This window comes from Papilio polytes, unplaced genomic scaffold, assembly GCF_000836215.1.
Source record: "Papilio polytes unplaced genomic scaffold, Ppol_1.0 DF824303.1, whole genome shotgun sequence".
NCBI lineage: Eukaryota > Metazoa > Arthropoda > Insecta > Lepidoptera > Papilionidae > Papilio > Papilio polytes.
This window is the reverse complement of record NW_013524901.1, coordinates 3,209,906-3,270,853: the sequence shown is the minus strand read 5'-3', so window position 1 is coordinate 3,270,853 and position 60,948 is coordinate 3,209,906. Positions and strand designations below refer to the sequence as shown.

Here is a 60,948-nt window from a genome sequence, read left to right as displayed (position 1 = left end):
TGAGGTTATCCCAGACCTGAACCTGACAAACACAATCCTCAAGCACGGACAACCATTCTCAAAATTAACGTTAACAGTGACATCTCTCGGTATATTTTACCAACACGTTCTATTTATGTTCGCAGTTAAGTACTAGTAGCGCCATCTAGTGTTCAATAGAAACACTTTTTTTTAAGAAAAAGCTATTAGACGCCAGATGGCGTATTTCCAAAGGATTTGATTCATCATATTTTGGTTTTTAATAAAAATTACGCTTTTACATGTTTTTATATCTCTATGAGTGCGGTAAACGCTTTAGATTAATCTGATAAATTGTTTTAATTAAATACAATATAAAAGTAAGTGCCCTACTTTGTCGTACTTAATGACGTAACAGCAAATGTCAAACCATTCTTAATTCTTATTTAATCTGTGTGATCCAACTGAAACGGGAGTGGGTCACGGAGTAGTATGTTGTTAGTGAAACAGTATTTCTTATAGTTAAAGAATATGAATTGTAAAATATTATTATGGAGCTAGATATGTAAATTACATTAAATCATAAGTTTTAAGAAAAAAGCTCGGTAAGAGCTATTATTATAACCTAAATTAGTCAACCAGTGTAGATAAATGAAGAGGTGACAAACGCCTCTGATATTGCATTGAATCATAGTTAGTTTGAATGCCATTACCAGTACTACACGCTTTTCATCTTGCAATATATTTTTCGTGGTGATATCAAGAGTTTGAGGGTGAGTAAATTAAATAGCTCCTATATTCGTGCAACGCCCACTGGTAGCTATGCCGCTACGCTCAGTAAAAAATGTAGAAAGTATCGTGAATAATTTTCACGTGCGGTTTGCGTTTCTTGCAGTTTCTTTTTGATTTAAAATTAAAAGGTAAAACATAATTTGGCAATTAAAAAAAGTAAAAGCTATTGCAACTATTTAAAATGCATTTTTCCATTTGTTAATGTCTAAATGTTAAATATTTATTGTCTGATTTTCCTTTTATAAGTAAACAGTGAAATTCTTTAAGAACTTTGTCATTGTTTCAGATTTCAATTGTTTTAATATTCGAAATATTAAATGTATAGTAGTTTTTGTCTAAATAAGGATGTTTTGTTTGACATCGCATTAGTAATGGATTTTAAAAATGGGGCATGAATTTTTTCGATTTTACTCTCATAGGAGTCAAAAATTAAAAATTTTAGTGACATTACATTTCTTTTAACTCTCATCTTTGTATTTATTCTGGATTCTGGATCCATAAGGTGATCAATATAAAACATTGTATATTTCATTAATTCTGTCAAATTCAAATTATTGATGATATCCAGAATAAATACAAAGATGAGAGTTAAAAGAAATGTACTGCTAATATGGTGCATAATAATGGGTATTAATTTTTATTATTATTGTTGTTGATTATTTATTTATTTATTTTCATGGAAGACCAACAGCTATTACAACAAAGTAGGAGTGGTAGTTAAAGTGTATAGCTAATAACAGGTCTCCACTAATAGAAGTATTTTACAAAAATTTTAATGTGCGGATAAACAGTAGAAAACCAAAAAGTTAAACAATACAAAAAATACAAAGTACAAAATACAAAACGAAAAAAAAAACGAATTGTTTGTTATCACCATAATCACTATTAGAACTGTCTCAAACTAAATTTGTATTGTAAATTATAAATATAGATAAAAAAAAATCAAAATTTTAATTATATTCAATTAATTCCAAGTTCAACCAATGTTCCATATTTCATTTTTGATATGCAAGTATGTTCCTTCACTATGCTAGCCATCTATAAAGTACTTTGCATTTGACTTCATATATTTAATTGAATAAACAAACTATAATTTGTTTTCATATTTGCCAGTTATCTACAATAGATAAGGTTTTATTAACAATTGCTTACTATTTTTCAAAGACTAAAGATGTAATAGGAATTATGTTAAAAACTTAGTGGCTATGCTTTATCTATGCAAAGTACAATTAATAGTAATTTTTACATATTTTTTATTTCAAATGACTATACATTATTACACATGTATTTGACTTAAACCATTCGCTAATGGAAATGTAGAATAAACCATAGATATAAAAAAGTTCTTAAAGCAAGAGCTGTTAAAAATATAAAAAAGTGTTTTTCTTAACATAAAATTTAGGAGTACTAGGAATAAAGAGAATTAAATATTAATAGCTTATATCATAAATAAATTTAATAATAAAATTAAAACTAGTTCTTAAAAAAAATTAGAAGTGTAACATTTTTACATATGTATTTGTTTTGTTTATTGATATCCAAATACCCACATGTGACATCCACTACCTCTTACTAAATTATCCTTATAAAAATGGTAGGCCTCTGGTATGTTCATCATACATATTATAGTTACTTTTATTACATTGAACTATTGTGAAGACCGAAGTATGGATGGATTGTGTGAAAGAGGATATGCTTAATAAGGGAGTGGATTCAGATATGGCTGATAGAAACGTATGAAAGAGCAGCACATACTGTGCTGGCCCTTTAAAGGGACAAGAACAAGTTCTCATCACTAACTTGTTTTGATGAAAATGTATGATATAAGCTATAAATTATTTTAACTCTCTTTATTCCTATTACTCCTAAATTTTTGGTTAAGAAAAACAAGCGCAAAACTCCAGGTAAAAACTAGTATAACATAAAATGCGTCGTGATTGTTATATTACCTTTTCGATGGTCATGAAAATAGAAAAATATGACCTTCGTATAGTTAGACAGGTAGACACGACAAATATAAATCATTGCCAATATACTTGATGTCAAAGTTTTTGCTGTATTTAAACGCTTAATTCGATATTTTTGACAGAATTAAATTTATGTTTACTTCGTGAAAATTTTTGAAAAATTAAGAAGTTTCTCTGATTTATAAAGTGTAGATATCCATTACTTAATTTTATTTGCCATTCAATGTACCCAATATATATTTTAAAATGCTATTTCCTTTTATATAACTTAACACTTGAGTGAAAAAAATATTTTGTTTAAATTGAGAGATTAAGACTGAAGAAGGTATGGGTAGACTAGCTTCCGCCCGCGACTCCACAGCGTGGAGTAAAAAAAAAACAAAACTTAGTAGCCTATGTGTTCTTCCAGATTATCCTCTATGTCTATGCCAAATTTCATCACAATCCATTTAGCCGTTTCGGCTACAAACCCTAACATCCATCCATCAAAACTTTTGCATCTATAATATTAGTATGAAATGATTATGTAAAAGAGGATATGCTTAAGAAAGGAGTGGATTCAGATATGACAGCTGATAGAAATGTATGAAATAGCAGCACATACTGTACTGACCCTCCGTAAGGGATAAGGGAAAGATGATGTCGATGCAGTTATTTTTTATGGTTTGCGCCATGCCGCCCTCTTGTAATCCGAACATGTGGGAACAAGGATTTTATCGTTTTGCAGTTTAATAGGTTTGTAACAAATGTCTCGTTCTGTGGATAGTGTGAATCAAAGGGTTAAATGGAATAGAGATGGTCTGAAAGGATATGATTAATTAATTATTCGCGATGTTCGGGTTTGGCGGTCAGGTGTGACGAGTGGTGACGTATGCGTGACGCAGGTGAGCGTGCTCGCAGTCGGTATCGCCGCGGCCGCGTTACTCGCAGTCACTGTCCGTCGCGCGCTCGACGGACGCTAACACTTGCGCGTGCGCATCGCTCTCTACAATTCGAAACGATTTAATTATCAACTGGTCACTTCCCTACACGCGTTCGAAATAGGGTTGTCACATTTCTGCATCCTTTGCATAAATTGTAAGTATATTTTTTATTTTTTCTTCATAATTTAATGGGTGCCAGATGTGTAATTTTTTTAAGGGTCTTAACTTTGTGTAAGATATACCTATATTGATCAATACTTAAAAGAGAAAATCATAACACGTGCTTTAATCAAGTTTTATATGTCCCTATGCTTTCTTGATTTTAGAATTATAGCACGTAAAATTACGATGAAAATAAACAAGTGCAATAAGCAGTGGTAGAACATTGTAACGAGTACAATTGAAATAAAACCAGAAAAAATAGTATGAACGAATTGCTTACATTAAAAAGATATATTTATTATTCATGATATAACAAAGAATGTAAACCATTTTATAACAAAAGTTCTAAAAATTATGTCCTTTATCATCAAAACTAAAAAAAATAACGATAATATGAAATTATTGATAGTGTTGATTGAAACGAAAAAGTAGTTAAAAAGTCTTCTTTTTTGTCTTTATTTGGGAGGGGGGATTTTTATCTTTAAAAAGATAATCCAATCCCATAGTGATTTAAAAGTTTGTCAGAAAGGTGGTCGAAAGATCCCATAATATTTTTGTTTCGTGTTTCATTCAATTGATAATTTCATAAGATGTTGACCGGCTTCGACCAATGTTACAAAATTGTTGCATTTTATTTTATACGTTAATGTTTTGCGTTATAATTTGCACACAATAGTTGTTTTTAGAAAGTCTATTGTTAACTAAAAATTATTAAAACATTGTTACTGAATATAGTTTTCAATGTAAGTTCGTAATTTACTTTTAGTTTCGTATAGACATTAATAATGCGTCATTAAGTTCAGTGCACTTGATTACTGTGTATTGAAAGATTTCAACATTGATTTTCATCTTCAACTTCTGGCAGTTTCGGAAAGCCTAAAAATATATATCGTTGAACCAATCATCGAGACGCGTTTCTTCGAAATTCGTAACGTGATTAAATCAGAGTTAAAATGAAACGTCGCTAGTACTATAAAAATTTAATTGTATTTTATTTTGTTAATGAAAATTAAAATATAATACCTATAAATAGGCAGTCATCTTTAACATATTCTGACATTTGTATAACACGACTAACATGTTTTGGTAGTGCATTTATTTTAAGGTAATTCGTTTACTGCCCATCACGTAATCAACTCTATAAAAACAATTAGTTGTGAACTGTGTGCTGTTGCGTGATCTATGCTATTATCAACTTTATTTTTTAGTGAAATAAAAAATGTAATGTTTACCGCGGATACTGTTTTTTGCCATATATTTGTCACGTTATTTTATCGTTATATCTACGTCTGTTAAAAAAACCGGTCGGAACTAACCGGTACTTTGTACGTAGGTTTGAAGGAAGAATCAGTTTTGCCTATTGCTTAAATTTTTAAAACCGGCTTTGTAGTTTGACGTAAACCAATATTAACATTCTTCATAATTTCCTGTAGCTAATATATTATGATATATCGTTTTTATAACCAATTAAAAAAAAGCCTCGTTATTTTAATTTTGAGGAAGGAGATCTAATATACTGCGATATCAAAACCCGTTTAGTGTTCTCTAATAGATCCGCTTAGTGTAGATATGACGCGAGAAATCTACACAAAGCCTCTTAAAGCCTTCTCACACCGGATTATTCCCGACCGTCAGCCCGCTCTATCTCCACGTGGGAACAGATGAGAATAAAATATTTCATGTGTCCCACATTTTAGTTCCACTATCACCAATAAGGTGACAGATGAAACCGTTAAATAAAATAAGTTCTAACCCTCCATCCGTCGCAAATGGTGGGACGGAGGAAACTTTTTATTCTCAGCTGTTCCCACGTGGGGACAGACCGAGGTGACGGTTGGAAATCCTTCACACCTTTAGTTTTATGTTTGATGGTGTGTATCAGGCTTAACTATTAAATATCTGTTTGTGGAGAGTAGTAATCTTTTTTAACGTTTACGCCATACATTAAATATGATTTCAATTGATTCATTTAATTTTATAACTTCTCTCTTCTTCTGTAACTTCCTTTTTCTATTCTTTTTTTTTACAGCGATCCTATTAAACGTAGTGCGTCATAATTATAACATCTCGTTTATTCAAATGACATAGTTAATATGGTAAAATATGTCGACTTGTTACAATGATTGTAGATTGCTAGGATTTTTTACAATTCCTTAGTTAAATAGGACATCAATCATATCAATTATACCTTAACAAGGAAAACATGAAGTCAAATGTATTCATCATACTTCATACTAATATTATAAATGCGAAAGTTTAGATGGATGGATGGATGTTTGTTGTGTAGAGTTTGTAGCCTAAACGGCTGAACGGATTTCGATGAAATTTGGTATGGATGTAGAGGATAGTCTGGAAGAACACATAGGCTCTCTTCTTCTGGCATATTTGTTTTTTTAATCCACGCGGACGGAGTCTCGGGCGAAAGCTAGTTATTTATGATAATCAATGTTAAGTAATTAATTGAATGTCTTTTTCATCAGTTTCAATTTAGTAATTTTATTTTTACAATGCCTTCATAACTTGCTGTTAACATAAATTGTAAAAAAATCCGTCTTATGTACAAACGCGCAAACATCTGAACAGTGTTTTTATACATAGAAGGTAATTACTATACTATTTGTTGATTTTATCTCAAATATATCAAGGTAAACATGGCTATTTTGTGAGAGCACGATATTTAATTATCAGTTTAGAAGGGACTTGTTTTTTTACTAACAAAATATATTAGTAAAAAAAAAACAAATGTTTTTTATACTAACAACTTTTGTTTTCCTTTAGTCTTAGTCCCATATCAAACTGAATAAAATTGCATTCATTCTGTTAATCGATAAAAGTTCTGATCTATATAATATATAATCTATACTAATATTATATTATATAAAGTAGATAGATATGATCTTGCTTGCATTGTTCAAGCTCCTAGACTATTGAACCGATTTGAAGTTCTTTCATTGTTGGGAATTTAAACTATCCCCGGGAGACATAGGATATATTTAATTCTGCTCAAAGTCGCGAGCAAAATATCATAAATTTTGTTAATAAATTAAAGCAGGGCAGATATTTTACAAGGACGTAAATAAATTGGAATTAATATTATTAAAATGGTATTTTTACTTTTTTCTGTAATTTTGTGCTCGGATGATATTGTATTTGTAAATACTGGTGGCCACGATACAGGCATTGCCTAGTGTGGCCATCACCAGAATAACTTTCATTGTATATTATTAAAGGCCATAACAACGAAGTCAGCACTGATGAGCCTACGTTTGAATGTCCTAGCTTATTTCGCTCTCGAAACTATTTTATTGGTAAACAAACGTTATTTAATAGTAGTCAAAGCCATCTTTATCACAGAATAAACTGTTTATCTTTTTGTTTATGATATGTTTTAAACGGTGTGGTTTTTTATCTAAAAATATATGTGAAAAAATTTGTATAATCGTAACAACGAGTTATTGAGGAAACTATTTTAAACATAAGTTGCTAACGAAACTCGTTTTTACAAAAGTATTGAAGTATTTTTTTGTTAAAACTACGTTGTAAAATTAGTAATAAAATACGAAGTCTAGATGCTGCCACGTCTGAAATTCAAATTTTTAGACTCGAGATTCTTGGCCTTAAGTTCCTAAAGATTGTTTTATAATATCCAAATTATTTTTTTCTTGCTTTAAAGTTTGAACGGCAATTTATTACACAACAAAAAGTAACACAGCGATGATTACTTCTAAAAGATATAAATAATAATAAAAAAAAAACCTGTTTGTGCCATTTTGGCATAAATAATCTGCAGTGCCAATTAAAGTTTGCTGATCTTGGGACCATTTAAAGAAGTTTAAAATTTGTGTGAAAACAAGGTCTACAAGCCAATACTAAACTTTATATCCTTCACTTTCGAGAATCTTCTAAAAAGATCGGACTGTTCAAGTTCTCTTTAATCATGGGTTCACAAAAAAATTTCTGGCTTCAGGGAAGATATTTTGTTTTGTATAAGGAGACAAACGACTAGTGTGACCCTTAATGAAAATCCAATATTTTTTTCTATAGTGGCATTGAAAATCCAGATTAAATAGATATGTACATAAAAGTCGATAACGGAATTGGTCACCATGCCTTTATTAACAAGATCTCTGTTATTTTGCATGGTCATTTAGTTTCCTGTCATCGAGTTATAATCCTTGACTTCGAATCTGCCCTTGGTATTTTCAATTGCTAAACAAAAATCGTTTTTTGACTCTACGAAGATTAATAAATTGTGATTGACAGCTAAATGTATTTTTTTATTGACATAAAATCTGTTTTTGGAATAGTATATTTTAATATGTGTTTTTGTTTAGTTTACTCGGAACATCGGAAAGTAAACAGCACTAAACGCGAACTTTTTGTCTCGTGTTATTCTTTAAAACCATCGCTATTACGTAACATTTGTTTTTGTCTAGTAAATAATGCCAATCATGTGTTTAATTTCCGTGCATACACTCACGGCATTGCAGAAATTATTTTTTTTTTTATTCTATTGTTTCATTATAAGTATTGCAATGTAAATTAGGCTGGCCGTATGTAATTTCTTTCGATGCGCTCATCCATAATACTAGTCCACGATTGTGACGTATTTAAGTGAAATGCCTCTACGCATAGGGCCGCTACGAGTAAATTTTTTTATTCATTCAACACACAGTGCTTAAAATAAGTTAGTTGCATTTATGTTTATCAATATGAAATTTTAATTATAGATAATAAAAATAACTTAGATTATGTAAGGTATTTATAAAAAATAGAGAAAATTTCCGTTCACCTTACTCTATAATAAACCCTTAGTAATTACAATAAATTGTCTTATGTCGTTCTTTTGTTTATTTTAATCAAAAGAAATGAGTAAAAAGAACAATTGTTTTTCTATTCAATTTATCAGGTACTGCATTTTTACTTAACAATACTTTGATTTTTTACAAAATGTAAACAAAATTTTACATTCTAAGTTACCAAGAAATGTTTGTCATTTACCTAAACAAATTTTGACCTAATTCATCCTTCCTTCCAAGTAAACAGTTCAGTTCACACCACATATTAGTACGACAAATAAGCGTATTTGTTAGAAATAATAATAAATGGGATGCGTAATATTAACTACTAACTGTTGCGCGCGACTTAGTCCCCTTGAAATTAAAAATACATAGTTAAATAAAGTCTATGTTACTCACTGATAAAGTAGCTTTTTAATGGTGAAAGAATTTTTGAAATCGGCCAAGTAGTTTTCAAGATTTTTAAGATATAAAATATCCAAAAGTCCAAATCTTTCTATATAGATTTTCTGTAACTTAGCAGCCCTGGATGTAGAAGCTACAAAGTGCGCGTGCGCAACATAACGCAATGTTCTCAAACGTTCTATGGGATGGATGTCGGTGTCGGGTGGTGGATAGTGGGGTCGTGCCGGCTCTACTCTGTGGCAGTGGGTCAGTGGTTCCGCGGCCCGCTCTGGCGCAACGTCCTTACGTAAGCCGGAGTACGAGTGAAAGTTGCCACGACCCAACGACACTCGCACGGATCCCGTGAATTATAAACATTCCTCAGTACAATAGTGCACTCCTTTCCTCAATGGATGCATAAAATTTACCAGGTCCTTTTATAACAAACGAACTTTATATTGTAACTTAATATATAATTAAGTAACAACAACAAAAATAAACAATCTCTGTAGTTTGCATTTATTTTGTGAACTCCTTATTAAATAATTTTATAATTTTTATGTTAACTTAATTGGTTTGTCTATTCTTATTTGACATACATTTCGAGTGGGCTATGCAAATTACTTTTCTGAATTCTACCGAGATACAAGCCTTTAGTCGGAATATTTTAATTGATGCAAATTAGTATTTTGTGCATTGAGTAACAGTTTGCTCGTTACATAATGTGTCGGGTGTGTAACAGTTAAATAATTTTCAAGTGTAAGTGGGAGTTCGTGTCGCGAGGACCAGGTCAAGGTCTCGTATGACAACACTTGTGTAACACATACGTGCGTTGTCCTATCCCGTAGATTTCTACGCTTCCTATCAGCTATCCTGTTTTAGTACCCATTACTTAGGTATATAATTGTTGTATTTTGTAATAAATGCAAAGCGAATTACCTCCTTTTTCAATAATTTAATTAACATAAACATGATAAAATGGATTTAAAGATTTATTAGCAGCTAATATATAAGTTACAAACGATTTAACATTGCTTAGTTTTATATATGAAGTTAAACAAAAAGTTAAAAGGCTATAGAAGTGTTTCCGGTATGTGGTAAAGCTAATCGTTAAAAAGATAGTTATTTTTATTTTTAACATTTATTACTTCTAAACTTCGCGAATGTTCAATGGTAGTTTTCAGTTCAATGACATTAGTAATATTGCTTAGAAGTTACTTAATCGTCATGTAAACTCGGTGCTGCGTTTAAGTTACTCGCCTACAAAGTGCCCGTTAAGTTGCGGAAATTTTTGTATTGATAATTATTTAATAATAAACGTAGTTATTTCTGATAGCCTCGATGTCATCTGGTATGATAGAAGGTCGCTCGTAAGTCAGTTTTCATTGAAAAGGAACTCGGCCCAGCTGTAAATCGCAACCTTACCTTGACGTTGACTTCAATTATTAAGCACTTAAGACATTGCATATCGTAAATCCCTGCCTACCCGCAAACTCAGCCGCTATGATTGATTGCAACTAAGTGCCATTATTTATTCAATATAGTTATCTATTAGATATCTCGTTTTATCCGTTTTTTTACCCGACTGGTTTAGGAAGGTCGTGGTTTTCAATCACATGTATACAAATGTAGATTTGTGTTAACGTTTGTTCCATTGTGTTTTACTATAGATCACAATGGGCTAGACTGTAACAAGGACTTGAATATCGATATAAGTTAGTCTATAGGATCTGTCTGAGGATAAATAATAAACAATTGCTACATAATTTGTATGAAATCAAAGATACTGTGATATCATGAAAAAATACAAGTGAAATAAAATATCAATACAACGGTATTTCTTCGAACTCTCCTACATATTACGTTGTTTTGTTAGCTTTAACTAGAAATCATTCATAGTATATATGTACGTATCTAGTATCCGCTTTAAGATTGTACTGTTTTGTTTGAAATACGTGGAACGTGACAATAGCACGAAAGCATACCCAACGTGTGCTTAGAAGCAAAACGTGCCGTCGCCACTTCCGATGCGATTGTTAATTTGACACGACCGATGTCGATGACGTACTCGTATATACGAAATACCAATCCTCATACACTGAAAAAATACTAATTTATGGTGGAATGTAGCATGTTTTTAATTATCAAGTAATTTATTTGAAGAAATGATTTTGTCTACAATATTGTATCTATTATACATATATAAAACAAACTAACCGATGGACAATTCTGAAAATGTCTGTCTATTTTGCCTTCTAAATACAAACTTCGCTTGTCTAAAAGTTGTATAAAACATTATCTTAAGTTTCATGTTTTATGTATTTTTGATCTAGTAGACAAAAAAAATACAAGTTCCTGGTAATGTGTGAACAAGTTCCACCATTTCGTCCCCCTTTCTCTCAGCCATGTGTTGTGACGTAACGCTTGGAATTCTCTTTAATCACTCATTTCGTATGCGAAATCTGCAAACGTTCACGATTTTAAAGGACAGTGAGTGCTGCAACTTGCTTACATTGCTCCTACTTCCGCCATGCGGGCGCAGAACATGAATGTCTGTAACAGACGAAATACATTAAAAACCAGTTTAAACATGTTTACAAAAGAGTAGCAAGAAATATCGTTAAAATTAAAAAAATATATCGGGCCAGTAAAGTTAATACTGAAATAAGATTTTACTTTATATGTATAAAAATCTCGTGTCCATACCACACCACTCAAACTACGAAGATGATGCAATTACACATAATAATCGAGTTCAAGTTTTTTTATTGTAATATTTGATAGTGATACGCGTAAAGAGAGGGCACGGTACTAGTATGTAAGTTAAAAGGCTACATTTTCATTACATTAGTGAGCTTTGAAACTGCGTTAGTAACTCAGTTTGCATGTGATCTCGTAACAGACAGAGAATCAGGGTACACTAAAGTACAGATACATATCGATTGACATTTCCATACATCTATGTATTTTTCTCTTAATGTTTTATGCGCGGTTACGTTCTCTTTACATTAATATTGTCAACTGTGATCTCGATATGTTTCTTCTTTTGCGCAAATCTTATGTAACCATCATTAATAGTAGACCGATTTAACGATGTGGTCTAATGAAGTGTAGACATGTAACACATAACCCTTATGCTCCAGAAATAAATTCCCCAAAATATAGACAAATTCTTAAGTAAACACTGCAAAACTCTAATTGATCAGGACAACCTTGATATTGTGTGTCCAGGATATTTTTTATATGTTTATTTATTTCCATACAAGTATTTAAAACTATTCACAGGGTTGTAAACGAAAACGTCCTTTTAAACGTGTAATTAACTGTACCTTGAAAAGGTCATGCAAAAGAATTTAAGGGCATTATTAAAAGTTTTTGTTTTTATTTAATTATTCGTAATTGCGTTGCCCACTAAAATAACCAATTAATTTAACATCTTTAATTTTATTAGTAGTAGATTATTAATAACTAGCTGTTCCCGTGCGGCTTCATCCGCATGTTATTCATCATCATTAATAAAAATAAAAATCAATTATAAAAATTTTATTTTTTACAATTTTTAAATACCTTGACAATCTGACTTCCTTGATGTTGGCAGCAACTTGTTGTCTCTTTCCCACATTAGGGTTTTTATCCAAAACATTTACCCCCTAAATTCAATTGCGTGAAAAAATATAGCCTAAAGACGTAAGTTTAGGGTTTTTTATTAAGAAAAGAATTTTTCAAAAATATGGTGTAATTGCTGACATCTTAGGCAACAAAGAATTGTGTGTTTACGCTTTACTATAATAGTATAGATAATAAAACGAATTCCCATCCTTGTTGCATGTGCTTTTCGACATTTATATACTAAATCGGCAGCAAGGGATTGAGGTTCATATGCTTATAACTGGGTCATGCGAACGTGAAATTAACGAAACCCGTGTTCGCTTGAAATGCTGCACGCCGAACAAAACCTCCACTCGCCGCGCCTTACCTGATGTTAGTTTAATAGCCTAATTGTGGAAACTCTTCGCCCGGCTCTTCCAATTAGTCCAAGTACCGTGTAATTTATAGAGTACAGTCAAATGGAATACATTTTGAATGTATTGTTATCATTAAAAAACATGAAACCTGACTAACTTTAATGGATATTTTTCTTTGTTACAGATATTTAGTTGCTAGATAGAACCCAGCCAAAATGGAAACCGTTTACGATTGGTATAAAGACCTTATGGATAGCAAAAGTGGTGAGTTTATACATTTTCAATAATTATTTTTATTATTAAGCCGTAATAGAATTTATAAGTTCAGTTGTAGTTGTAATAAAGTAGCTAGTAAACTAGTTTAATTCTAGTTTTAATTTTGAAACTCAAAAAAATCGATAACTATTGACACGCGACTGCGTGTTGAATAGACGTTACTATATTTAGGTTACTAGTATATGATTTTGAAGTACTAACCATTTTAAAAATGTTTCTCTAAGTCTCTAAAGGTTTGTAAATGTAATTTATTGCTGGAAACAATGATAGTACTATAACATGTGTTATAAAATAATAAATAACCTAAACTAAAATCCTGAGTATATTTTAAAGTTATCACATATTTAATATGTAGATCATTTCGTATAATTTCTATTGTAAATCATCAGACCGGCGTGAATTACATAATTATAATAATTAATTGTAATTTCGCAATGTTCCACAAACTGGATGTTAGTAAATTTAGGCGGATCGAGTCGAATTAACTTTCGTTTGACCGGCTCTGTGCGGACAGCGTCATCGCAGTTTGCTCAACGACATTACGTAAACCGAGGCTGATCTAAACTCAGCTGATGTAGCATCACTACCGTAACGTAGCCCCTCCCCAGCTGTACGCCACTAGGTTACGACTGGGACTTTCCATAAGCCCGAGTTTTTACTAAGCGTGCATCTGGAACACGTAACATGTTGTGCAACCATACAAACAAACCTATATCATGACAATATACGCAAGGGTGTTTATTGTCTATCGAATCAATATTAATATACATATCAGATAGCTATCTTAGAATCAATCAACAGACACCTGTCCGACAACTACTATCGACACAATAGGGTTTAATTTACTTGTACTATAGTTTACAGATTAATAATTTTAACGATTCAAATTTAATAGTACATGTTAATAGAGCCATAGACTTACGGTATAGGTTTTACTCATTGGACTCCGTTGAATATAATAATTAGCAAATGATTAACAAAACTTTGACCTCTTTAATGTTTTAAAAATAAATGCTTTATGTTAACTTTAGAACAAACAAGAAAGGGTCAAACAGTAAATTAAATCAATTTTCTACTTAACAATTGTCAAATAAAAATTGTTGTTAAAAGTAATGTAAGTTCTTTTATGGTATTAATACATATGTAAATGCAAATTAATTCATTATCAAAATTAGCATTTTGACGTAAAGATTGATTACGTAGAATAGGGGACCTAGCACGAAAAGTATTCGTAAGGGGTTCGGCAACATATATGACATTTCTGCACTCCTATCGCTAAGAAAACTCTTCTCCTAGATAGACGATATCAACATCCTGGTTATCAATCGCCTAATCCGTTTAGACCAAGTTTGCAAATACTTTCCCGCAAATATTCGTACTTGGTCTGACTTGTGTTGGTTTAAGGAAAATTCATTTGCTATCAATTTATTTTAACTATTTTAAAGTCAAACGTAACAATACAATCTATTAAGACCAGACATTACACAATCATATATTTATTTTCTGAATCTAAAATAAGTGGCATAAATATAAAAGTAAAATTTATTTAGATTGCATAGATAACCACGCGGAAATTGCTATTTGTGTAAAATAGATTTAGAGAGAATTTTCTCATAAATTCTCGTCTACGTTACATCCATTGGAATTCTGATGAATACTTCATAATGACGGTTAATTCCTGCTATTTATAGACTGACAAGCGATATGGTAATTACTTGCGCTACTGTTAAAACGTAAAAAAATCACCAATGAGTAAAAACAAAGACAATTGCTATAAATTAGCTTAAGTCATATGTAAACTGCAATTGCATATCTCATATTATAATATCTTTTAATAGCGGGCGCACACCTGGGACTAAACTATCGCACAACTGTTAAGCGGTTGTCGACTGTTTCGCAGCCCATTCAACTGTTTAGTTCCACAACTAAAAATTGAGTAGTGTGCGCACCTTATGGAGGTGTACAGATAGACAAATTATATGGATAACTCATAGGAATCAAAGCGCGACTAATTAGTTGCACAACTGTTTAGTCGTGCGATAGTTTAGTCAAAGGTGTGCGCGCTCTTTAAATAAAGTTACAGTGTACTTAGCCGGTAAAATATGCAATCTTCAATTCCACGGTTCTGTAAAGTAATTTACACTGCGATTGCTTGTTATAGTTATAATAACGTAGTCATTTATTTACATTGGTACTACATTGATTCACACTATGTGGTACCAATTCTTAGAACTTTATGCATCTATGTAATTTACATATGTCTATGACAACCAAGACTTTGTCTTCATTTATCAAATTACCTAATCAATTGTAGATTATACATATATCTTTATTTCTTATTTTCTATATAATTCATTTTACAAGATTTGTTATAAAAAAAAACATATGTAAAAAATATAATACCACCGGCTGCGAAATCCGATGACTCAAGCAACCAGTGGTCAGGGCTGTAGAGACAGGAACCTCCTCACAATACGTGCGGTTTCTAAAATAACCGCATTTTGAATCGGGCCCTTAATCCAACTGTCAAACGAGAGCTTCTTGAGATTATTATCAATATCGTTGATATGGACTTATTTGAAAGAAGTTTATGAAATTTCGGTGGGTAGAGCATAGTAGGTTAATTCTTATGATGTCATTAATTAAGCCCTAAAGATCCAAGAGATCCTTAGTCCTTCATTTAAGATGTACAGCCTTACATATAGGAATAAAATGCTTAACTTTATACTGCGTTTATTTGTAATGCTGGTAGAGTTTACGTGCTATAAAATAAACAAGCTTCTTTCTTAAGGAAAATAAAATAAAAGTTTTTTATTCTTTGTATGTAACAATACATGTTTGATTTTCGTTTTGTCTGCTACGTAACCAAATATTTTAGTAGGAGCGGCTTTGTTAATTAAATTAATATGAACTCAAGGGACATGTCATGTCCAGTTTCAATAAAGTTGTTCTATTTTTTTCGTATAGCGGAAATTAATCGTGTCAATGTGTCAAAGGACAAGGTTATTTCATGAATTTCAAAACATTGAATATTTCAGTTTAATAACTTTCTTCTTTTTCGCTTTTTTACTACCTAATTGTTGTTTTTTAAATCTACACATGTTAAGTATTCTGGTTTCCCGCTAAAGTTTATTTCTAACAAATGGAACTTAGATCACTTAATTCAAACATCCGTATATTGAGTGTACGAGGAAAATATTTACATTACCTATAAATATAATATACGCTGTACAAATTATATATTATATATACAGGTATTATGTACATTCTATGCTGCAATGTAATGACATATATCTATTATGTTTATGAAAATGAAAATGGTTCGAATAGATTGTCGAAAAAACCGAGAGCTTTGCCCTAAACTACTGGACATATTATGATTAAATATAATATTAACTTTTAAAAGGCATAATAGAATTAAAAAGAAAAAAATAATCTTCATTACTGCATTACCTAGTTACCAGTCATAATTATTTGTAATTAGTACCTTAGATTTTTCCTAAAGGCGCTAATAACCTTTACAAGTTATAAGTACTAAAATCCAATGTTTTATTACCTTGTTCTCAAACTCATTTGCGCTCTATAAGAACATTTTAATAATGGTGAAGTATGAAGTAAGATATTTGTACATTTATTACTTTTATGATTTATCGTTACGAAAATAATATAATGAATAATAGTCTAAGTTATAAACTGAGTGAATTTATATGTGTATTATAATTAACAACACCAGAGCATAATAACAAAATTCGGTTTTTGTAGAAAATTTTTATATAATACATTGTGAGACAAGTGGCTCGTTCCTATATTGCATCACAAAATGAAAATAAAGTACATCCAATAACCGATCAAAAGGCACGTTCTATGCCCGGCTTGAGTGCATCTCCTAACAAGGGATGAATACACTCGCCATCTAGTCGGCACTTTCCCTCTACTCTTTCTACCTTTGTACCCCGACTCTTGGCTACAAAGCGGAGAGCAAAAAATCTCTGCATAAAGTTAACGTAAACAATAGTTTCAAGATACTTTTATGCTCTTAGGAAGTACATATGTCCTTTTAGAAATTAACTAAATAACTAAAAACATCGACAACTGTTGAAGCCATATTGAACACAGAATTTTGCAAGAGGTTATCTAATAGACTTTACAGTAATATCTTATTCACAGTTAATACACGTGATTGTAATAGGTATATATGTATCCAAGCTCTTTATACTTTTTTTTTGTTTTAGACCCCCGAGTGAACGACTGGGCGATGATGTCGTCTCCGTGGCCAACGTTGGCCGCTTGTTTGTGCTACGCCTTCTGCGCCATAAAATTGGGACCAACATTAATGGCCAATCGCAAGCCATTCGAACTAAGAAATGTGCTCGTTGTTTACAATTTCGCCCAGACAGTATTCAGCGCCTGGATTTTCTACGAGGTAAGTTTCATTTCCTGTAAACAATAAAATTCACATATTTAAAAAAATCACCAAAGCATCATAAATTCTTATCCATGTTACATAATCAATACCAAGAAAAAATGTACACGAAATATCAATTGATTTACATTGTTTTTAAATTATGTAAATTATCGGTTATGATAAAATGCTTTTAATGGATTTTAATCAATAATAAACGAAGAAAAAATTGTTCACTTGAAATTAAATACTAGCCTTGTCCCTGAGTACGTTCACAGTCGTAGATGAATCAAAACAAGTCATTCTTATTCTTATAATGACGAAGAAATTGAGTGAAACGTTAGCGTTATATGGACATGCAGTGAGACATGCATATGAACTAGAAATTGGTGAGATAAATGTGAATGGATGGCTTAAAAAGAGGAGATTGAAGAAAGTAGAAGAGAAGAAGCCATCCAGGCTTGAAGAAAATTCAGATATGAAGAAATGCAGGAAAGAATTTAACATACTGGGGGGATATTTACGTTTAAAAAGAATGAATATACGAATATAAAATAATTTTAATCTTCCAATCATCTGTCACTGGTTTATTCTAAATGTTTCTTACATTAAAATCGATAATCCTGTTTTATTATTATTTTTATTTCCATAATTTTTGGAAAAGCACATGCACAGATGACAACCCATTTCATATAATTCAAATTCCATAGAACAAATCAATATTTTTTTACTTTTGAAAATATTGTCGAACATTTTACGATGTTTTAATGATATATTCGTGTTTGAAATAAATATATCAATATTACAAAGCGTGACATGATAATGATGCAAAATAGAGTGTGCAAATTAATTTACTTGTACTACCGCTTCTCAGAGGTTTAATATACCATAACTTATATTTCCTCTTTTCTCTTAGTTATTAAAACGTTAGACCCCTTTTCCATTAATAGATTCGTCGTGCTACCTTGCCATTGAGAACACTTACATCATAGAAAAATCAGTCGTACAGCTTGTCGCGCTAGTTGAAATCACGCCTTAAAATCCCTCGAGACGTTTTTGCTATACTATATCGCAATAGAAATGATGTTACATGAGTGTTAAAAATTACACTTCTGTTTTTTGATATGCGAAAACAAGCGTTATGTTTTGTAGTTAATAGCGCAATGCATAATATTTTTAATGTGCACCAATAGAGCTACAATCAAAGAAATTCAAAAGTATGTTATATTCTTAAATCTCTTTGCTTACGATACGTACTATTGCATTCCCACATTATGAAGTTCACATCAAACATTATTACACTTAGGTAATAATGTTACGTCTTGTAGATGAGGTTTTTTGTGAGAAATGTAGTATAATTACATGCTTAGAGGCATTATTTTAAACCTAAAACAGCTTTGAAAAGCAAATTTGTTTTCGTAAATGTGCGAGTTACAAGATAGAAGTTCTACCAGTCGTTGGCGATATTAATATCACTGGTGGCAAGGGTTTTGAGTTCGATTTAGCATGTTTAACTCCGAATATAATAGATTTTTGTGTTTCTTAATTTGCGTGGTAAAATTTTGGCACATTTTATGGTGCAACACATTAACAAATGTAGGCCGTAGTTTGTTTTCAAAGGCACGGTCAGCATCATTAATGAATCGCCAACGACCTACTTGTAACTCGTATGAATTTTAATCTATTATTTCCTAACCGAGCTCGCTACGGCCACGTTACGTCTATGCCACTATTAATAATTTCTCATTGGTCCTGTTATGTAAGATCGCTTCTAAGGAAATTTCTCGTGCGCTGCTCCGAGCTCGAATTTCTGATGATCTACTTCATATTCACTTCGTCTTCACTTATGCAAAGTGTTAAGATTAATTTGCTAACTATGAAAGTTTTCAACAAAGTTGGATAATCTATGCAGAAGTGAACAATTTAGTAGGCAACTGTTATGAATGCTAGCGATATTTATGCCTAGTTTACATTATTGTAGGCGGTACAAATCCGACGCTGGTTTACAATTGGAAAAATGTAAACCCACACTAAAATGTTACTACACACTTTATAGTTTTACTTTTTCTAATGGTTTTTCAGCGCTGTATTCAATCAATGGACTGGTTATGAATTTTGGCGATTATATTGAACAAATACAAGTTATAGTTTGTCTAAATAAGATAGATAAGTTTGACAAATGACGCATATGAAGTATCGAATTAAATTTGTATTAAGCCAAATGCCGTACTTAATAGACAGGTATCGCAGTGACGAACAACCACGCATAGCGAACAATTATGAACTATCGATATTCGGTTTAAATAAAATTTATCGAACTTAAATAAAATTATTATTTTCTTATTAAGTAATTTAGAGAACAATACTAGTATTATTTATAGTGTAGAGAATGACAATAATAATAGCGAAATCTAATTCGATTACGGCTGTAGTTGTAATAAATATTTTTAATATCTGTATATTATACGCAGTATCTGATGAGCGGATGGCTGGGCCACTACGACTTCAGATGTCAACTCGTCGACTACTCGCGACACCCCCGTGCGATGAGGGTAAGTAAAGCCGTTTATTAATGCAAACTATCCGTAACAAATCTTAGCAAGATTCATCTTAAAAGTAATTATAAATCAATTACAGGTATAAAATTTATTTATAGGTTTTTTACTTGTGTTTCAAGTTTCTACAAAAAAATATATATCGTTAGTAGTTGTGCTCGAATTTTCCGCTCTCGCCTCATATTCAAGTCAAGCAAGTTAATGGTCATTGTTCTCAGAATAAAATTACAATATAACCAGCTTCCGTAATTAATATCCACTTTAGAGCGCGATATTTTTAATAAGACTGATATAAATGAGAACTTCTGGTTAACTCATGAAATAATAAAATGTAAATGCCGTGATTTTTTGATATTACGCTTTGTTAAAATGCAAAATAATCAAAATCGAATGATAATTAAATGTCATTTATAAGTGCACACGGTTTTGTGCTGCCATTGTTTTAGACAATTTGAAAAAAGTTTACCAAAACGCAAAAAGTTTGTCGAAAAACCGTTTTTTTTGTAATATTCTCACCATTAATCGCAAAATACATTGAAAATATTTAACTACAGTCAACAAAAAGTTCAACTTTGAATAAATTAATAAATTTAATTTTAAGTTATTGTTTCTTGATCCCGTTACGTTAAATTATTAATGGTTAACAGCCTTACAAATAAACGCAGTATAAAGTTAAACTTAGGAATAAACTGAGTGTAAGCATATATTAGTACAAATTTTGCTTATACTCAGTTTATTCCTAAGTTTAACTTTGTTAGTGTTAATCAAGTGAATTTAAAGAACATAAAACAACGGGTGAATGGCAAAGTGTGTTACGATAGTCTAAGTAGAAGTCATATTAATATCGTCGTGTTTGATAAAAAGAGATTACAAATTAAGCTATTCCGAAATACCGAACTTTCATATCTTTTACCACTACTCTGCTGGCCCAGCGATAGGCCTCCGACACAAGGGAACAGCGCCGACTTCCTACACGTTCCCCTGCCTTTTACTAAAGGCATAAATATTTGTGTGTAGATGGCAAACACATGCTGGTGGTACTACTTCAGCAAGTTCACTGAATTCTTCGACACGCTGTTCTTTGTGCTGAGAAAGAAGAACGAGCACGTGTCCACTCTTCACGTCATCCACCACGGCATCATGCCCATGTCCGTCTGGTTCGGGCTCAAGTTTGCACCGGGTAAGTCGATATTATCACCAACACACTATTTTAGACATACACTCGCATTCACACGCGACTCCCACTGGAGAATTTAAAAAAACAATAGTGAGTAGCTTATGTGTTCTTCCAGACTTTCAAATATATCTATGCCAAATTTCATCTATATCCGTTCAGCAGTTTAGGCTACAAACTTTACCAACTTCCATCTATCCATGTAAACTTTCGCATTTATAATGTTAAATTAAAATAGTGTAAGTCTTATTTTAAAAAAGGTATATTATTTTAGTTTTGTTTTAGTCCCAGTATACGCTCACACCAAAGATTATAATTCGAATGGCATATACATAAAAGACGTTTAAATACAAAATACATTGAGAGATGTACTTTAAAACCTGTAAAGCATATACGACGTCCGGGTAACGAATTCTCATATGAATAAATTTTTCCAAGACTTGAAGGTTTAAAGGTGTATTTTAGTCGACATTTATTTCATATAATAACCTTCTGCGGCTGTTAATTTGCAAATAGATCTATTGGGAAAACCTCGTTCTCACAGAAAAACCCGCGTAGATATACATAATAATCTTGTATATTCAATTACAGATTAACTTACGTCAATATAGGTTAATTTCAAAATATTCCATACATGGACTTACAAAAAAAGCTGATTTTTTACTATACCCTCGCCTCTCGAGTACTTATATTTTCAGATTTATGTGCGTCAAGATAAGTAGCTTTTTTATATTCGAATACGGAACTAAACGTGAAATGACTATTATTTTTTCCCATTTGTCACAACAAGTCTGACTTATGTTTGCGTTGACACTTTGAACATTGTAGAGTGTACTACGCAGTTTGCATTAAGTATTTTTTTTATTTTAAAGTTGCTTTATTACATGTTGAAAATTCTATGAAATTTTTCGTAAACATGTTTCCTTAGTAGAAATCCAAATTAAAAAGCTCGGTATCGAAGCTCTACTTTTTCATGCTGATATTAATCAAGTTAACATACCAATAATAATATTGAAGTGTTTGTATGTAATTCAAAAAAACGTATTTGATAAATTTCTTCTGAGTAAAGGTTTTTTAACATTTTTTTCCGTCTGAAAAATAAAACAAAATAGAATAAAACTGTATTTATTGACCAAAAAATCACAAAATTTACAAAACATATTAATGATTTAAAATCCAAAAAAAATCTTGGCTAGGAAAAGGCTCAGCTGATGCGGTCTCCAGCTTGTCACTGAAGGCCGCGCTGGTTTTCAGCCTCCCCTTGACACCAGTACATGGTGTTAAGGGGTGAGGGTAAGGGTACATGGCTTTATTATACAGGGGGCAGTTGAGATATCTGTTTTTGTTGCTGTCTGAAACGTCTAGATCGATTATGGCGGGATTTTATCTGAATCTTGAGGTTGCAGGAGTAACATTTGTTACTTATTTTTCGTTCGCTAAAATAGTCGCGAGCATATATGTACCAGGGATGTTGCGAATATTCGCATCCGCATCCGCAAATGCGGAACTTCCGCATAGATTTGGACATCTGCATCCGCATCCGCATTAATCCGTGCGGATGTTCATGCGGATGCGAATATCATGCAAGTAGCCGGGCAGTGTTCCTAGCGAACAATTATTTAGTAGCGCGGGTTTAATTTATGAACATCTGCGTAATCGCCTTGAACCAGAAAAGGCGGCAATACTCCTGTTCATTAAGTATAATGCTCCTATTTTTAAATTTAATTACTAATTTGCCAATAGGTGTTTAATATATAATAATGTTTGATTAATTAGATTAAAAATATTAATAATTAATTCATCATTGTTTTAATTCTTCATTAATATACTTTAGTTACATAATAAAGGCAGAAATGATGATTATGGTGATGACGGTTTACATAATATCTTAACATCCGCATCCGCATCCGCATCCGCGGATGTGAGCCCTCAAAACTCCGCATCCGCATTCGCATCCGTGGATGTTAAAAAATCAACTTTCGCTTTCGTGTAAATATTAGTTCCAGTTTAAAAACAATCATATTTTGCGATAAGCAAGACAAATAAATTTAAAATAAATTTCCACAGTCGATAATCGGATAGGAAATACAAAAAGTAAATTATAATAATATTAACAATAAATGTACAATGGGTCGATATTAAAATCATTTAATAATGTGCTAAATAAATATGACAAAGCGTTTAAACAGCTACCGACTTAAGAGCTATAAGGAAGACTTTAGGATTAACATATCTCTCTAGCTCATGCTAAATGTATAAGCAAATATTGCGAGGTTTTTACATACTGTTTGTACTAATAATAACAAGGTATGAGCAAATCGACAGTGATTTTATCTGTGTGAATCATTCTTTCATGATTTATCTGCCACTGAGAAATTATAAAGAATAAAAAGTACCATAAATGTAAAAGAGTATAACATACAAAAAATATAATATCGTTGTTTATTGTACACTATCTGTTGCTCGCGACTTTGCCCACATGAAATTAAAAAAAAAACAGCCTATGTTTACACTGATAACGTAGCTTTTAATGGTGAAAGAATTTTTGAAATAAGATTAGTAGTTTTTGATTTTTTTCAATACATAGATTAATACAAATTTTTCCACTATACAATATTAGTATTAGATAAAACAAACAGGTTTAATTTAACTGATTATGTAATAAAATACTTATATTTAACCTTAACCACACCCTACCTTCTTATCAGGAACAAAGTTATAAAACTTGTTTTCAAAAGAGTATCTTTGCTTTGCATGGTAAAGGAAATCGAAATTTTATAGGAAGTTTGTATTTAAATTTTTAGTCGTATGTATCGCAATATTAATATTTACATAATATATTGCGTTATATACTAACTGATTTATTTGACTGTTAATTATATGCTACAGTTAAGTATGCGGTAAATATTGAATATCCCGTCATTATTCATTGAGATATCTTAGCTCGGAATTTGTAATAAAAGAGTACATATATATGTAATTTATGGCATTTACCTGTTGCTTTTAATCGTTTTCCCTTCATTTTTTAATTAATTTTGCTGTGAGTACGATTAAAATTATAGTTAAGGAACAAATATGCAAATTAAATTAGGTAATAAAATTAGTAAACACTGACTTTTGATCGTGACTTCGTCCGCGTAGAATTTATAAAAAAAATCTTGTAATAAATACAGCGTATTTCAACAGAGGTTAGTGTAGCTTTCCAGCAACGAAAACATTTTTAAAATCGGTATAGTAATTTCAGAGCTAGTTGAAGGTAAACAAATGTTCAAATTTTCCTCTTTATAGTATTAGATAAAAAAAAAACAAACTCAACACATTACCGGTTATTGATACAACATAAAAACAAGTTTTCCTTAATTCTTCATTTAGCATATGCCTAACGGTCGTCGTATTGTGTCAAAACGGTTGTATATTGACTGTTAGTTTTTTAGCAACAATCCTTCGCTGCCAAAACGAACTAAATGTTTTTTGCCATAAATGAAGTAAGTGCTAATGGGTACGGTAGTTCAATATTCTGTAATGTCGTTTTGTACGCAGGCGGTCACAGCACATTCTTCGCGCTGTTGAACACGTTCGTGCACATCGTGATGTACTTCTACTATATGGTGTCGGCGATGGGCCCCAGGTACCAGAAATACATTTGGTGGAAGAAGTACCTCACCGCCTTCCAAATGGTAAGTCTTTAACTCTGAACCATATTAATAACTGTTGCTAATACTAGCTCTTGCTAGCGTCTTCGTCCACATAAAATAAAAAACGCCTATGTTACTCAACGATAACGTAGCTTTTTAATGGGAAAAGAATTTTTAAGATGGTCCAGTTTTTGAGTTATTCCAATACATGCAAAAATATAAATCTTTCCTCTTTACAATATTAGTGTAGACTAGCTTTCACCCGCCACTTTGTCCGTGTAGAACAAAAAAAACAAAAGCAAGTAGTCTATGTGTTCTTCCAGACTACCCTCTATATCTATGCAAAATTTCATCGAGATCCGTTCACCATTTTCTACATACTTAATAACTTTACTTTTTAATATCAGTAAGAGTAAGATTAGCTATCTCTACTTACGCAATACCACAATATGGAAGACAGTCTTATATGTAATTATGCGTTTTTCTTGAAGATTGAAGGCTGGAGGCCATTGCATGTCATGTCCCTTCCCGTTTCCCAAAAAGTAGAAGTGGATAAGTTTATAGAGGAGAAAAAAATCTCTTTCTCTAAATTCTTTCTGTCCAGTAAACAAGTACAAGATACGAATGCAGGCATGTTCTGCTTACTCCCGATGGTAAAACCTTGTAGCATTAACCTTGGATTGTATACGAAGGGACATGTTTGAGTATGTCAATGGACTTGATACGAGTTATTTATTGTTATATGAACACGCGCTTTGATTAAATATAATGATGGGTCAGCCACAAACCTTGTACACTCCATTATTTACATATAAAACAATTTCAATGTAATAACCACTTGAGTACATTATTTATCATGTTAAAAATGAATATTTTATAAAAAAAATTGTGTCATACTTACATAATTATTTAATGCATTATTTTAGCAGGAAACGACTAAGGACAATAACTAGTAAATTTTTAAAACAATGCTCACTGAATCAAAAAATTAATATTCCATTGTTACCGTAAAAGGTTAAAAAGTAGAGTGAATTTGAAGAATTTTAATATGATTCGCAGTGTTTAACTGCTTATTATTCAATCAGATTACCTAAGTATTTTAAATCCATTGTCCCGTATGCTTTAAATACACCTATGATTTCTAACCAAAGATACAAGATAGAATATTCTGTGTTTGAAAATTCTGTCTTATGACAATATTGCATTTTAGAAAACTTATTCAAAAAGCCCGCTACTTTTCAGTTTTGACAGTTATAACTGAAGGCGAACTGTTTAGTTAAAACTGACAGTCATTATCATCATTTTTCGTTATTGTGAATTTCTAATTAATTTTAAACGAAGTAAGGGAAGTCATTAGGTCCTTTGAATACAAGGTAACATGCCTAGTAAAGAAGCCAATCATATTTAATTAAACAGAATACAGACTTATAAAAATTGAAAATAAAACAATTTATATGCAATGTATTTGTAAAATTGTTTTTTTTATATAAATAAATAAATATCGTGCTAAAATATATTATTACTCTCTAATAGACTGGCAAGACTTCTAGAGCTCTTATATCGATAGTGTCTACTGAAGGATGTAAGTAAGTTCACTATGTGTTCTTCCAAACCATCCTCTACATCTATGCAAAATTTCATAGAAATCCATTCAGCAGTTTATGCTACAAAGTCTAATAAACATCCATCCATCTAAACTTTCACATTTATAATACTAGTAAAAGTTAGATTGTTTTACAGTAGTAAGGATGTCTTTATACGTGGTACAATGTGTGTGTTCTTTCAGGTTCAGTTCGTGCTGATCTTCAGCCACCAGCTGCAGGTGCTGTTCCGGCCCTCGTGCCAGTACCCGCGCCCCTTCGTCTACTGGATCGCGATGCACGGCTTCCTCTTCCTCTTTCTCTTCTCGGACTTCTACAAGGCGCGTTACAACAAGGCCGGCAGGAAGGCCAATACTAACAACGGACTTTGTATGGTAAGCTATTACGCACTATTTCGATTTGATCCATGATTATCTAAATGTTTGAAATAAAGCTAGCTGTTGCACGCGTCTTCGTCCGCGCGGAAATAATTGTAATAGATATAGCCTGTTACTCGTTAAACGTAGGTGTATATTGGTGAAAGAATTTTTGAAATCGGACTATTAGTTTTTGAGTTCAATACATACATACAAACATAGAAATCTTTTCTTCTTTGTAATATCAGAATAATCTGGGACCCTCTCACGTAAGAACCAGCGTAGAGTGGATAAAATTTAGAAAGTAATTTATTAGTAAAGCTTTCACCTAAATCAATAGAAAAAAATCAAAAGTCCATACGAAATATCTGATCTGTACATTTGATAGCTGGTTCTCTAATTCGTTTAGTAATCTTTAGTCTGTAGGTGACAAATAGTCATCGACTCTCCTTTACGTGAGCTTATATAGAGAATGTTTACATAATCATTTATTGTAATTAGCAGAATTATTTGCAATGTTTATAAAAAGCAGCTAATTTAAACAAATAGCGAATAAAAATTTATTGTTTAAATGTGTGTTATTTCAGGCTGTAATGAACGAGAACGGCAGTTTGAACGGAAAGAACGGGTACAAGCAGGAGGTGGCATCCGAAGTCCCCAACTCGTATGCTTCTTCTGCGGCTGATGCCTTCGTCCGCCGAAGACCTATCTCATAGTGCATCAGGGATTTTATTGTAGATTTAAAACGGGACAGTCTTCAAGTTTCCACGAGGTCGCCGAGTTTTCGCTTGTAATCGCAATTACTTCGCTGTACTTCTCGGTGGCGGACAGCGGACAACGGACTCCGCTCTCAATCTATTTAGGGTATGCAATTACAATATCGATGTAATATCGATACTTATATCGATATGATATCGATATAAGTATCGATATGATATCGATAAGTATCGATATGATATCGATAAGTATCGATATGATATCGATAAGTATCGATATTTATTTCGAAGGTGAGAATATCGCTTACCGATCTATCGACTGTCATATAAGAAACTATTTTTGGATTTCAATGAAATTGTCTTTAAAAAAATCAAATTGAGATCGTGAAAAATATAACTGATGTAACTTCGGAAAATGAATTGTAATTTTTATTCAGATGGTATTCATGTTTGTTAAAATGATGAATCATTTTGGATAAATGTTTTTATTAAAGTTATTACTGACTCTAGTGCCGTTATCGATAATGTAATTTTATCGATACAATGTTGCAGCCCTATTTTTATGCACAAACGCTATCTTTCATCGAAAGCCTTATATTGTTTAAGTACAAAGTTTTAAGAGAAAACTATCGAATTGTTAAGTGTGTTTCGTAGTTGTGTTGTGTCGGTATGTTCTACGGTGAGTTCTTTAAAGCCGTACTCGGAGACATTTAATGGTTACTTAAACAGTCGCTTAATGTAGATTTCTACGCTAAGCACCTCACTTAGTGACCATTTAATGACAGTACGGTGTTAAATTTGCATTTTGTATCTAAATGTGTTTAAGGGACGCTATTTTATTTGTATGTAAATATATTTTATTTTCTTTTATAGTTATCTTTTAGGAAGTACATTTCTTTATTGATAATGTTATGTAAATATTACTTTACTGTTCACGAATAAAATTATTTTTAATGAATGTTACCATAGACTCATTTAAGCACACATATTTCATTTACATAAAATTTCATATCTCATATGAACATATATATTTCGAACTGTGAAAACATAAATTCCACTTTTTAATTTCTATGTTTCAAATTACTGCTATATTCAGAATTATTTTGTACATTTCTTAGTACAAATCTTCACTAAGGTACTATTCAAGTAACCTTTAAATAATTCTGAGTAAGCAATACATAAAGCACATTAGATCATTATATTATCACTTGAATGGGTTTTTCTAACAAATTATCGAAGAAAATTCACAAACATATTTGTTATTTTCACGCATCAACAAAGAAATTGCTTACACGGTTTTTAAAGGTTTTTGACCTGTCTATGAACTGATCTTTTTAATATTTCGAACAAATGTTGAAATGGAATTGTATTAGTGTGGCAAAGGTTTTGCGATACATTAATTTCTTTATAACTGTTTTTACCATTGAGTATTGTTAATGCTGAATTGCATGTGTATTAGGGTTGTAACGGAACTCTGCTTCCGCATCCGCAAGTGCGGAAGTTCCGCAAGAAATGATAACTCCGCATCCGCTTACGTTATTTCTTATGCGGAGTTATAACGGAGGTGAATTTACTTCTTTAACGCGAGTGGGGCGGGTAGGTAATGTTTATGCGGCTCGTGGGGTCGTGAAATGTCAACTAACTATGATTGTTATACATTATATTCGCATAATAAACTGTATCGTGTAATTATGTACCAATCTGTATTTTGAATAAAAGTAGATTTAGTTTTTATTTTTTAATAAATCTCAATTATCGCTTTCACCTCCGCATCCGCTTCCGTTAAACGGCCTCCGTTACAACCCTAATGTGCATTGTTCTGTTGTTTGTCCTTGCTAATAAAATTGTTCGGTGTTAGATTAACACTTACATGTAATATTGTAATGAACGAGCGATTTTTGTTACTTAAATTTCTACATGTTTAAAATCCCTTATAGGTATAAGAAGGAATGGAATTGACAAGGTAGAGTACATAAAAATATATTTCTGTGCTATCTTAATATAAATGCAATAGTTTATATTGATGTTAGAAAATATCCTAAAGTGCTGAATCCCGATGTAATTTGACATAGATGTAGAGGGTAGTCCGGAAAAACATACAGCGTCACAAATAAACGCGGTGAAAAAATAAACTTAGGAATTAACTGAGTATAAGCAAAATTTACGTACTAATATTTGCTTATATTCAGTTTATTCCTAAGTATAACTTTATACCGCGTTTATTTGTAAGGCTACTAATAAAGTTTTTAATTCATCAGCTATTGATAAATAAAAGGTAGGTGATGTACATTTTAGCAGTAAATCATGTAAATTTTTAGCTCGCCACTTCCAAAAAAGCAGTACCAAAAATGTGAGTTTTCTGTGACATTCGTGTTTGAAACATCTAAAATAGATTACCTTGTACAGTGTAGATTCATAGAATTGTAAATAATAGTAATGTTGATATTTTTTGCTTTCGTCATCGTTTAAATCGACAAAGGAATAGCCGTTTTAACGTTCAGATACAAATTCTATAATGTATTTAGATGTCTAGTACTTTTAGAATTATTTTTAAACTCCATTTATTATTGTAATGTAATAAAAAATCACTGTAGAACCTTAAAAGTATATGCCCACAATTTTTATCCATGCAAAGTATTAGAATTCTCATTTATTTAGAGTACATTATAAGGCCAAATGTGAGTTCCATTATATCACGTAATCAGTCCAGTGTAAACCGGCACTGAAACCCACATTCCAGTGTTTACTTTGCAGTTATAATCCAGCGATGGATTCGACTGGAATCAGGATGATGTTAAAAGTTGTTCAAAATCAATCGCTCTGTCCATTATAATGATATATGTTTGTGTAATCTTTGCAAATAGTCTGGTACTTGTTATAATTGTTTTATCACGCTTTGAATGTTGTATGTGTTGCACACATGTGGTGTACGGCGGTGGGAGCGGGACAACAAATCTGCTCAAAACATCCTCGTCAATCATTTGCAATTTATTTATTATTTTAATAAAGTTTTTACAAATAATTTGTTTATTTATTTCGTTATGTACATAAAAGCATACAGAATACAAAGTCTTAAATATAACTCGATCAATAAAAAAAATTTTAATGCTAATTTTCTGAAGTTTACCTATTTTGTCATTATCTAGCGACTCATTAGTTTAATATTTATTTACCTATGTTTAAACGGAGAGAAAGCACTTCATGAATTTATCGAACCAAAAACACTAGCTGTAATGGTTAAACATAGCTGAAATTATCCATAAAAAAGTCGCTTTGTTCATTTAGAAAGTCGACAGATGTCGCTAAAATGATTGATAGACAAATCACGTTCAATTGATTAAAGCGGTGATTCATTAATATTTTTGTTTATCATTCGATTAATGTATTATGATTATCGCAGACTATCGACAAGGATTAAAATATATTAATGATGATTAATATTACTGATATAATGTATCAAAACAAACACGTTGATAAAAACGAAATATGATATATAATAATAACATATATGACTCGGCAATTTACTTTTTGTGATTCTTAACCCTATTTTGGATTAAATATGACATTTAGAACATATCTTAAAGGTCTCTAAATTAACATCCGGCTCGAAGGACCAAGTATTAGAGGAATAATTTATTACGTTTTTAAGTAACGATATAAATGTTAAGGGATTTTCTTAAATAAACCGAGCTTTTTTGGTTTCGAAGGCTTATTTTGATTAACGACGAAAACTTTTTAATATATCGTCACGCAGAGCTAGATATACGCTAACAAGATTGCGTATTTCACAAACCTCGTCATCGCCGTGCTAACGCAGAAATACTCAGAATTAATCTAAGTTAATGGAAGTCAATGATATTCCAATGAACATTTAGCATGACATCCAGAATGACCCACGAAGGTTGTTAATCTAACAATCAAATACAAGTACCTAAGTAAATATTTTTACAACCTTTCAAAGTATGGTATCGTTGTATAGATTCAAAAATGTTGAATTAATACTAATTTTACTAAATGTTTACCATTTAAAATGTTTTAAATATTTGATGAATACAATCAAGGCAATTTTTCCCTTTTTTAAATCTTCACACTTCATCTAAACATTTAGGTATTGCAGGATTATTTTTTCTATGTAACATATTCGTAAAGCGCAATAAAGCATTTTTGTTTGTGTTTTGTTTTTTCTCTTAGCATCAGCGAGCGTCAATGGAAAGTTCCAATAATCTATTCTAAGATTTTCCGACGTTCTAACAACTTATTCAAATAACTAATTACCTACTTGTCAATCAAACGGTAAACTCTCATCTATAGACAGTACTATCTATCTATTGATGTCACGACATACATACATTTAGACGTATTCTATCTAGACGTATAATAAAATTGGGGTGTCCGTTTGTAATATCAGAAGGAAAATTCCAGATTTCGGGAAGATGATGTATTTTCGTCACTGATAACGAAAATCGCATTAAAAAAAATCGTCTGTGCGCAAGCTGCGTTTGTTCCGAGTAATCGAAACGGCTGGACCGATAACACTGGCGGGTAGGTGAAATGGATAGGTACATATATAGGTTACTTTTTTAATTCCTCGCTGTCAAAATGGCGTAACGGGTGGTCCAAATTTGCGTTGACTAAGTTTGCGGGCGAAAGGTCATAAGTCAAAAAATATATAGGTATGTACGTTATCAGGCTTGTTACTAGAAAGTACCAAATTTCGAAATCATAGATCATACATAAAACATCGTGTCAAAAATACATTACAAATATATAAATGTCATTGGACAGTTAATAATTCATTTAAATCGAGAACGTGCCTTAACACGTGCCGTTTTGTCATATACTTACTAAGTATATATAACAGCTAACATTAATTCGCATTACTTGTAGTATTTCTTGTATATTGACCTTATAACACGCATAATACTCCGAATTATTAATGGTATGTAATTAAGACTGATTAAAATTTAAAGCCAAAAGCTGACATTAATGAGGTGAATACGCACTTTTCGCGTACAACCTACACAACGGTATTTGCATACCGATAATAAACTATGTAGAGATGTCAATGTTTAAGATAACCATTATTTTAGAATGCCGTAGTACATCTATACTCTATACTAATATAATATAGCGTAAACTTGCACTACTTTGTGGCGAATGTAAGCAATCACAGCATATTTTTGGATAATGATTTCGTTTACAAGCTGCCAACATTATGATGGAAGGAAGTAAGGTTATTATGGTAACGGAAAATGACATTTGCAAATGTAAGCAATAAAATAAAATTTGATAATATCACGCGGATGAAGCCGTACGGTAACATTTGGTTAAAATTAATTTGTAATTTGTAAATACACATTTCTCGGCGGTGGCACGATGATATACGACGGTTTGTATGGAAACATATTTTCCCTATAGAATAACTTGATTTAAGACAAATGAAGGCAAGTAATTAATTGCCAATGTCGGTTTTTTTTATACATCATCCTCAAATCGCTCGTATTAAGAGCCGCTATAAAATAGACATCAATAGCTTATAACCAGTGTAACATAAAAAAATGTACAGTGTAGCTACTAATTCCCACTTCACTGCACTTATGAAGGCAAACAATGAAACTGCACGCCAAGATCAACGAACTTTAGACATGTCGAATAATTAACTCTTCTAACATAAGTATAAGTAATATTGTGAATTCTAAGCATTTTATACGTATTAAAAGACTCATACTGCTGTTTCTGTCAAACTTAGCGAGTTGAACGTCCTACCCTTGATTCTTGCTTAATATAATAAAAAACAAACTTTTTTTATAACTCTTTCGATGTATTTTGGAAATTCCAATGCACTTTAAAGTGTTATATAATTGTACATGATTACACCGTTTGGAGATTTATTGCGACCCACGAACAATATCAACATAAAAAACATATTAAAAACTATGCATCATAATCATATTCCATTATTTTGTATTACAAGCAATAAATATTCCAAGAAACTATCATACAATAACAAACAGACTATGTATTGAGAGGTAAACTCTTTAATTAAATATATTTCTATGCATTTATATGTGTACCAATAGATACTATAATACGCTAGAAGTTTGAATACACAACTTAGATCCAGCGACTTTACCAACGCACAATAGATGTATGTACTTATTAAATTCCCTTTTTAATAATACTAATCTATACTTCTATACTCTATACTAATATAATAAAGCGTTAACACACACTACTTCGTAGATCTTATTAATCACAGCATATTTTTTTAATAATTCTTTAACAAAAAGCCCTTCACCTATGACACGCTTTAGGCTATATATTTTCTTGCTATTAAACATAGTGGGTAAATAAATTGAAAACACATGGGAAAGGGCCCATAAACATCAAGCTACTAAGATTAAGGAAGCAAGGTTATTATGGTAACGGTAATTTCGACTTTTGCATTTGTGAATTTGACAAATGTAAACAATAAAATAAAGTTTTATATTTTCATGCGGATGAAGTTGCACGGGAACAGCTAGTGTTAAATAACAGATATTTTAGTTAAGATTTAAAAACAGTCTCTAGAGTTGTGTTCGCTATTCACTGAGATCTTCAACTTTGTATCAATAAAGAAAACATATAATCAACTACAGACAAATATCAATTTATTTAGATTACTGTTTACCAAATAAACCAAACCGCAAATAGGTTGACAAAAAGTCGCATCAAATGGAGTTAATGAAATTTGTCAAGTAGCTTTATTATGCTGACTTGAACCATCCTTACACAGACTGAAAATAATAATCATGTAAACATACCGAGATCACGCTAAAGTGACATTCAAGTGATAAAAACTAATGCGTCAGATGACAGACGAATTGTTAGCAAACAAATATCTGTAAATCAAATGAGATTTTTATACGTATTGATGATGTTAAACAACAAATGTCGTAGAAAAAATATTTTAAGTGTCATGATTATATTTAAACTAGCTGTTCCCGTGCGATTTCATCAGCATAAAATTATTTTCTTGTATACATGTGTCAAATTGTTAATTGCAAATGTCAAAATGACATGACATGACAAACCTTTGCAATCTTGCTTCCTTGATGTTGGCAGCAACTTATAGTCTCTTTCCCACATTAGGGTTTTTATCCAAAATATTTACCCCCTAAGTTTAATGGCGTGAAAATATGTAGCCTAGAGCGTGACGTAAGTGTAGGGCTTTTTTTAAAAAAAGAATTATTTAAAAATATGCTGTAATTGCTGACATCTTAGGTAACAAAGAAGTATGTGTTTACGCTTTATTATAATAGGATATATAGTATAGATAGATACAGATGTACAAGATTTCCTCTTGCCAAGAAGATGTGGCATTAACTAAACATTATTTCATACTTCTATCATTATTTTATTAATAATACACTAAAATACCTAAATCTGTTTTCCCTATCACGCAGAACCTGTTAACATAAGACGCATTTTGCTTTAAACATATTAGATATAAAAAAAATTAGATAATGTTATTGCGTTACGAATAATTCTTTCTGAAATATGGCCTATTAAACACATTTTTATTGCTAAATTAATCGATGCAATTATAACTATGACGTTATATAGTTGAAATCATATCACGAAATAGAAAACAATATTATACAAATATTCCAATAAAAAAACCATAGATACGTCATATCTTGATTGAGGATATCCATGCACGTGTTTTTGAATCACGTGCAGATTTTTCTACACATAAATGCTGTCTAATTTAGTAAATTCTAAAACAATTAACACAACCTGTTCGTATGCGTAAAAGATCGCATCAGAAATAAGACATAAAGGTACAGTCTAAGAGCTAAATAAAATCAAACAGCGTATAAATTAACTAGTCTGAAAGTTTATTCTTTAATATTTCTTTATCTACATTTCTTCTAACAATAATCCGCTTACTTGGCCTTTTATACATTTACTTAGTAATTATATTTAATTTAATACGTTACGGAAATATCATATCTATACTATTTCATATACCAAAGTGTTATAATCACAATTTCATTACGCACTTTAAAAGTTGAACTAAAAAAACACCCTCTAAACGTCATAGCCTAGACTATTTTCTTACTAGTTTCACATTCTTAAGATAAATTAAATATGTAACTATAAATACAAAATCTATGCCCAATAATATCTTATAACTCCTGTGCAAACCAATAATACGTTCGTCTCTCAAAAAGAAGATAAGGAAAACACGAGATTAACCTTATAAATTGTAAATATCTATTGAAAAATGTTTTTTGCTTATTAACTACCAGGAACATTTCCTCGTATCAAAAAGATAATAGTTATGTTTTTGAGGCCCATGACCTTTGGAAGGAATTTGTACAAATAACTTCAATTTAGGTAGGTAGGAAAATAATGTTCAAAAATCACTAAAGTAATAAATAATACATGCTTAAACAGTAGTGCGTCATCAATCGACCACTTAGGCTAAGCAAACAGTAAAAGGTATATTTACAAAATACTTACATATGCGATGTAAAGATCCATCATTGAACTTAGAACTAGTTGAATTGAGTAATTAAAAAAAAAAACTACATGCTATGTTTAACTATATTTTTATAGTCTATCCACTATGTAGATGGATAGTAGACAGACGCCACCAACATCTGTCCCAAAAATTTGATGGCTTGTCTAATACCACGAGCACACAGAAGGTAGGCGTGAAGTGGAGACAATTCCACGTTTCGTTTTTTAATTGTGCGCGGCGGAGACCTCCTTTGGTCTACTTTACCTTCGCATTCTTATGTTATAAGAAAAGAATAGGAAGGGGAAGTAGAGTTGGTTGGAAATGCTAAGGAACGGCTAAGGTCCTCTTTCTGTTTGTCCCATCTTCTATCGATTAAAAGTCGCATTTGCATATATGGAAATATATGGCAGCAGTCACTTCGCTATTTTAGCGACTTCGAAACAAATGATTTACAGGTAACTCATTTTCGATTTCTTGTAAATTTTACAGAATTCTCATTTGTAAAACATTTAAATCAATAGAACCTGTGTTCCTTTGTTTGCCTTATTTTAAGAACAAAAGAAAGCTTCTCCATAGGAATAACAAAATATCATCTCCTGTTTTATTGCCGTTTAATTTATGTAGGCACGAATTGAAATGTATCAAAACAATGCATCGCCTTCGCCAAATACAATATTCTCATCTTCCAAATCAATCATCAATCGAGATGAAATACAAATTGTTATCAAAATATAATGTGCTACTGGGCCTCTTAATAATAATATGAGAGATGTTGCCACCACTCTCTGCGATGTAATAAGTAATCTGGCAGTGTAATAAACTAGATATAATTAGAGCTTGCTATGGACTATTCAAATGCAAGGATTTTCCTCGCGCTTTGCAGTAGTTTTCCAATTAAACACTTGAAGGAAAATTGACCTCCCTACAATTACCAATACGAGGTAGTAAGTATTTTATACGGTTTTTTTTTCGTAGTAAAACTGTGAACGAAACCATTATTTGCAAATAAGCAGTGCTTACCACTATTGAGAATCAAAAACATGTACACAATCCTTTTTAGTTTTTGTTAAAAAATGGCCAAGAAATAAAAGGTTAAAGTAAGAAGGAGAATGTTTTTTTTTAAATCCTTTATTCTTCTTAATTATTTTTCTTCCCAAAACTACTTAATCCCATCCACTAAAAATCATAAGATTTTCAATGTTTTTATTAGCTTATGGCGTCGACATATTGTAAGCAACAATTGTTAGTACTTTGACTACCAGCTATTGGTTACTAATATTAAGGGCGTTAATGTAAATTTAACAAAAAACGTTACACGAAGAGACTAACAATTTATCTATTCTCTGTAAAGCAGTTTCTTTACAATATTAGATGGACATATCAAAAACTAGCTCGCATATGACCAGTTATGCAAAAATCATAAATCGTAAACCTGTTCCTGCTGTATACGGCTAAGTATGGCAAACGGCCATCGTATAAACACTATGACGTTAGACGTACAAATGAGAAAATTTATTAACCATAATTATCTAAGTCTTTATGCTTTTACGTCTAAATTTTAAATTGATTGGCAACTTAGTAACGATACAAAGACAGCATTAGGGCAGTGAACCGCTCGGGGATAGATAAATCAACATCGATTGGGTACAAAAATATTAAGTCAATTGAAAATTAGCATTTACCTAAAGTTAAAAACATAGAAGCTTCGTGTTATGTTATAGGTACAAAAAACGGATCTTTTATATTGTTAACTTAAAAATTAAGTTACACACTTTATTTATACTAGTAGTATAAAGAGGAAAGATTTATATTTATGTATAGAAATAACTCAAAAACTACTCGGTTGATTTTAAATGTTCTTTCACCGTTAGAAAGGTAATTTATCCGTAAGTAACATAGGCTTTATTTTTGTCTTACTTTTTTTTTATTTCACTCAGACAAAGTCGCGAGCAACATCTACTAATAGATATATTTTGAAGTTATGTATGTTCTTGTAGAGGTAAGATCGAGTCATCTAACATTTTCCACTTTTTTTTTTGATACAGAATAATTTTACTTCACACAATTGATAGTCATGAAGTCACAATTTCCAAAATTTCAATTTTTTTTATATCATTAGGTGGCAAACGAGCAAGCGGCCTCCTGAATCCGCCAAAATGGCGAAGCGACCGCTGCCCATAGACATCCGCAATTGCACATGCGTTGACACCCCTTATCCGACGGAGGAGGAGACGCACATAAAGAGGATATTTCCCCTTCCTCTGCATCTCCTCCACCGTTAAATCCACTTCCCCTTCCCATCCTGTCCTTATAAGAAAAGGGTGGTAAAGAGAAAGGGACTAAAATAGGGCCTCCGTCACCACACTCATCAGACGAAACACGGAATTGCTTCCATTTCACGCCTGTCTTCTGTGTGGTCGTGGTATTACACCGGGCGTGCCGGCCCTGCAGTGCTAAGATGTTAAAGCGGGCACTACCACTGTTAAAATTATTTGCAAATTTGGAAAAACATCTAGGAATTAAATAATAAATCAATGTAAGGAATTGTGTATGTATTAATTAGGGTTATCTTTATTTACGTGACAATCATGTGAAACGTGATTCATTTTCATTGCAGAAGTAAATAATCCGCAGCTTATCGAAAGATGAGTGATTTTACATGTGCATTTGTTGAAAACGTCGTAAGATTGAAGGTAAAGGCGGGTAAATGTGCGAGGAGATAATGTAAGGTAAAAAAAAACATGAAAAATTACGAGTCACGATTATTATTTATTGACGAAAAGTAACCATGACAATGGATTAAACTTGACATTCCGAGATTGATTAAATATAACAAGCACTTTGAAGTCACTAGCAGTGACAGACACGACCTTTGTGCGCGTACGCAAATACACATCGACAAATATTTGCATGTCTATTATTTAGTAGAGTTACTTATTTACAATCATACGGAACAATTGTCGATCGTTCTCGAAAAACGATACGAATTACGTAAGTGATCAAGCTATGGATTATATTATACTGTTCAGGAATATAGTTTGTGTTGTAAATGAATTTATTTATTTAATAGGTTTTACATTTTGTTGTATTTTTTGGTAACAAAATTTGTTATACTTTTTTAATAATTTTTTATAAGTTTTAGTAAAAAATCCTCATCTTTGTTAAACTAAAAGCTTAATATAGCTTAAAATTTTTTTGTTTAAAAAATCAATAATATCGAGCAGCTGCTAGATATTGAGTTGTTTGAATTTATTTGTAGATAGAGTTAATTAAAGATAGGTGTAAATCAATAATTTACATATTATCAAAGCAAATGATGCACTGTAAAATATTTACGACGTTCAAAATTTGCTCCGCATAAAAGTATCTTAACAAACACATTTGCAATTTTAATTTTTTTTTAAAAGACGATCATTTTATCAATTTTATATTTAATTAATTACTATTATAGTGTCTAAAGGAATGTCTTAAAAGATAACTTGTATTGCAAGTAATATTTTTTTTATATAAATCATGGTCAAAGGTAAGAAAGCTCCGTATTAAAACGGAAAACCGCAAGGATAAAATGTGGGCGCAAGTTGCTTATAGACAACATTCTTTGCCAAATTCTGTGTTTTCCGTGGGATTTAAAATGTTCTTTAATATATTATGCAACAATTAACAATTTGTATACGTTTATATCGGTCGACTTCGTCAGCGTAGAATTAAAATCATAGTCCATAACATCTACGCATACATCAGCAGTTTCGGAGATTACCAGGAACAAACGAAGCCTTGCAGACAGACAGAAAGAAAAAAATTGTAAACTAGTTTTTGATTAAACGCAACGCAAATGCATAATATTTGCGACAAACGATTGTCTTTTTATATCAGATTCTTACACTCCAATTTTATTAAATGTATAGATTTGACCTTTAATGTCAAATCGTTTTATGGTGTTTTCATAACACAATGTTAAAGTGCAAGCAAATTTGAAATCAAATTATGTTTTATTGTTCCTTATAAATCTAATAAACAAAGATTCCACAACTACCAGTCTTGCGTCATTTTAATAAAGCGCTTTCTCTGGAATTACACATAGATGTATTCGTAGGTACTGTTACCATTTTTTATGTTTGTTAAGCCAGCGCTTGAACACGGTCCCATCTGATGAAAGTGACGATGCAGTCCCCAGATGGTACTCGCTAGCTTAATAAGTAGCCGTTTACTCTTCTTTTGAAGGCCCCAACGTAGTTTGGGTCACAATATATTCCCATTTTGGCTTTTTTCAGTTCTAATAACCTCACTTAAAGTATTGTATTTGCGTCATTACTTCGGTGGCCGTTTTTGCTTCATAACACTATTTCAGACAAAATAATAGCAAAAAGCCGGATGCAAAGTAAGCTTTTTGATATTATTAGCGTAATGGAGATTTCCATCGGTTTTTGTTTTTTTTTTATTCCATCTTAGCTGTAGAATTAAGATTTTACGAGATACGAAATGGAACTCATAAAAAAGGTATGATTAAAATATACGTACAGCATAGTATAGAACAATATTTTATCTTGTATAGCTGTTGCTCGCGACTTTGTCCACTTGAAATTAAAAAATATAGCATATGTTACTCACCAATAAAGTAGCTTTCTAATGGTGAAAAAATTGCAATCGGCCCAGTACTTTAGTCTTTTGATTGGTATTAATGTCACCAATCAATCTTAATCTAACACGATTTATATTCACGTAATTTTTAATATTTTTCTATGGAACACGTTGTGTTTTGTGTAGGTTTTTCATATTAACAGTAGTGTCATAGAGTAATATGGCAGGTACTTTAAAGTTTGTCAGTTCAAAGATGCGTAGTCAGATACTTTCAGCGCAAAGGATACACACTAGTCAAACAGGTTCATCTCTTTAGTGTAATGTCGGGTAAAATGGCGGTGTTCCACTTTAAAAGCTACATTCGCTCATTTTCAAACGAGACACAGAACAAATACCAATTCAACGCAGCTTGTAAATATATCTCTACGAAAAATAGTCGGTTAGTAAAACACGGCTTGTTTGTTAATATTGTCACCACTACGTTTGTACCACTTACCGCTATCTTATTAGTTACTAGCTGTTGCCCGCGACTTCCTCCACGCAATATTGAAATAAAAAGAATTCTATAATATGCCCGTCTATCTCTAGCTACCCTTCAGCAAAGGTCCGGTCAAAATCGGCCCAGCCGTTTCGGACATTGCCCGAAACACATGCGGCTTGCGGACACACAGACAATTTTTTTTTAAATGCGAATTTCGCTATCGGCAGCGTAAATGGATTGTGTTCCCGAAATCTGGAATTATTCTTTCGATATTACAAACAGACATTCCATTTTTATTATATATATAGATTTGTTGGGAGAGGCGAAGTTTGTCTTGTTACAATGAACAAGGCAATTTTACCAAAAGTGGGCCACCGCGGATTTCCGTGACTGTACTTGTCATTTTATGGTGTATTTCTTCAGTCACCCTTGAGGCCGTTGACTCCGCTTGGCATTTGTTCGTCGATTAATCAGCAAAGTGGGAGGTCGCGTCGCAGTCTGCGATCACCTTGCGCAGACGCAACCGCGGCCGCCAAACAACGCCGCCAGCCCGCCGCTGCGCTGGACGAATGGAATTTGCATGAATAATGCGGAAATTATGTCTTGTAAGATTAGAGCACTATTTCGCATAATTAGTAAAATCTTAAATCATTCTTATTTTAAAAAATTAAGCTTACAGAATAAGGTATTTGTGTTAATTGAGTGAATTAACTCTGTACGGAGCAACAATATAAAGATTAATGTCATTTATTACATAGCTGTAATTTAAACGTCGACTATTATCAGTTTTGTGTTGGGCATAGGACTACCACAATGCCCTCAAGACTTCGATCAACATTTACTCGAAGCTTCTAGAGTAGATAGCCACTTTGCACATATTCATCGAATTTCCGTTTTTGTTTTGTGCAGTAAAACTTTATTCATTGATTTATTATTGCACATTACACTTTAAATTCCTTTGTCGGTCATTCTGTACTGTCGGTTTCCTGGCATACAATCAAGTACTCACTTATGCATTTTTATGTTATTAAAAATTTAATTCGGGCAATAATAATTAAACTAAGTTAACAAATAAAAATAATTGCATTTTGTTTGCCAGTGACCCCTAAAAGTTGATTAAGCTTATGTTTTTTTTTATTATTTTAAGGTTAATGTGGTTCCAAAATATTGGAAAGGTAAATTTAAAAATAAATGAACTAGTCCTTCAAACAGTAATGGCCAATGAAATCGATTAAATAATTTTTACTTTATAAACGTCGTATAATTAATGTTATAATAAGAAGCACTCAGTAAATTCTTACATACGATGTTATTACTTAGAAGTATTAATAATCACCCATGTTTACTTTTTTAAATAATGTGAAAATTAAATATAACTAATTCGTATCCACACCATACAAATTTATTCGTCTTGTGTTATTGGCAGTACTTCAGTAGAATCTTTTAGAATCGATACAAAAAAATTACTTAACATGTTCTCGAAACATCAAATTAAAAGATTACCGAATATTAATCTCGTACATGTGCAGACTAATTAATGATATGTTTTTCACGGTTATAACAAAAAATAACAGTGAATTAGACAGAAACAACTTATGTAACCACATACCTAAAAGTGATTACCAGCGTTACCACTGAAGTAATACAAAAATGTAAACCTGAAGAACAGTCACAGGAAGGCCTTGCTCACTTGATATATTTAGCGACGTAGATCCTTATGAACAAAATTAGAGATGAATTACCATTATCTAATCTCAAAAAAGGAATCAATAGAAGAAATTTATATAGAAAAGAAGGAGCAACGACGTTGAAACGAATACTAGCAGTAAGCCAAGCTTGTGTAGCCATACAAAGATAATTGAAAGGCGTTTACAGTGTCATTCATTCAGAATAAATGTAAAATCAACGTAGACATAGAAAATGGTATAAAAACATGGCATGACTAAAAGAAAAGGATCTTGTGAAACTTTGTTGATGTCGAAAAGATGGCGGTAGTTAGTTATCATGATTTAGTTTGTCTTAAGTCCACCGGGTTCGATAGGCTTGTCTGTGTATAATCATTGTTGTGTTAGGCTGTCAATGGCTGTATATGATAGCCTAAGATTGTGACCTTGAGTAAGTTCCGTAGACTCATATCTTGGCCTCGGTAAACGCTAACGAAAGGCAAGTCATTGAATATCGGCATTATTTAATAATATTAACAGCAAAATTTAAAAGTTAATCTCGCTGAATTAAAACACTTCCGTTCTTTTATATTATTCGCATTTAAGATGTGTGTCAAGGCTTTATTAATTATTTGATAATTATTCGCACCCTTTCGTCTTTTTTGCAATAGCTAATTACAATACAGTCGATTTTGAAGTACGTAATTTTTTTTCGATATATTAAGATCGTATTAAAGTTATTGATATCCTTGTGACAAAGTTCAAGGAATCGCTGTTAGAGAATATAAATATTAATTAAGGTAATTACAGAAACTAGAAATCTTGAATACTTTTTAAGCTTCATATTTTAAGTCCACGTTATAATTATTACCTGACAAGAAACGTATCGTTTTTACATATATTAGACCCGCTGACCAACCTATTATCGATTCTATAAAGTTGCATTATATTTTTATTACGCCCGAAACTACTCGCTTTGATTCCTATGAGCTTATATGGATATTTTTATTTGTGCAACTAAACAGTTGAATGAGCAGCGAAACAATCGACAATCGTACAGTTGTGCGATAGTTTAGTCAAAGGCGTGCGACCGCTCTAAGTGAGTGAAAAGTTATTTTAACGTTAGCTAAACGTAATTTTTACTTTTAATTTATTTCGTTAATGTACGAGAGACGTAAAACCACTAAGATGATAAATAATGCTTACGTATTCTAAAGATAGTTTGAACTAAATGAATACTTTTTAGAACCAACTAATAATTTTTTTTGATATTTTTAAAGCATTCTCGTGGTAAAGAAATACAAACCAAAATCCGGATATCTTACTCACAACGTATAACGTGATATGACATCATTTTATGTCAACATTCTAAAAGAAGTTATGAAATGTGATTATATTTCCCTCACAAAGACTTCTATGGCAATATTTTCTTTATAATTGTATGGTATGGCAATAATCAAACAAGTTTATTGTCTATGCTATCTAAGAGATACATGAGTACTATAAGTTTACTGATGTAAAGTGTATACATATCAGATGTAGGGACTCCCCGTGATACTCATAACTTCAAAGAATAATCTTCTATCTATCCATATAATAAAATTGGAGTGTCTGTTTGTAATATCAAAAGAAAAAAAAAACCAGATTTCGGAAAGATGGTGTATTTACATTACTGATATCGAAAATCGCATTTAAAAATCGTTTGTCTGTCTGTCCGCAAGCCGCGTTTGTTCCAAGTAATCTCCGAAACGCTGCGATTTCGATTGAAGGGTAGCTGACATAAACGGGCACTAGGCTACTTTTTTAATTTAATATTGCTTGGACGAAGTCGCAGGCAACAGCTAGTGTTTTAATATGTTATTCACGTATTAATGTTATCCCCATAATAAGAAACATTAAATCATATTTTATGCTTTTTTATTTTTATTTAAATTTTGTGTTTGTATCGACAATATCTGCTTAATTTGTACTCCGTGTTTTTGTGCTACGAGCAAAATAATAAGACTGTGAGTGTTGCAATGCTTTAACAAATCAGCTCTGTCCGTGATTAAATCACGGGACTTTATGCTTTTTAATTGCATTTCGGTTTTTCCTGTCCTTTATTTTCAAGTAGAAAAATGAAACGTCATAAATGTAAAAAATTACCCGTACCTTACTAATATAATGAGGTAAACGTGTGTAGTTAATTTCCGGACAAGGTTGCTTTAACAAAGACCAAGTGATGAAAATATATCGAAATTGCAAACGCCGAATTACGATATAAGATTTTTTCTTGCACCTCTGATTATAAAGTAATAAACAAAATTCCGTTAATCACAAATCACTGGAAATTAAATAAAAGCAGTTTGTACAGTTGACTATTTTTAATTTATATGTATTAAAAAAACAATTAAATAACCATAGATTGAAATGAACCGCGTTATCTATTTCTACGAAATATGGGTACAAATACAGTTGCATATAAATCCTTTTCGTCATGAACTTGAACCTACGACCGGGTTCGTAAGTACAGTGACCGCTATAAATAAGCTTTGCCTTCGATTGTATGGCGAGGAACTCGATGTTTTACGATGTAAATACATATTTACAAAATTTCACCTTAATGTTTTTAAATTATCATCTTCCTTATATTCTTGTAGTTTATCCAAAACACGAGAAGGTTTTAAAAAATTTTCTCGAAGGAATACGAAAATAACTGAAATTAAATCTTACTTTTAAACTAATGTAAAGTCAACATGTTAAGATTATTTCAAATTACCATAGCGACAAATGAAAAAAGAATGAGGTAGATTTCTATTATAATAAACTTGATTATAAAGTTTTTATAATACAGCTTTTTTTCGATTTCTAAAGCCTTGGAACTGTTGATATTGAGAAAGACAGAACTTAAGTTAGTTGTTGGCTGGTAGAAATACATGTGTTTAGCTTTTAACATATACATTAAGTAAATACTTGATTTTTCCTACATCAATAAAATGTAGACAATCATTAAAACTACACTGAACATGAAATTTAACGGAATTTCGCTAAAGGACCAGTAAATGAGAGTAAAACCGTTAAATGATTAGTTTAAATCAGAAGTTATTTTAACTAAGTTTTACCCGTTATACAGGGCATTGCTATTCTCTATCTCTAGTGATTAATTGCTTATTTTTAATTCTGCATATGATTTTATTCAATTAAAAAATAAATAACTAATAAACTGGTTTTATTCAAGTCAATGACCCAACGACATGTTATACTGATATGTGTGAATTTTTTTCCGTTAGATCATCATTAAATACAGAACTGGATGAAAGCTATAACACTTTAGTTTTATTATTAAAAAAATAACTTGAAATGTACAATTTATATCTATGCTGATATAATAAAGTGAAAAGATTTGGATTTTTGTATGTAATCGATTCAGGTTAAAACTACAGAGCAACAAAGAAAAACAAAGACGAACCATTTTTTAATTTTATGCGGGCGAAGTCGCGAAGAACAGCTAGTATCTAATAATTTTTATGCCAAAATGTTCAGGATGAGTTTTTGTGATGTTATTTTTGTTACCTTGCTTATTTCATTCGAATGTCTATCATGCCTATAGTAAATCCATTTGTTGTGTTGGTAATTTTCCATATTTTTAACCAGTGAACAGTCTCGATATGGCAACTAACATAAGGTATTAAAACTATTCCATGCACGTAAACGATTAATAATGTAGACGGAAACTTTACATTATTAAGTTGTCTATAACTTTTGTTGGCGGCTTACGGTTTTTTCTAAATAATTAAAGGGGATTAATACGAGTACGTGATATTAATCAAATATTGACGTTGTCATTTGAACAATAAGTTTCGCTTCTAAGAGACGATAAAACCCTAATTCTATAGCAAATCAGGTAAGGTGTTTTTAATGAATTTTTAGTTGGTGATTTAAAAAAACGGTTTTATTTTATCGTGTCACATGTAATACAAATATGTATTAATTTGTATTTCATATGAGTAAGGCGTTCGTATACAAGGAGATATAAAGCTATGAAACTTATAAAGATAGTTTTGCCGCGAGAAACGAGTAGCGCACGCTCCAAACCGTACACTTAATGTTGAATTGTCTATGTGAATCGTCTTTGTCGTCGGCAGAAAATAGCAAAGGCTAAGGTATTTTTATATAACAAATGTATATATGTGCTTGGCCATCTAGAAAATAGCGGCAACATTTTTACTGACGGTCTTGAGAAACAGGTAGCGAGCGACTATTGACAGCGACTAGAGATTAAATGTGGCAGAAACATGTCAGGACAACAAAATCTTGGCGACTAAAGTCGCCGGATTTCTAAAATGTACGAATGGCCTAAACTAAACACAAAACCAGTTGTCACAAGACTTGAACACGGAACTCCCTTGTGGGGGAAATCGCAAAAATTATGCATATTTTTTTTAGATCTGTATAACACTAAATTACAAGGATCGTAAATTATATATTGTAAAAAAATTATCATGGCATTAGTGACCGGTTTTGCCAACTTATGCCATGTTTCCACGGTGATTTTGCGGACGGGAACATTCTCGATGTTGATGTATTCATTCGCTTTACTCGCCACGTATTGGTAACTTTGATATGTAAAAATGATCATGCGGCCCGTCTTCATAACCACACAGTGGAAACCCCCCTTAAACTGACCCAGCGAACTTCGTACCACATTAAAATCAATAAAATGTTAATATATTAACTGTGAATTAATTACACTTTATGAAATGGAAATAAACTGTTTCAACAAATAAGCGTCCAGTTAAATATATCCGTAAGATATACCTACATACATGTAGAATCAAAAAAAAAGGTCTATAGTTCGTCCTAATCAATTTTAACGCCAACTTTAGTCCCTTTTCCTTCCCGCCTTTTTCTAATAAGAAAAGGATGGGAAGGGAACGTGGACTTAACGCTGGGTAGACGCATGGGAAGGGGAAATATCCTCTTTATGTGCATTTCCTCCTCTGTTGATTAAGGGTAGACAACGTATCCGCTATTGCGAATGTCTATGGAAAGCGGTCACTTAGCGGCCATTTTGGTGAATTCAGGTGGCTGCTTGCACGTTTGCCACCTTACGATATAAAAAAAAAAACATAATTTCTGAAACCTAAACCATGTGTTCGATCCATGTTATAAGAAATAAATACTTGGACCTAAAACATTATAACTAAAAACTAAAATACTCAATTGAAAACATTTTACACACGAGCGTAGTGGACTTTACACCGGTAGAGGTAGACCTAGAAAGAGATAAATGTTTTGCGTGAAAGGTGATGTGGTCAAGAAAGGAGTGAGAAGAAATATTGTTCGAAAATTTGCAAGAATTTCGTTTTCGCATATAAGTTGCATGACTAAGTGTCTACCCGACCACCTCATCTAAACTGTTTTTCTTATTGCTTAGCATGTCATGATGTTACGATTATAAAATTTAAATATGATACCCATATAACAAAAAGGATTACAATGTTTTGTCAATGAATGTATTCATTACATTAAAATTCTTTGTATAAAAAAAGTTACATAATACTAGCTGTGGTCCGTGTCTTCGTCCGCGCAATATTAAAATAAAAAAGTAGTCTATAACATGCCCGTCTATGTCAGCTACCCTATAGTGAAAGTCCGGTCGAAATCGGCCCTGTCGTTTCGGAGATTACCCTGAATAAAACGCGGCTTGCAGAAAGATTAAATGCGATTTGCGACAAAATTAAATGCAATTTTCGTTATCAGCAACGCAAATACATCATCATCCGAAATCTGGATTTTTTCTTTTGATATTACAGATACTCCAATTTTATTATATGTATGGATATAGAAGATATAGAAGATATAGATGATGACGTAATCACAAAGATGAAAAAGTACGTGTTATTTGCATAAAAGCTTTGACGATTACAAAATAAGTTTATAAGTTAGGATACGTTATGAAAATTTAAAAATACACGTTTTCGTTAGAGTTTACAAGGATTCAAAGAGCAGGTACAATGTACTGTATAGGTTTATAAACATTGGAATAATTTTCAACATTTTTAGTCGCCATCTCAGCTACTTAACAAATTAAATTTATTGTATTATTTATGTATATTAAAATAAGAATAATACTTTGTAAACTTTACAACAATTATTAAAGATTAATGTCACAACTATGTTGTTAAATGTTATTAAATACCACATTTATCATATGTTTTTGTAAGTTAATTATAATAATTTAAATTCAATTGTTTCTGCTTTGCGAATATAATAATTGCTGTTTTACACTTTTCGTTCATTTCTCACGTTTTTGTCTAACTTCGTTCAGTGGATTTTCCAAACTAATACGAGAGGTTTGTGCTTCAAGCAAATGTTTATATTTATTTATTTTAAGGCTGGCAACTGAACTGCAGTTCCTCTAGTATTTTATAGTATGTTACAATCAAGTTATAATTTTTATTAATTAAATAACGTTCACTATTTGCCTTGGCTTTTAGTAATTTTCCATTAAATTATTTGTTATCGTTGAGTTCTGCAAATACAGATACCAAAACATTAACTTTATAATCTGTTCAACGGGTTTTTTAATGAAAGGACGTAAACCCTTTTGGGATTCCCGACTGATTGAATATTAACCTGACGTCAATACTAAAATCCGGTCCGATATAAAAGATAGTAAGTTATTATTATTAATAACCATATCTCAGTATGAGAATTAATACGGCTAACTATATTAAATATAAAGCTATATTGATGCTCTAAAACTACCACACTTTAAACTGTTATAAATCTTAATCGAAACTCATTTTAACCAAGTAGTTAATTTAATTTTAATTATAATAAGATCTCATGTTATAATAATCGTTACGCTGTAACATTACTATTTTAATAAGAGAACAAACAAACAAACGATCACCATTTTGCTTGTACAAACTTGTTTTTTTTAACTAGCTTTCGCCCTTTACTCCGTCTGCGTGGAATTAAAATAAAACAAAATTAAGCAGCCATATGCTCCAAATAATCTTCTACTCCAAGCCAAATTTCATAGAGATCCGTTCAGTAGTTTAGGCTAGCAATTCTAACAAACATCCATCTACAGTTTATATTTTTCTATATTCACATATGGTAGGTTCAATAAAAGATTTGACATAAAATGCTTTCTTCATTTACATTTTAGAGTCATTTCAGTTTCTGAAGACGCAATACTACGAGTTTAAAGACAATGTCATTTATAAAAACATAAAAAGTCATGAGCGTCTAAATTGACAAAAAAAAAACAAACAAAGAACAAAAGTTGTTCCTAATGCTTACATTATGTTACATTACGTTTTTATTGATCGTGAGTCACAAACAAGAATTATATTAATCCGAGGAACTGTTCTTACGTTAAGTTGGTACACGATGGGAAAGATTGATCAATTAACTCTTACGTTCATCTTTTCCATTCATTAAAATTCCTAGATATTATAGGACTTCATTGGTAAATCCGTGGTATTTATAACAGTGCGTAATTTAAAAAAAAACACATAAGCTAAGAGATGTTTATGATATGCTAAGAACCTAACCAACATTTTAATATTAAACTAATCTTATTATATTTAATATTTATACATATTTATTTATTATAAATATATATTTAATATTTTTACATATAAGCTATAATAAAGGAAGATTGTATCCTTGTTTACATTAAGTGTTAAATCTAATTTAGTGATTCTTTCAGGGGATAGTTATATGGGAATTTATTTATTTATTTTTAATTTCATACTGGCCTTGATGACCGGATGACGTAATGTTAACCCGGAAACAAGGTTCTCGTTAAAAATACGACCTTTTTAAAAATAAAAACACCAGTAAATCTGTACAAATAATTTCATAGCAGAGTAATGGGTCAATCAAATGAGTTTTTTATGAATTATCTTATAACATGCAAAAGCAAATTGGCATTCTATAAGATTTAAAATATCAGCTTACAAAGGAATGTTTACTTAAATATATCGACATAGAGATCCGAAATTGATTAATCAAAAATATATTTAAATCAATGAATCCATGAACAGATGCTAAGTTAAAATCTGTCTCATTTCTTGTTTCCCTTGAAATAGAATTTATGCGCGACCTTAACAATGAGTATTATTTTATTTAAAGTAGTTAAATGGCCTTTTGCGAACTCAACTCGTTCTTGTTGTCGTTTTATCAAATATTTTAAATACTTGCTTCTCATTACTTATCTTAGACTAAATAGCGGAACAGGAAATGGCTTAGTCATTCGATAATTAACAATCTGAGAATGCATTGAAACTTATTAATATTATCTAAAAAAAAATTACAAAATTTACAGCGTCTTGTATCTCTATAGAATTTTAGTACACTATGGTTATATTACGTAATCTCGACAGAAGTTTGCGTTGCAAATATAATAAGTACCTGCTGACCTTAGTTTTACATGGTCATCGTACCCACAATAGGTAATTAATAATAATTCCCATTATTTATTGTGAAATCGGATTTGTGGCAGACTCAACTGACGATGACAAAAACACTCAGCTTTTTCACTTTCTGGGTTGTATCGTAATTATAATTTCCCCCGTAAGAAGCAATTAAGTTGTTACTTTAACTATATAGAATTTAACATTTGGTGGCCCTAAAAATATGGCTCATGCTATAGGATTCTAGGTATTTTGATATTCCCTCCTTAATCACTATGTAACATATATCTAGTTTACATTATTTATATTAGGAACTGAATTAAATCCTCGGCGTGAGAAAATACGCTCATTTTCTTTTAGATATTCTTCCCTAAAATTGTAAAATAACTAGTATTCGTTACGGCCTACGACGAAGAGAGATAATAATTCTCGTAGCCAAAAATAACAAACCAGTTTTAGCACTGATATTGTGCAAATTTTATTGTAGAATTTAATATTTCTTATCAATTTTATAAGAGAAAAAATCCTACCATATTTCACATTATCCATTTTGAATCTCCATAGTTTTTGTTTAAATTGCATTTTAAGTAGTATTATTTTATTTTTAGAAACGGTGAAGTTATTAAATAGAAACAAAAACAATCTTAAAAAAAATGCACCGAATTCTAGCAAATTCTGACCCGAGTTTTGTAACAAATGATCTCCAGAGTTAGTTGATAAGTGCTGATAAAGATTTTATTAATTTCGTATAAAAAAATATTCCATTAGAACGTTTTATTTATCGATATTTTTTATTGTAACATAAAAATCACATTATTATGTAACGGATAGTCAATAAATAAGATTTTTTGTGACGATAGCAAACACAATTACTTTGTTCCCTTCCCTTTGCCTTCCTACAGTAATGGACTGATTTTAACAGATTAGAAAGTGTTTAAGAAAAGGCGGAAAAAGCTAACCAATACAAAAGATATTATATAGATGTAACGTGAAAATTATTTTTACAAGTTATTAAAAAAACATGCAAAATCACTGGATAATTTAAAAATAAAAAAATCTTAAAAAGGTATTGCGTAGATCATCGTAATTTATAAGTTATTCGCTTGTTGAGCAAAAAAGCGGCATAATGTCTATGGTTAAGTAATTTTGGTGATCCTATGAATCTAACCGTACTAATGCGTCATCGGCCATTGACGGAGGCAAGCTCTAGAATAATCTTGCTGACGTTAATATTTGAAGTTCGTTAGCGATTATCCGCTACAAGAAATGTTACTTCAAGTAGTTTGGCGCTGTACAATAATTTTAAAGGTAAATATAAAATTCGCGTCATAACAACAGTGTTCACAATTGTCAGTTTTATTCGACTTCATAAGGTTCTCAATTCGTCTCTACATTTTTTTACCGAATGAACGATGGCAATATTTATGTTATTATTTTGGTATGTTTATGTTAGTCCAGTACTGTTAGATGTTTCAATTATTTTAGTTTTTTTGATTAGAATATTTTTATAATAATATTCTGGGATCTCAATATATTTTGGTCTTAACGCTTTGGTTGTAAAAATTTAATTTACTGTTGTCTTGTTTTTCAACATATAATTTTTTTAGTCATTTTAGGTGACTTGAAGTTCACCGGTTCGTCTATTAATTCAGGTTCATTGATTACTATTGAATAAATTAATGAATAGACAAAGCGAATGTTACCTTTATAATGCTAATCAAGGAATTAAATAAATAAAATGCGACGTAAATTATAACTCGCGGACATAGTGTCATATTAAACTGCAAGTTTTCCACAAGTCTTAAACAGTATTGTTATCACAAATGTTAATGTAACTAGCTGTTCCCGTGCGACTTTATCCGCATGAAATTATGAAATTATATTGTTTACATATGTCAATTTATCAATTACAAATGTCAAAATAACATGACATGACAAACCTTGCTTCTTTGATGTTGGCAGCAACTTATGGTCTCTTTCCCACAGGAAGGAAGGAATTTTATCCAAAATATTTACCCCTCAAGTTAAATGGCGTTAAAATATATAGCCTAAAGCATGACGCAATGTAGAGGTTTTTATTAACAAAAAAAATCTTCAAAAATATGCTGTAATTGCTGACATATTAGGTAACAAAGAAGTGTGTGTTTACGCTTTATTATAATAGTATAGGTATATAGATAAATACAGTAATAACAAAATAAATTGAAACGATATGTTATTAAACATGGTGTGCTTTACTATTAATGAATTGTTTCTCTTTATATATTTGTTTTTTAATACAACCTTTGCCGCTCATTTCAATCTAGAAAGAATTTTTCAAAGGTTAATGGAATTATTTTCCATTATTCTACGAAAAAACAGATGGAAAAAACCTTACCATACTACGACTTTGTAATTCAGAAGCAGATTTACATTACATTATGTATAATTTATTTAACCGCAAGATAAACGAATGATTATCGTGTATGTAAGACATAATCGTATTATTCCAATTAAAATCCGCGTCAATAGAATTTAAAATAACATTGCCTTTAACGCTACACCACTCAATAATAACGATCATACAAGATATCTTGATTAATGAATTTAATTCATTCGGGTTCGAGTAATTAAAACTCTTTTATAAAGAAGATTCAAATCATTACCGCCTGTCTTATTCCACTATATGTTGAGGTGACGCATTACGTTTTCATTCTCCAGACAGATATATCTTCCTTTATTACAATCGTTCTCTCTTATTCTCCCTTTACTTTCATAGCCTATCCCTACAGATATAACCTCATTCAATAATGATTCGTTCTTTTGAACTGATTTTTCAGTAGTACTAAACAAAACACTATAGAGCAAAATATGTATTTTTACACATTGCATGACTTTATTGTTTACTGATGCCACACGGCATTGTTTAATATTCTGAAACCCGGAATTTCTTTGACCGCTGCCAGAATTTTAATGGGAACATCTTCGCTATAATATTTAAGTCAGTTCTATTTGGTCAAACCTGCTAAACTAGACTGAAAAAGAACAATTTCAACTAAGTTGGATTCTTCATTCAGTTTCACAGATTTAAATTAATTTTATTCATTTAAAATTCCTTTATTGGCTACAAATAAATCTTAAAATGATGCTTTATCATGAGAATGTAAACGTCATCTATTTAAACTCAGAAAAAAATAGCATTAGGTATTTATTTAGATTCAGAAACTCTATAGCGAAAAATCGTATTATAAAATGTTCATTTTATTTTTTATGCACACGAACCCCAGTACCGATAAGAAATATAAATACCAATAAAAAGTGTTTACGTGTGTACGTTAACACGAGACGTAATATTTTAATTTCAAAATGAACAAAATTATGACTAATTTCTTCAAAATAATGATCGTTAGGTACAAACACATTAAAATGAGTTCATTTAACTTTGACTTGGTTAGTTTTATAATTAGAAAAGGCACAATGTTAATTCGTGGCATGAAAAAAAGTTTTTTTATGCCGATTGATAGATTACATAGTTCTGTTTTATTTGTTTAATAACTGCTTTAATTTATGGTTTAAGATAAAATAGATTGAAGTTATGACCGAGTCACGCATGAATATTTCTATCACGATATAGTACTTAATATTTTAAACAGAAAACTGCATATAGACGAAACTCACGCGTAAATTTATAGATAACTTTATATTTTTACTTCTAATCTCCTAAGTAAGATACTTAGGAGATTAAAAGTTAAAAAAACCTTACGATACACATTAAAACCTTGGTGGTAAAAAATATAATTACAGATATAAACAAAATTTGTAGCATTTATGTAATAATTCTGAACAAAATTGTTTTTAAACCATTGTTTTTACCATGCATATGTACTATGTTTTCCATATAAATTGTTACAACAATGAAAAAATTATTACATCTACAAAAAATAGCACTGTTAACAGTCGTAGCTGGTATAAAAGTAGAATTCTATTGTATCACAAACAAATAAATTATTTCATTTGTATTGTGCAAGGTAAAGGTAATTATTGGTGACTTTACCTTAATTTGCCCTTGATTAGAATGAGATGTCGCTGTTTCGCGTAAATTGACTTAAGAAAATTATTTTTTTTTATAACATAAGGTGGCAAACGAGCAAGCGGCCTCCTGAAACCGCCAAAATGGCGAAGCGACCGCTGCCCATAGACATCCGCAATTGCAGATGCGTTGCCTACCCTTATAGGACAGAGGAGGAGACGCACATAAAGAGGATATTTCCCCTTCCTATTCATCTTCTCCATCGTCAAATCCACCTCCTCTTCCCAACCTCTCCTTATAAGAAAAGGGTGTTAAAGAGATAGGGACTTAAATTAGGCCTCCGGCACCACACTCATCAGACGAAACACGGCACTGCTTCCATTTCACGCCTGTCTTCTGTGTGGTCGTGGTATTGCACCGGGCGTGCCGGCCCTGCCGTGCTAAGATGTTAAAGCGGGCACTACCACTGTTTTTAACGCATTATATTTTCTTTATCGAAAAAGTTTACAAAATCAACCCAGTGTGTTTGAAATGTTATTAAAAAAACAATTGGCAATTTGAGTACGAATAATTAGAGGCACAAAAAATTACTTCAGTCTTATCTTTGATCTAAATGCATTTTAGTAGCGATTGTTCTTTACGTTATAGTGGGGTTTCCCTGCAGTTCTTCTTTGGTATATTCTCGGACTTATTAGTAAAGTATAGGTACAATGTTTTTTGTTTACAAAAATATATTTTTCATATTCTTATATTTATAAGTTTTACTATTGTTCTAATCGGCAAGAAATATTGTTTGCAAAAACATAAACAAAAACCAAATAAACATGTTTTTGTTTTGTTGCTTGTAAAAAAATTTTGTTGAGAGAAGGGTAAGAGGTCATCATTGTCATTCAGTTGCGGAAACTAAAGGATATGCAGATAAATATTACAATTTTACAATTCCAAGTTTCTTTCATTATTGAGAATCTCATAGGTGCTGTACATAATACATTAGCATGATTCAAACTTCTACAAGGCTAATAAATAAAGCCAAGGTTCATTACAAAAGAAAACTAGTCACTCTCATATACGAATCTTTATTCCGCAGAACAAAGACGTTTTTTTTTTGTCTAATTATCGACAAAATGTTGAACGTTTGGATTGAGTAAAAAATTGATGAGAATAATGAATAATAATTGTAAAAAAGCTAATCCTACAGAGAAACAACAACTACATAAAACGTTCATTTGATTTTGATTTATATATGGCTTTGAATGTTAAAACTCCAATACTTATATTGTTATGAGACGTAAACATTTATCTTGGTTTTTTAAAATAGCGCATGACATCTTTCCCTGTCCTTTTTGGTATGTATAACACCGAGTGAATAAATCGACATCAGCGACCGCCGGAGTCGCCAAAATAGCGAAGCGATCGCTGCCCACAGACATCCGCATTTTCAGTTATTTTGTCTACCCTAATTCAATAGTGGAGGAGACGCACAGAAAGAAGACTTTTCCCCAAACCATAGGCATGGCATAGGATTTAAGTAAGCCTTATTTTTAACTACTCCCACTTCCCATTGGGCAAGGGAAGAGGACTAAAATTAGGCCTTCGGCACGCACACTCATAAGACGAAACGCGGAATTGCTTCCACTTCACGCCTGTCTTCTGTGTGGTCGTGGTATTGTTCGTAGGGAGCCGGCTTAATCGTGCAAAGATGTTAAATCGGGCTCTACCACAGTTAAAAAGGTGTGGTTTATTTTCCAAGGTTATATGAATTTCATTAATTAACGGATACCCATCGAAATGACTTGTTAAAATAATCCTAATTGAAATGTAAATAATGTCACAGAACGTACAGTGAACTTGGTACTTACTTGTTAAATTACAATCTGTAAATATTTGTCCATTTATAGTCTTTTCGCTCACATAAATCCATAATGTCATTGATTTAAATTATAGGTATAAAACGCTCTTACAAAAAGGAATTGGTTTTTCAAAGCATAAATTTGTTTTTTTCATGTAGGTAAGTGACTAACATACCGATATATTAAACATTGATTCAATTTCTTAACTTTGAATCGAATCCGGGATACAAAAATTATAAATTAATCAGAATATTGTGATTGCTTAAGGCTTCGTTATGTGCACATAATAAAGTTTATTTAGCTTCTATTAATTACGAAGTATGTTTTGTAAAAAAAAGTAGATGGCGCTCTAATCAATTTAATACGTGTTTACATCAACACTAACTATTAATTATGCTCCTGAACAATTGGACAGGTGTGGTAAATAATATAACGGCTCCAAGAAATGGTAAATATCAAAACGTACTCCGGGAATTTTCCTATAATTTTTTCAGGTTATAATTTTCTCATTGAAAATATTTTCTTGCCTTTCAGAACTACGCAAGATATCAAATGTTGTTCGCCGTTTTTCTGATAAATGCAACAAAATTGCAAAAACCTGATGCAGTGATGTACTAAAACTATTATGGACGCCGAAGTTTTACGGTATAGAGTATTATAAGATAGAAATAAAACTGTTTCAGTTACCTATAGGTACAATACTCTTTTAATGCGAAACTCATTAAATTAACCCCACTAAGAGAAAATGCACTAACTTGAGAGACATTAAGGTTGAGTTCCACTGTGGCTTCACCAAGTTAAAGGTTTATTTGAATTATGACTACAAAAGCTATGAAAGCCGAATAAGATGAAATAAAACATAGTAGTTATACCTACTGCAAATGATCACACAATATCATAAACTTTGTTTGGATTCTATTATTCTATTTATTTTTCCATCCATGATTAATTTTTAAATTAGTTCTGCAATACGCTAATATGATTGGTCTATTCGAAGTATTAAAAGAAATCAAGTTAAAAACATTTGAGCATTAATAATCACTTAAAATCAACTTAATTCAAGCCATAAATATTCTAGACGACACAGACACGACACTAAACTAAAACAATATACACATGTTCTCTGCAAGCTGTGCTCATGATGAGCAGTAGCACCTCCCTGTGGCGACACTCCGGCAGAAGGAACTAGACGAGCGTCGGGAACAACAGGTAGTAGGCAGAGCTGTGCAGACGCACGAGGAGTCAAGTTGAAGGCGCGTGAAGCGATGTGATAAAAGAGCACAGACTGGGCGCGCGCCGCCAGTATCAAGCCGACCGCACGCCGCGCAGGCGCACTCCGCGTTCGAAATCTGCAAAGCGCGACTCGCATTCGCTACCCCAGCGCCCCCACTAAGTTTACACGGACCGCTCGGGACACTAAATGTCCACTGTCGGGTAGTGACTGTGCTCAACACCCGGTGCCCATCTCCCCGAGAGGATCTACCGAAATATACGGCCACAGGTGAGACAATGATGATTCCAACTATAATTATGAAATCACGGTGCGTCGTATGAATCATGTGATGAAGGGAACGACGGCTAATACAATATTTTACGTTACATTTAAACGAAATTAGTGCATAGTGATAACATCAAAGTTCTAAAACAGATATTTATTAAAAAAGAAATGTGAAACCACATGAATGAAAATTGAAAAAAGTTAACAGAAATCACCTATTACATTATCTCAAACGTTTTAACTAGATTGTACCGATAACGTAGTCTACGTTTTCCGTACCAGAAATACATGTTACGCAAACTCTCCTAGCGAACATGAACCTAAGCACATTTAAGTTATTTCCTTTAAAAAAAATTTTAAAACGATTAAGCAATATTTTGTTAAAACTGTACAAATTATTTAAGACACGAAATCCTAAAAATTAAGACACTATGCAATATTTACAATACAATTTACATACACACAAGATAAATATCCTTTTGACTAATGACGATGATGAAATTACTTAAAAGGCCTTTTCATAGAGCATTGAATACATAGAACTCCGATCAAAGGTCAATCGGTACAGCGATCGCGCAAGCCCATACGTACGAAACGTGAGTTTATATTTACGATCGCAAATGTTCAGGTAATGTCGCATTACCTGGTACGACAGTATTTATAAATTTGAAATGCTCGCGAGCGTGCACGGAACCTCGGTCACCGAACACCTCAGCGATTGTATCTCATTCAACTGATGCTTGCGAAACTTCGCTTCACATCGTGCTTCCTTCATAGGTGGACCGATAGTTACCGATGGGTAATAGTAGAAAACGTGCAATAAACGCAACCGTCTAAGAAAGGAGCTCGGTTTTGAAGCCAAGGATTCACCAAGGCGTTCCGAAGACGTTAGTATGCTGTTCGCGTGTGGCGGCGCAAAGCGTTGGACGTGTGACGTAAGGTCACCTCGAGTGGCCACTGACATGACATGAGATTAACTCGCTCCTACTATCGCCACACCGCTACGTACGCGATATCGCAATACCTTTTTTTCTGTTTGATATTTAAACAAATCAACGAACTTATCGCATTTTACTTGAAGTCGTAACAGCGAAATAATTACAAAAAGAACTGTCTTATTCAGATTAAAACTGCAAACTTGTGGATTTGTTAGTATTAACACAAAGCAGAAAATATAAACCATTAAGTCTGCTACAAAGAAAATTCATTTTTAGCTCTTTTCTATTAAAAAGACACGTCTAAGTTAGAAGTTCAACTGTATACATATATGTAAGAGTGAAAAATAATCTAAGAAAATCATTTGTCTGAATTTTTATTGTTAAAGTTGGAATTAGAAGGGTACAAGTATTTTAGTATATTATAATGTAAATATGCGCAATGTTTACATTTTACATATAGGTATATAACATTATATCTTTCGCTTATCGCAATGTAATAAATCAAAAACATCTTTTCAACACAAATGGTTCTTTATCAAACAATCTTGCAACACAAGAAAAATTGAAATTAATTAAATATATTTGTGACCGTGATCTTTGTAATTTGAAGGTTTTTCTCCCTTTATCGTCTGATTCTAAAACAATCAATCGTTATTTGTAATCATGAATATTATGTAATAACTAAAACATGTCAGTAACCGTGACCTTCTGGAATTGGATGGAAGGATAGGTGGAGGGATGGATGTTAGAGTTTGTAACCTAATCTGATAAGCGGATTTCGATGAAATTTGGCACCGATGTGGAAAAAATCTAGAAAAACACATAAACCAGTTACTAAGACTTTTTTTATTTCGACCGGATGGAATTGCGGACAAAAGCTAGTATATCAATAAATGGAAATAGATACAAAGGTCAGTAAGCTAAACAAGGAAAGCTGACATCGAAAATCCTTGAAAATTAAAACAAAATTAATAATAATGAATAACGCGACAAATACGTGTTCGGACATTTTATAGATTTCGGCCAACGCGAGTCAGGAAATTATCTATATTCAGTAACAAGTTGATATTGATTCGCCGGTTTTCGGTATACGACAACCGGTTACGTCAATGTCAGTAAAATTTCAATTATTATACCATATTATACATCCGTTTGCTATCGGATTCATATCTGCCTAAGATCCATAAAATTTCATTAATTTGAAATTTAAAATTAGTCACATTTAAATAATGATTATTGCTGTTTGACCGGAACTTTTTTTTAAACTATTTTTGCATTCTCGTTTATACGAACCAAAGCTAAGATCAAGTTAAAGAAGTTTTTTAAATCATGTTTTACGCATCAT

The 60,948-nt window shown here is 31.8% G+C and overlaps 2 protein-coding genes across 5 annotated transcripts in view; both read left to right on the top strand.

Moving 5' to 3' along the window:
* Nucleotides 1-409: 409 nt before the first annotated feature.
* On the top strand, nucleotides 410-29,073 carry LOC106101692 (elongation of very long chain fatty acids protein AAEL008004). Of its 2 annotated transcripts, none has more exons than XM_013281004.1 (8): nucleotides 410-731; nucleotides 13,135-13,214; nucleotides 17,459-17,649; nucleotides 20,100-20,180; nucleotides 21,201-21,363; nucleotides 24,898-25,034; nucleotides 26,779-26,967; nucleotides 27,537-29,073. In XM_013281004.1, exons 2-8 carry the CDS (start codon nucleotides 13,166-13,168, stop codon nucleotides 27,663-27,665), a joined length of 939 nt encoding a protein of 312 aa, XP_013136458.1. In that variant the 5' UTR covers nucleotides 410-731; nucleotides 13,135-13,165; the 3' UTR covers nucleotides 27,666-29,073. The 2 variants fall into 2 exon arrangements, with proteins under 2 accessions (XP_013136458.1, XP_013136466.1); XM_013281012.1 differs by lacking the exon at nucleotides 410-731 and adding an exon at nucleotides 3,645-3,794.
* A 29,380-nt stretch (nucleotides 29,074-58,453) lies between these two features.
* The window catches only part of LOC106101473 (elongation of very long chain fatty acids protein AAEL008004), a 26,809-nt gene continuing 24,314 nt past the window's right edge, over nucleotides 58,454-60,948 (top strand). For 2 of the 3 annotated variants that reach the window (XM_013280739.1, XM_013280733.1), the window contains exon 1: nucleotides 58,454-58,668. The gene's annotated coding sequence lies outside the window, so the exon portion shown is untranslated. The remainder of the gene's footprint in view (nucleotides 58,669-60,948) is intronic. The other variant, XM_013280718.1, reaches the window with a different exon arrangement.

Bases quoted from the DNA above. Each gene is read 5' to 3' on its own strand.
- LOC106101692 (XM_013281004.1), top strand. From the start codon at position 13,166: ATGGAAACCGTTTACGATTGGTATAAAGACCTTATGGATAGCAAAAGT. The intron at 13,215-17,458 runs GTGAGTTTATAC...TTTTTGTTTTAG, and splicing joins CCTTATGGATAGCAAAAGTG to ACCCCCGAGTGAACGACTGG. The intron at 21,364-24,897 runs GTAAGTCGATAT...TTTTGTACGCAG, and splicing joins CGGGCTCAAGTTTGCACCGG to GCGGTCACAGCACATTCTTC.